We start from the raw sequence: 72,089 nt of genomic DNA, 5'->3' as shown, positions 1-72,089 counted from the left end.
AAGGAAGAGAAACCCCAGAATAATGAGAGTCTTCATGTTGACTGAGAAGTCAAATGTCCAGACTGACCAGGGTGAGCTGGACTTGCTATTTAACATCTTTTCACTTCCCTCTTATCTCACTGATTTGGTGGCTCCACCCTCTAAGACATGTGAAAAACAGGAGCAGTTTATTGGTCCATATACTTAAACAGTTTTCTTTCTTATGTTTGAAGAGCGATATTCTGATATCCTAAGAATTAACTTGCAGAAAATAATGAAATGACATTGCATAAAGACATTGCTCAGGTAGATTCAGGATTAGACCTATTGCCCGAAGAGGAACTTTCTCTTATTTTTATGAAGTTGAGCAAGTTTAAAGGAAAAAAAAACCTGAATGAACATTTTACTCAACTGAAAATGAGTTGAGTTTTCTCCCATCTTTGATGAACATGTATTTACATTAAGTCTTCACATTTCCATGTTAGAACTTAAAGCGTCATTGTAAAGCAAGGAAACTGTATAGTAAATCTACAGAAGAATAACAGAATATGCCATTCCAAAATCTTCCCCTTTGGCATAAGGATTATTTTGAGCTGAAAAAACAAATCCTAGACAAGTTCTCTGTCTTCCCCCTATCTTCCTGAAATCTGAACATAAATTTGTGCATAAATTAATCACCAACAACCCTGGACACTTATCAGCCCCAAGACAGCACCAAAGGATTCTACAAAACAACGATTTGACTAGATATTATCTTTTTTCCCTTTCTAATGTATTTATCGTTCCAAAATTTGGAACCCTCAGAAGCTTAGTATTCTTTTCCTCTTTCTAGTTGCCTGTCTAAATATATGCTGTTCTTTGGTTAAAATGATCTGTAAATCTAAATTCTAGCCTCCTCTTTGAGTTACTTATCCCTTCATTTCTCACAAGTATGCATGGGAAAGTGAAAGTGTTACTCACTCAGTCATTTCCAATTCTTTGTGCCCACATGGACTGTCCATGGAATTTTTCAGGCAAGAATACTGCAGTGGGTTGCCATTTCCTTCTCCGGGGGATCTTTCTGACCCATGGATGGAACTCAAGTCTCCAGCATTGCAGGCAGATTCTTTACCATCTATGCTACCAGGGAAGCCCAAGTATACATGAGATGTACATGTTAATAAACTTGTTTCCTTTTCTCTTATTAATCTGTGTTCTGTTACAGAGCCCCAGCTAAAAATGGTAAAGAGTAAAGGGAAACACATGTTTCCTCCTGTAGTTTCTAGTGATGAGGATGGGACAGCGAAAGGCTGGAACACTCCATTCTCCCCGGAGACTGCTGTTGAGATATGGGATAACCGACAACAGACCAGCAGAAAGTAAGAATTTTTACCATGTCAGGCTTCCAGTTCTCTGTCTAAAGTGCACAGTCAAGACAGGAGGATAAAGCTTTTCCTTGTCCCTTCCTTTCCAAATTCACAGCAGCAGGAGAAAGACATTTGTGAAAATAGATCTTAAATTATGACTCGTGAATTTGGTTTTGGTAATCAACACCTGTGGTTATTGATTCTTAGCCTCCCAGTAGGAGTCATGTTTTACTTTGTCTCTGTCATTTGTTATAAGGATGAAAAATCATCAAATGAGAATCTCCATTTGTCTTGTTTTATATCCTGAGAATTTGGCTTTGTAACCAGTGAGAATATTCCCTCTGGCTTCTGCCCCTTGTGGAGTGCAGGTTATCAGGCTTGCATGCAACAGTTAGCCAGCTAGGAGCCTAAGACATGAAGTGACAGGCAGTATTCTCTGTCCAACCATGCCGACTCTCAGGGCAGTCTGTTTTAACAGAGTGTCCACATGCATAAGGGGTCTTTATGGCCTCTACCTTCCCTGCTTGGTTTGAGGGGGAAACTCTCAACCCAGTATCACCTTTCTAGTGATATGGGTGAGGAGATCAGTTGTTTTAGAGGTCTTACTTTGTGTGAGACAGAGGTTTCTTTGCCACCTGAGACATGGAAGATCTTTGTTTCTTCAGCTTTCTCTGGAGAGGCTCCTCATCTCAAGAGAGCTATATTTCTTAAGGTACTCCTCTCATGTCCACGGGTAAGCCCTAATATTGGTTTTAAGTCATAAAAAGACTCAGTGGTTTGGAGTCACAATTGAAATAGGTATATTGAAGATTTGAACTGTTATACCTAAAAGAATTTTTAAGAGAGCTCATATTTTAAACAAATGTCCTATTTTTACCAATGGGAAGATCAGATTGAAAAGAAAAAAGAAAGAAAGGAAAAATATAGCTATAGAAGAATACTTTGGTGTGAGGAAAAAAAACAAAACACATTCTTAACAAGATTAGGAAAAGATCAGAGAATAAACATCTGGACTGCAGAAGTCACTCAAGCAGGTGTAAAATTTACATTAATATAAATAGCCAGGAACGAGCTTTGACAAAGGTCCAGGAAATGCACAAGAGGGCTTAATGTATTGCCTGTTACTCTATAGCAGACCTGACCATTTCCAGACTTTCCTGTATTTGGGGGCTGTGCTACAAAAATTTTTTTAAAAAACTAAGATATTGAACTAGCCTATCCTACTGTTAAAGAAAACAAAAATGTCATAGGAATTATCCTAGATTTCTGATAATAGGCAAACATGCCCCTGTGTTCATTCTTAGATAAACCCTACAATTCTTTCTCAGTACTTTGGAAATATCGACCTTACCACATCTTTGAACATTAAGATCTAAAGAGATAACTGTAGCCTAAAGCAAACATGTGACTGGAAAAAAAATAGTGAGAGAGATTTTTAAAACAAACTGTTATTTGATATTTCCATAAGCTCCCTTACTCCAGACTTTGTCCACAGCCTCTGTAAGATTATCTTTTAAAGGCAAATAAAAATCTTAGAAGTCTTATCCACAAATCTTGGTAAAAGGGGTCAGCCATCTCAGTGGAGAAATTTAACTTGTTCTATCTGCAAGAAACACCATTTTGATCCAATTATTCTTTTATAGGGCTTCCCAGAAGCTTCCCTACAGGGCTTTAGGGGTAATAAATCCCCCTGCAATGCAGGGGGCACAGGGTTTCATCCCTGGGTCAGGAAGATCCCCAAGAGTAGGAAATGGCAACACACTCCAGTATTCCTGCTGGGAAAATCCCATGGACAGAGGAGCCTGGTGAGATATGGTTCATGGGGTCTCAAAGACCCCATGAACTAAAGCAACTGAGCACATTCTTTTATAAGCTATTGAGTTTTGTACTACTGTACCTGAAATGTGGCTAAAATGTTTAAATGAAAGCTATAAGATCCCTGTTTGTGTCTATCTATATGTCTATCTATATCTATATATGTATGTTATGTATATGGGATATTTTTCTCCCTCTTGATATATTCCTAAAAACTTGTGAAAGAGCTCTATTTAACTGGCTTAAACAAAATAGAAGCACTTGTATAAATTAAGACTAGTCATGGGATTTCCCTAGTGGTCCAGTTGCTAAGATTCTGACCTCCCAATGCAAGGTGTCCAGGTTCAGTCCCTGGCCTGGGAACTAGATCCCCCATGCCATAACTAAGACCTGGTGTAGCCAAATAACTGAATAAATATTTTTTAAAAAATAAATTAAGCTTCTTCAAATAAGCTTGATAACAAATATGTTGTCTCTACTAGATGCTTGGTGTGATAAAATTATAAATTCAAGTTTAGAACTGAATTTTTAAAAAATGATTTCTTTAATGTATGTCATCAATATGGTAAGAAAAAAGGACATGTAAATTTTAATGTTCTTTGCCTCTGTGAGTTTTGCTACTTGCTGGATTTGTCAACAAGAAAAATAACTTTCAGTTCAGTCTCTCAGTCGTGTCCAACTCTTTGCGACCCCGTGAATCGCAGCACGCCAGTCCTCCCTGTCCTTCACCAACTCCCGGAGTTCACTCAAACTCATGCCCATTGAGTCGGTGATGCCATCCAGCCATCTCATCCTCTGCCATTTCCTTCTCCTCCTGCCCCCAATCCCTCCCAGCATCAAAATCTTTTCCAATGAGTCAACTCTTCGCATGAGGTGGCCAAAGTACTGGAGTTTCAGCTTTAGCATCATTCCTTCCAAAGAACAACCAGGACCGATCTCCTTCAGAATGGACTGGTTGGATTTCCTTGCAGTCCAAGGGACTCTCAAGAGTCTTCTCCAACACCACAGTTCAAAAGCATCAATTCTTCAGCACTCAGCTTTCTTCACAGTCCAACTCTTACATCCATACATGACTACTGGAAAAACCATAGCCTTGACTAGATGGACCTTTGTTGGCAAAGTAATGTCTCTGCTTTTTAATATACTATTTAGGAAAAGGCAATGGCACCCCACTCCAGTACTCTTGCCTAGAAAATCCCATGGATGGAGGAGCCTGGTAGGCGGCAGTCCATGGGGTCGCTAAGAGTTGGATATGACTGAGCAACTTCACTTTCACTTTTCACTTTCATGCACTGGAGAAGGGAATGGCAAGCCACTCCAGTGTTCTTGCCTGGAGAATCCCAGGGACGGGGGAGCCTGGTGGGCTGCCATCTATGGGGTCACACAGATTCGGACACGACTGAAGTGACTTAGCAGCAGCAGCAGCAGGTTGGTCATAACTTTCCTTCCAAGGAGTAAGCGTCTTTTAATTTCATGGCTGCAATCACCATCTGCAGTGATTTTAAACAATGGTTAATTTTTAGTGTCTCATGAAATTTTCATGGCAACTCAAGCACTGAATATGTACATCATTTCCAAAAAAAGAGAAAATACTGAAACATTAATTGCCAAACATATGTTTATCTGCTTTTGACTTTTTATTAGAGAAATGAAGAATATTTGGGTCTGTTAATAACATGCAAAAAAAAGAGCACCACTCTAAACAAATATCCTATAAAAAGACATATGTCTCTAGAAATTACAAAATTATATATTCCTGGGGATTCCCTGGCAGGCTAGTGGTTAAGAATTGGTGCTTACACTGCCAGGTTCAATCATTGGTTGGTGAACTAACATCCTGCAAGCCACCCAGCTCAGCCAAAATAAATAAATAAATAAAAATTTTAAAGAGCAAATAAGATCGAATATGAGGGGTCTAGGAAATGGGGTTCTAATACAAGAGAAAAGAGAAGGTAAATTTTTGAGATGAAGGGAAAATTGTCCCTGTGGACTTCCTGGGGAAAAACTTGAAGATGGCCTGGAATGTGTGAACTTATTGAAAGGAGTTCCACTAATCTGGCCAAGACTTTGGGTAATGACTTAATACACCAATTATTGATTGATTCAAAATTGGGAAAGGAGTACGACAGGCTGTGTATTATTAGCTTGTTTATTTACCTTATATGCAGAATACATCATGGGAAATGCCAGTCTGGATGAATCACAAGCTAGAATCAAGCTTGCCAGAAGAAATATCAACAACCTCAGATATAGAGGTGATCCCACTCTAATGGCAGAAAGCGAAGAGGAACTGAAGAGCCTCTTGATGAGGATGAAAGAGGAGAGTGAAAAAGCTGGTTAAAACTCAACATTCAAGAACCTAAGATCATGGTTCCAGTTCCATCACTCCATGACAAATAGGGGAAAAAAGTGGAAGGAATGACAGATTTTACTTTCTTGGACTCCAAAATCACTGCAGATGGTGTGTGCAGCCATGAAATCAAAAGATCCTTGCCCTTTGGAAGAAAAGCGACTACAAACTAGACAGTGTATTCAAAAGCAAAGACATCACTTTGCAAACAAAGGTCTGTATACTCAGAGCTACGGGTTTTCCTGTTGTCATGTTTGTTGTGAGTGTTGGACCATAAGGAAGGCTAAGCATTGAAGAATTGATTCTTTCGAATTGTGATGCTGGAGAAGACTCATGAGAGTCCCGTGGACTGGAATGAGATCAAACCAATCAATCCTAAAGGAAATTAACCCTGAATATTCATTGGAAGAACTGATGCTGAAGCTGAAGCTCCAATACTTTGGCCATGTGATGTAGAGTTGACTCATTGGAGAAGACCATAATACTGGGAAAGACTGAAGGCAAAAGGAGAAGGGAGTGGCGGATGATGAGATGTTTAGAAAACATTATCACTGAATGGCACTAATCTGAGAAAACTCTCAGAGACTGTGAAGGACAGAGGAGTCTGGCTTGCTGTAGTATATAGTGTCGCCAGGAGTGAAACACGGCTTAGCAACTGAACAACAGCAACAACATAATTGTACAGGGGTCTTAAGGTAGGAATTATGTCCATTTTACAGATGAAAAAAATGTGTCCTAGAGAAGATACATCATCTGTCCAGAGACATATAGCTAGTGAGCGGGAGAGCTAGGATTTAAGATTCAGGTTGATTCCATGGCCTTTTCAGTTTACCACATTATCTTGAAGTTAAGTGAAAGGGAAGGAATTCTATTGCAATGTAATCCTCATCCCTCAACAGGCTATAACTTCTTTGTCTATCACGTGTCTGATTTTGGATCCCAATATAGTCATGCAAACCCATTTTATGTATTTATTTTTAAGGTGTGAGTTTTCTCTAAGAGAATATCAATATTCTTTTTTTTTTTTTGATCAACAACAGCATTTATTCCATTACATATATATACCACATCTTTATTCATTCATCCATCAATGAATAGTTAGATTTCCATATCTTGGTTATTATAAAAAATGCTGCAATAAACATAAGGGTGAATGTATCTTTTTGAACTAGTATTTTCATTTTCTTTAGATAAATACCTAGTAGTGGGATTTCTGGATTATATAGTAGTTCTGTTTTTAATAATTTGAGAAGCCTCCAAACTGTTTTCCATAGTGGCTATACCAATTTACATTCCCACCAATGGTGCACAAGGGTTCCCTTTTATCCGTATCCTCACCAGCACCTGTTATTTCTTGTCTTTTGGATGATAGCCATTCTGACAGTAGGTGATACTGATTGTGATTTTAATATGCATTTCCCTATTGATTAATGATGTTGAGCACCTTTTCATGTGCCTGTTGCCATCTGTATGTCTTCTCTGGAGACCCCTTAGACAGCAGCCCACCAGGCTCCCCAGAGGATCTGAATAAATATCAATATTCTTAATGTGCACAACTGATAATTGTGGAAAGCTTTGGATTTCTTTGTGAATGCTTTCTTTGTACTATTATTTCTGTTATCTTTAAACATCCACAGTCAATACAATTAGAACTTAGGCTGGATCTCACTTCTTTTCACTTTATAAACAAATATTTCCCTTTCCACATAGATCAAGTTACAAAAACTCTTTCTCAATTTACATAACAATTGGGCTATCATCACTGAGAAATTATTTTTCAAACAGGTCATAAAGCATAATCTTGTTTGCAAAGTGATGGAAATGTTCCCATTTTAGTTTTCTCTTTCCAGAAGAGTATTCTGATTTCATTTCTCTATTAAGTATGAAAATAGTTTGGCAGTTCCTGTCAAAATTGAAAATTATACAACCCAGCAATCCACTCTTGGGTATTTACCCCAGAGAAATGTCTTCTTTCCTCCTAAGAACTTTTATATGAGTATTCATAGAAACTTTATTCTTAATAGCCAACACCTGTAAACTATCCACATTTTCTTGAACAAGTGAAAAAATACCTAAAAGTAGTGAAAAATCATTTAAGAAATTGAAATACTACATTAGAAAATTTTGTTTAATGAAAAAACACAGTAAGGGAGGAAAAGTGGAACAAATAAGACATGAGATATGTACAAATAAAATACAAAATAACAGATGTAAATCCAACTATATCAATAATAACATTAAATGTAAATGGATAAGAGAAGAATGAATACCAATTCTTCATAAACTCTACCAAAAACCAGAAAAGGTACCCAACCCATTTTATGAGGCAAATATCACCCTGATACCAAAATTAAAGAAAGACATCACAAGAACAGAAAGCTAACAGATCAATATTTCTTATGAATATGGAAGTAAAAATCCTTGACAAAATACTATGAAACTGAATGTAGCAACACATAAAAAGAATTATATCCTATAACCGAATGGATTTTTCCCAGGAATACTAGTTGGTTCAACACCTGAAAATCAGTGTAACACATCACATCAATAGGATAAAAAAAAAAGAAACAAAATGATCATCTCAGCAGACATAGAAAACAGCATTGAAAAAATCCAACACAGTTTCATGATGAAACTACTTAACAAACTAGGACTAGAAGGGAACATTTCCAGTCTGATAAAAGACGTCTATTAAAAAGCTACAGATAAGATTATACGTAATGAAGAAAGACAGGATACTTTTCTTCTATGATCAGGAACAAAACAAAGAAGCCCACTCTCACCATCTCAGTTCAACACTGAAAAGAATAAAAGGCACTCATTTTGGAAAGGAGAAGGAACACTATCTCTATTCACAGATGACATGATCTTTCATGTATTGGGTAGGCCAAAAATGTTCTTCAGGTTTTTCCATAAAATGTTATGGAACTTTTTGGCCAACTTGATAGAATATCCTAAAGTGAAAGAAAGTGAAAGTGAAGCTGCTCAGTTGTGTCCGACTGTTTGTGACCCCATGGACTGTAGCCTACCAGGCTCCTCCCTCCATGGGATTCTCCAGGCAAGTGTACTGGAGTGGGTTGCTATTTCCCTCTCTAGGGGATCTTCCCGACCCAGGGATTGAACCCGGGTCTCCTGCATTCCAGACAGATGCTTTAACCTCTGAGTCATGGGGAACTTAGAATATCCTAAGGAACCCATTAAAAAAACCTGTTAGAACTAATAACTAAGTTCAACAAGTTTGTTGGATATAAGAATATATTAAAATTGTTCACAGATAGGTATATCCATTAACTAAGTTGATTTCCACCCCACTCCAGTACTCTTGCCTGGAAAATCCATGGACAGAGGAGGCTGGTGGGCTGCAGTCCATGGGGTCGCTAAGAGTCGGACACAACTGAGCGACTTCACTTTCACTTTTCTCTATCATGCATTGGAGAAGGAAATGGCAACCCACTCCAGTATTCTTGCCTGGAGAATCCCAGGGATAGTGGAGCCTGGTGGGCTGCGGTCTATGGGGTCACACAGAGTCGGACACGACTGAAGCGACTTGGCATTAGCATTAGCAAGTTGATTTCAGATCATTTTCATCACACCAAAAAGAAACCACGTTAAAAAAAGAAACAAAACAAAAAAAAAGAAACCAGGTATCCTTCAGCTTTCACCCACTGACACCTAATTCCAGCACTAGACAATCACTAATATACTTTCTATCTCTATGTACTTCCCTGGGCTGGGTATTTTATATGAATGGAATCATATTACAGTTGGTCCTTTGTGACTGACTTCTTTCACTTAGCATAATTTTTCAAAGTTCATCCTGTATCAGTTCTTGTACTAATCAGCACATGTATCAGAATTTAGTAATTTGTGCCTTCTCTTTTACTTAGTTAGCCTACTAGAGGTTTATCAAGACAGGTCCCCTTGAAGAGTTATGACAAAATGTGGTCCCCTGGAGGAGGAAATTGCAAACCACACCAGTATCCTTGTTGTCAGGATCTCAGGAACAGTATGAAAAGGCAAAAGATATGACACCAGAAGATGAGTCCCCCCAGGTCACAGGGGTCCAAATATGATACTGGGGAAGAGTGGAGGGCAATTACTAATGGCTCAAGAAAGAATGAAGGAGCTGGGCCAAAGTGGAAATGATGCTCTGTTGTAGATTTGTCTGGTGGAGAAAGTAAAGTCCAATGCTGTAAGAATAATATTACATAGGAACCCGGAATGTTAGATCCATGAATCATGGTAAATTGGATATGATCAGCAGGAGATGGCAAGAGTGAACATTGACATTTTAGAAATCAGTGAACTAAAAGGGACCAGAATGGCAAATTTAATTCAGATGACCATTGTATCTACTACTGTGGGCAAGAATGCCTTAGAAGAAATGGAGTACCCCTCATAGTCAACAAAAATGTCCAAAATGCAGTACTTCAGTGCAGTCTCAAAAACAACAGAATGATCGTGGTTTGTTTCCAAGGCAAATCATTCAACATCACAGTAATTCAGGTATGCCCCCAAAAACTAATGCTGAAGAAGCTGAAGTTTACTGATTCTATGAAGACCTAGAAGATCTAGAACTAACACCAACAAAAGATGTCATCCTTTTCATCATAGAGGGTTGGAATGCAAAAGTAGGAAGTCAAGAGATACCTGGAGTAACAAGCAAATTTGGCCTTGGAGTACAAAATGAAGCAGGGCAAAGGCTAACAGTGTGTTCAGGAGAACACACTGATCATAGCACACACCCTCTCCCAACAACACAAGAGGTGACTTTACACATGGACATCACCAAATGGTCAATACTGAAGTCAGACTGATCATATTCTTTGCAGCAAAAGATGGTGAAGCTCAATATAGTCAGGAAAAAACAAGACCTGGAGATGAATGTTGCTTAGATCATGAGCTCCTTATTGCAAAATTCAGGTTCAAATTGTAGAATTAGGGAGAACCATTAGGCCATTCAGATATGACCTATATAAAATCCCTTATGGTTATACAGTGGAGGTGACAAATAAATTCAAGGGGTTAGATCTTGTAGACAGAGTGTCTAAAGAACTATGGGTGGAGATTCCTAACATTGTGCAGGAGACAGAGTCCAACACGACTTAGTGACTGAACAGCAACAACAAAAAATTGTAAATGATTTAAAGTATACTTTGCATAATAGACATGTATATAAAAGCATCATATCTAATTAGTCACACATGATTAGTCATTTTTAGTAATTCCCTTTTAGCAACTTCTAAGAAAATGTTCTTTAAATAAGTCTGCTAAATATAAGTGCAAGAGATGTGCTCAAGGCTCAGTTACAACTGGTGCTACAGGAAGAGCCCAGTAATCATCTGGAATATCACTCTGCATTTCAAATCATATCCTGAGGTGAAACTGAGCAACATTGGAATTGAGTGTCTTTTAAAAATGATGAAACTTTCATATTGATTTTTATTTCTATCTCAGAACAAGGATAAAATTTGGTTTGGGAACTTGAAGGTATTAAAATAACAGGTATAAGTAAGATATGACATTTATCAAAAACACTAAGCAAAATCTTCAACAAGAATCACTATCCCTCTTAGGCCAACTTTTGCTAATCTCTCCTGTTTCTTCAGTCAGCCATTCTCATGGGTCAGTTCTGGGGCTTCTTAGCTATATCCTGTCTCTGCATCTGAGTTGTCACTCGTCAAGTCTCTCTCCCCTACCTTGACTCATTTTCCATACACCTCTGGATATCCTGATATGAATAAACCCATATTCTTTGCCATTTATTCATATTAAAATGGTACCAGAATCTTGGACCCCCAGCTGTCCTCTCATGTCTGGTCACATAGACTTGACACCTAACCCTTGGAGTCCCAAAAGCTGCTGTACTGGAGTCATGTGGGATCAGAGAGTAAGAAAACTCTCAGAATGCCCAGTGTGGGGGAATGTGCCAAAGTATCAAAATATTCATTAAATTAACCAATATTTATTGATCATGTACAATGCTACTGACACTATTCTCTATATTTGCAACATGTGTGTAAAGAAGAGTAAAGGATTTCTGCCCTCTTTCCTGCAAGGACACAGGCCCTGCATACAGTATCAGAGATGTAACACAATAAAGAAGGTGTCCAGAGTGAAAGAAGGGTAATCGGATGACAGGTATCAAAGCCTGAGTGGAGACCATCTATTCCATGATGTGGCAGTGTTGGGAGATCACAAAATTGGTTACAAACAGGCAAATTGATCAAATATATGCATGTGCTTAGGATACATCTTAAGGATATTAAAGACAGTATGTGCCCGGTTTCCCACTGTCATACAAGGGAGTTGCCAACATGAAAAAGAAAAAAGCTAGAAGTAACCTTGTGATGTGAGATTGGAGTTGGAGATATATAAATTCAATTTAAATAGAGAAAAATTACTTAAATACTACATCCTTTAGCTCTGACCATTGATGGGGCCTGGGAACAGTGACTTTACTTCCCAGAGCTGGTTTTTTAAAATAAGGGCTCTTTGGAGAAATGGCTAATTCCAGGCTGAAGCAAGAAAAGAACAAAGTGAGCATTACAACATTTTATGCCAGAAAACAAAAAAGTGCCCAGAGAATGACAGGGATGTGTCAAAATGACACAGAAGCTAGCTTGCAGAGGCTCTTGTGGCCAAATCAGGGACAGTGTGAACATCAAAGTAAATGATAATGAAGCTTCCCCTGTGGCTCAGATGGTAAAGCATCTGCCTGCAATGCGGGAGACCCAGGTTCGATCCCTGGGTCGGGAAGATCCCCTGGAGAAGAAAATGGCAACCCACCTCCAGTACTCTTGCCTGAAAAACCCCATGGACTGTCGCCTGAGGATCCTGGTAGGCAATAGTCCACAGAGTCACAAAGAGTCGGACACGATGAAACGACTTCACTTTCAGACTCATTATAATTGGAATAAAGTAGAAAGCCAGGGTTTTATACTGATACAAGAAATAATTGCATAAATTGACATTTTGATGAGGAAGAAGATTTCTCAAAGCACCTCATCCTTTAATATACCTCACAATGTAAGTGACTTTCAGACATCCTCTTAATCAAATGATCAGTGAGAACATCATCAATAATAGAACATTTCAAAACTGCATGTCACCTGAAAGGAAGCAAGAGGAAGAGCACAATATCACGTCTGTGGCATCCCTGCCAGAGATGCATAACCTAATCTACTCCAGAGAATATCAGAAAAACCTTAGGCCATTTATAGCACAACTAGTTGAGGTTTTTAAAGGGGTTAAAGTCATAAAAGTTAAGGAAAAAGTGAAGAAATGATCTAGATGGAAGGAAACTGAAAAAACATAACAACCAATTTTGACACGTGATTCTGAATTAGACCTTTAGTTAAGAAAAAGTTATGTCACAATTGATAAAATTGCATAGATCTGATGATGAGGTGGTCCTAATTTGTTAATGTTCACCTCCTGATTTGGATGAAGTTTTGAGGTTCTGTAGGATTTACATACTTAAGGATTCAGAACCTTTGGGCACCATGTTGGCAGTATATTCTCATATTGTTCAGAAAACATAAAAGTCTATCCTGTACTTGCAAATTTGGGAAAGATTGAAATATTTTAATTGCCTTAAAGAGCTGGAAAGATTCTATTCTTTTGAAAGCTATCCTTCAGCAAGAAGAGACAAATAAATGAATAAGTAAAACAAGTTTATCAAATGGTTACAGACTTGAGTCCTGGGGCATTCTCACAGTTGAAAATCAAACAGCAGAGAAACAGCCAGCCAAGAGGGCTAAAAGGAACCATCAATGAGGCAGGATATAAAGAAGGAAAGGCTGAGGAAAAAATATTTTTCTAGAAGTAGGAAGTGGTTCACTCTGTCAAATGCTGCTGAGAGATCACGGAGGATGAACAGAAATCAGGTGATCACTAGAATCAGCCCCAAGGCATCCTGAGAGGAGTCAGGCTGGAGCCCTTTAGAGCTGAGTGAGGACAGCAGTCAGATTAAGAAGAGATGAAAAGAGAAAGGGAGGTGAGGACGTGGAGTGGGTGAATATAGATATCTCACCCCAAAAGTGCTGCTGTAAAAGGGAGTCGAAAATGTTGTAGTTGGAGAGTTATATAGAGTCCATGGAGAGTTCTTTCTAAGATGGAAGGTTACCAGGGCCGTTCATACAGTGATGCAGATCCAGCAAAGAGGGAGAAACTCAGGATGCAGGAAACAGCCCAAACTGGAGTAGTAAGAGGGCTGTGATGAAGACGGCATGCGGAGACACTGCCATTGGCAGGAGCAAAGCCCCTTCATCCCAGTGATAAAGGGGAAGGAAGGGAAGGGAGGTTCAGGGAAAGACGTGAACTCTGTTATGGTGGCCAGGAGGGGAGCATTTTGTATGAGTTGCTTCTGTTCTGGCAGTGTAAGGTGAGGCCAGGTCATCTACTGAGAGCAGAGTATGGAGGCTAGTAGCTGGCATGTGTGCTGGACTTTGAAAAGAGAGAAGTAAATAGGGACAATCAGTTTGGAGAGTAGGAAGCAACACAGAAGGATTGCCAAGAAGACATTAAGATGAGCAAGCAGATTTCAGGGCCCATATGAGGTTTATGTTTACAGATTTAAACTGAAGGGAATTCCCTAGCAGTCTGGTGGTTAGGACTCCACATTTTCACTTTTGAGGGTCGGGGTTCAGTCCCCGGTTGGGGAACTAATATCCCACAAGCTGTGCAGCTCAGCTCAAAAAAAATTAAGTGAGATCTGTCAGCATGCCTATGGAGTTTTATTCAGCAATATCTATCTGATGGTGTACAGGTGAGGATGTTTGAATTACTGTGTCAGCTCATTTTTCCCCAAATATATACTTATGTATTTCTTCAGAAATACTAAATGGCTCTAAACAAAGACAGACAAGGTATGAATTGCAAAGCTTTTAATGAAAATGCATTGTTTTTACAGCAAGCATAAATTTACATTTGTTTAATAGCAATTATTTCAATACTCGCAAACTCATCAGCCTCTGAATCTGTCATAATGCATGAATCTAAGATAATAATATTAAGGAAATGCAACAGCTCACCAAATTCCCCTTTATATTCCTTCATGATCAGCAAGATGCATAAATGATCTTTTTTGATTAAGAACTGAATATGCTGGAGATATATTTGATAATTAAGGTTTTAGGCAAATATTCACCAGCATTAGTTCTAATAGCAAACTCAGAAATGTTGTAGGCCTAGTATCAAACAAGTAGCATATTAATACATTTTAAGTCTCTTAAAAGAAAGACCGCAGCTCCTGCTTCTGTAAAACCATTATTTGCTTGACAGAATGATGGTATAAGCTTTCACTCAACTATTACTTTCTTAATGTGAAAAAGAGACAAAATGAGCTGAAGAATGTTAACTCCACAGTTACAGGGTGCAACCCTCAACACAACTGCTGACGTCATGGTCTCGACAGTGACTTTTTCATGCCACCCTGTGGAGAAAGATGAAACAAATGGTACTTAGGCTAAAACATAGCTTCATTGTAATGTACATACTTCAAATCCTTTGGGAGAACAAAATAGTTTATCAGTACATGAAATAGAGTCTACAGACAGATCCGAGTATTGCTATTTATTAACTGGAGACATGTATAGCAAGGACTTCGCATCTACCTCTTCACTGGGGCACAGAATGCCGAACACAAATGGTGAGTCCCGCATAGTCCACAACACAACTGCAGAGTGCATTCCACATTTACTTAATTCCAAAAATAATTTCAAGATATGACAAGGGATTAGTAGAGCCTGTAAAACCTTAAAAACTCTAGAATCCCCTAAAATAAATTGAGGAATAAAAGAATAAGATTCTGAATCACTGAAAATAGATTGTTTCTACGTAATAAATTGTCTAGCATAAACCTAAAGCTGTAATTTTCAGTTCTCAGTAACATACTTGGGAATATTCCCTCGCATCTCTCATAAGTTGGATAAAAGAGCTCTCGTCTGGGACTTTCCTGGTGGTCCAGTTGTTAAGACTCCGCCATTCCAATGCTGGGGTTGGGGGTTGATTCTTGGTAGTGGGGTTGGGGTCTAAAATCCCACCTGGCCCAAGGCATTGCCAAAAGCCCCCAGCCCCCCCATCACCTTTTTTTTTTTTTGGCTCCATCACATGCCAAGTGGTTCCCTGTCCAGTATCCCCTTTGGGGGGATACTTTGGCCCTTGTTGGGAGCAAAAAGGCTCAACCACTGGACAGCAGGGAAGTCCCCAGCTCTCCTCTTTAATGCTTAATACATACCATGCTCTGTAACATGAACTTACATACTGTTGTAGGTCCATTATACTTCAAACACAAACATACAAACAAACTCATAGAAAAAGAGGTCAGATATGTGGTTACCAGAAGTAAGAGGCTGAGGGGTGAGGGGTGAGGAATTAGACAAAGGCAGTCAAAGGTACTACAAACTTCTAGGAATAAGAAAAATAAATACTAAGGATGTAATTTGGAATGTGATCAATACAATTAACACTGCTATATGTTATAATGAAAACTGTTGAGAGTAAAGCCTGAGAATTTTGATCACACCTATTCTTATATTTCTTTAATTCTGTATCCGTATGACATGATGGATGTTCACTAAACATTGTGACAATAATTTCATGATATATGTAAGTCAAATCATTAGGCTATACTCCCTAACCTTCTACAATGCTGTATGTCGATTACATCTCAATAGAACTGGAAGGAGAAAAACAAACAAACAAACAAAAACAACATACCATGCTGTAATGCCTTGCTTGCTGACAATCTTCTTTGCACATGCTACAGCTTTAGCTATGTCATTTTCCATTAATTATGAAAATAAGGTGGTGAGAAATGAAAACAACACAGAAATTTCATGTAAGTTTATTCTCTTAGGTTAATGAAAGAACAACTAAATTCTCTTAGGTTGAGGAAAAAACAACTAAAATTATTTTTTAAGAGTGAGTGTATCTGTGAATGTTGAAAGAAAACTCTTTCCTTATTCTGTCCAATTTGGCATGAAATAAAGCATTCTGTTTCTCATTTTCCAAAGTCATTGGAATCTTTGGAACTGTTGAATATGTGATAGAAGCTTCTTTTTCTTACTATGCACCACAAAAACAGAACAAAACAAACAAGCAGAAACTGGTCTAGCAGTTTTTGCTTAGCAATTCTATTACTGGAAGTTTAACCTAAAGAAATAATAAGAGATGCATCCAAAGATGTGTGTCTTTAAGATGTTTCAAAGCAATTAATAAAAGGAGAAATTATAGCCTAAGTCCTTAACAGTGTGAGTTGGGTAGATAAATTATAGAATATTTATTTAGTGGAATTTATTCATCTTGAAATATAATAAAGATTGGTATTTGTTTTTTTGTTTTTTTGTTTTTTTTTTCCAAAGCAAGTCTTTATTGTCCAACCTATCAACAAGTATTTGATGAGGCCCAGCACGGTACCGGGCACACGCACTAAGCATAAATACAAAAGTGTAAGACACACTCCCTGCCAATTTGAGGCGCACAATCTAAATATTTCTCAGGACTTAATTGCATGGTTTAAAAAATCAAATCTGGACTTTGCCAGTACTGCAAGGAACATTCTTTAATGTCTTAAGGAAAAACATTACACTAACATTGATCACATCATGAAATTTCTTCCGAGTCATAGCAACTTCGTGGTTATCAACAAGGTTTACTTTTGTTAAAATTCATTTTACACTCTCCTCCTCTGTAATTTAAAACAAAGAGGTTTTTTTTTTTGGAAAAAGCAATTTTAAAAGGTAATAGTGGAAGAGCTTAGGTACAAATTTGGACAACAGCTGTCTGGACAAAACAGCTCTAGACTACTGAGCAAACCCAGCTCATTTCCAGGCCGTTGTTACCTCTATTTTGAGGATAACATAGAGCACATTTCCACATTTGCCATGATTCCATGGCATGGAAAATTCCATGATTGCCAACCAGAAGAGGGAGTCCCAGTGCCACGGAGAGTGGCCTGGATGAGACATCCTTCATGGCAAAATTTAGCACCAACCAACTTGGCTGCCGGGCATCTCGTTGCCCAAATTTAACCCCTTGATTCTCTCACAAACTCTCAGAACTCCCGGGTGTGTGGTTCTACGAAGAGCAGCTAACCCAAACTGCACGTTGGACTGACATACTGTACGTGGTTCTGCTTCCATCTGGGGAGCCAAGCTCCTGCTTCAGGCGGAGAACATTCGGTGCAGAGCAGAGGAGTCTGGGCAGCAGCCTCAGAGAGGTGACGAGGAACACGAAGGCATTGCCCTTCCTTAACCCAGCCTGGGGCCTGGCGGGGCATCCCTGGCAAAGAGCCTTGCCATGCGCTGGGTGCCCACCCCAGAGGGTCTCCATTTGGCAAATAAGAGTCAAAGGAAGGAAGGATTCAATGATTTTCTAGTGTTACAGAGTCTAGTGTTATGGGTTTTTTTTTTTTTCTTCTCATAGAATAAGATCACTGATTTCTCTCAGTAACGTACATTAAACCAGGACCTCTGGGCTAGAAAACAAGTTCAGAATTGAACTTTATATCTGTGGCAAGCAAGGGCCTTTTTAATTTGAGCCTTCTTTTTTTTTTTTAACAAAAGGATGCCAGAGTCTAACAGGATCCCCAGGTGTGCAGAGACCCCAGGCCTGAGCCAAGATCACACAAGTGAAGGCAGTCCACAGCCCACCCTCCCCCAACTTTCCCATCACAAAGACCAGTCCAGCTCTCGGGCATGGGGGAGCCCTTGGGACTCCCTCATGGACTGCAAAACTGGTCATCAAAGCTACTGAAATGGAAGGTAGTGTAGAAAATGTAACACTGGTTGTTCTTAACATGTAAGACTGGTTTCTTTAGAGCGTGTATAAGGCACTATGTGAGAAAGCTGCTCCCACGCCCGGCCACACACCCACACTCGGCTCCTCACACGCACACATGCACACACAAGAGGCCAGCTGACTTCGCCACGACGCACGGGGAGCGCGGCACCTCCCGTCACTTCTGGTTTTTGAGCTGGTTGGAGAGCCAGTCCAGGCCTTCATAAAGCCCATCTCCACTGGTGGCGCAAGTGGCCTGAATGTACCAGTTTCTCTGGCGGAGGGAATGTAAGCCAAGCTTGTCTGTTATCTCTGCTGTGTTCATAGCATTGGGAAGATCCTGTTTATTTACAAACACCAATAAGACTGCATCTCTGAGCTCGTCTTCAGCTAACATTCTGGTTAGTTCTTCTCGGGCTTCATTGACCCGCTCTCTGTCATTACTGTCGACCACGAAAATCAGACCTTGTGTGTTCTGGAAATAATGTCGCCACAGAGGTCTGATTTTGTCCTGGCCGCCGACATCCCAGACTGTGAAGCTGATGTTTTTATATTCTACTGTCTCCACGTTGAAACCTATCGTGGGGATGGTGGTCACAATCTCTCCCAGCTTCAGTTTGTACAAGATGGTGGTTTTTCCAGCGGCATCCAAACCCACCATAAGAATCCGCATCTCCTTTTTCCCAAAGAGACTTTTAAACAATTTTTCAAAAACGTTCCCCATTGTTACTGAATTCTGTGACCCGTTTCTGCAGGCAACCCGCTGCTCTCCAGCCTCCCTTTCGCTGAAGCTGCGAGAACCCAGCCAGCCCTTGAGTGCCGCAGTCCTCTCGCCCCAGCCCACGACTCACCAATCGCCCCTGGTATTTGTTGATAAAAACAATTTTGTATAATAAAGAACATATTGTAAAGCAGTAAATTTACTACAGTTTCTTTTTATGTGAAATACATTGCTTACATGTTCATATGTGGGACAGATGTGTATATATTGGTGGCTCAGCTGGTAAAGAATCCACCTACAAAAAAAAAAAAAAATCCACCTGCAGTGCAGGAGACCTGGGATTGATCCTTGGGTTGGGAAAATCCCCTGGAGAAGGAACATATATCCACTCCAGTATTCTGGCCTGGAGAATTCCATGGACGGTATAGTCCATGGGTTCCCAAAGAGTTGGACACAACTGAGCGACTTTCACTTCACAGATTATAATACAAAATATTTTTTAAAGTAAATTACCTGGTTACAAAAGATATTCTTAGACTAATCTTCTTTATTAGGAATTTTAATGTATAAAAATTTAACAATATAAATTTTAGATTGTTCTCCAATATTTTGTGCACCTAAGATTACACGTTATCTCTATTTCAAAAGAAACTCAGTAGAATATTTATTTCACTCCAAGTAAACAGATGTGTAAATTAACCTGTATGTTAGCAAACAGTAACCTTTTAAGATACCAGCTCTTTAATTTCTTAGTTAAGAAATTAGGAGAAGGATAATAGAGTGTTTACAGAAGTTATGGTGGAATTTTTCTAGGTCCCTAATGAACTCTTCAGGACATTTTCATTTCTACTGAATCTCTGTTCTTATAGGTATAACCAGATGGGGCCTGAGCCATCACTCAACTTCATCTTGTCTTACCGCTGTGGGACACATGACAGCCGTCAACTGCTTTGGGGGTTTTACACCACCATTTGCTGTTGATCTGAAATATCCCATAATCAGTGCTTTCATTGCTAGGATTGTAGTTTGTAGCTTTTGTGTTATAACTGCTTTCCCATTTGGTCAAACACAACCCTGAATAAAAATATTTTTAGATTATAAACAGCAACACAACTAGACTTAGAGTTCATAGCCCAATTAGTTCAATTTAACTAATTCTACTTTAGTAATGACTTATTTATAAGTATAAAGATGTATTTACTTGTGAAATATTTTAACACTTTTGTGTTAAAGGGCTTTTAAGAAAATTCTTTCATTGGCAAATCATTTGGTAATACCAATGAAACGATATATTTTTTTAAATATTAAAAGATGCTCTTCTGCTCCCATCTCTCAGGTAAGATTGAGCCTAGAATAGAAAATCAACAGAATTGTTGAGTGGGTTTGGTTGTTTGATGCAGATGTATACACTAGTGGAAAATACTTTTATTAGGAAAAATGAATATTTTCTGGATGAAAGAAAATTTCTTATGATACCTAGAGGTGAATTTGGGTATCAAATTTAATCCAGACAATAAGAATCATTGAATAGGAAAGACGATGTCATCCATCCACCCATCTAGCCATTGGCTCATTCATTCAAAAATAGTTATGGAGGCGAAATGTCTGAATTCTACCTGACAAATACAGTGATGACATTGACAAATATGGACTAAAATATAAAGTACCTTTTCCTTAGGGAACATCTTGAATTCTATGTAAGAAAATGAAAAATAATTAATGAACTAGAGTCAGAATAATAAAACATCATTACATACTGCATTTCTGGGATCCTCAGATAGATACTGATTGAAAGGAAATAGTTCTTAACTATCCCTGTTGTAAGAGTTCAATGTAAGTTTTAAAAAAAACCTTGCTGTTAAAAGCCCAACATCATGGGCTGCTGCTGCTAAGTCGCTTCAGATCAGATCAGATCAGATCAGTCGCTCAGTCATGTCTGACTTTTTACGACCCCATGAATCGCAGTACGCCAGGCCTCCCTGTCCATCACCAACTCCTGGAGTTCACTGAGACTCACGTCCATCGAGTCAGTGATGCCATCCAGCCATCTCATCCTCTGTCATCCCCTTCTCCTCTTGCCCCCAATCCCTCCCAGCATCAGAGTCTTTTCCAATGAGTCAACTCTTCGCATGAGGTGGCCAAAGTACTGGAGTTTCAACTTTAGCATCATTCCTTCCAAAGAAATCCCAGGGCTGATCTCCTTCAGAATGGACTGGTTGGATCTCCTTGCAGTCCAAGGACAGAAATCGCTTCAGTCGCATCCAACTCTGTGCGACCCCATAGACGGCAGCCCACCAGGCTCCCTCATCCCTGGGATTCTCCAGGCAAGAACACTGGAGTGGGTTGCCATTTTCTCCTCCAATGCATGAAAGTGAAAAGTGAAAATGAAGTCTCTCAGTCGTGTCCGACTCTTAGCGATTCCATGGACTGCAGCCCACCAGGCTCCTCCATCCATGGGATTTTCCAGGCAAGAGTACTGGAGTGGGTGCCATTGCCTTCTCGCAACATCATGGGAGGGGGATTGAAAATCTTACAGTCTTACTCAGGCTTGAAGAACCCAACTTCTAAACTGGAAATGGATAGAGTCAGACATCAAGTGCTTGAAAGAGATATCCCAAGTGCTGAGATATATCTTATAGTCAGCCTTCATGTGCCAGCTGGCAAACTTAGTGGTGCTAGAGGAGTACATGGGAACCTGGCATGCTTAGAACGGTATAGAATTTGAACTTCCCATGCCTCAATCCTTCGGCTTGTACATCTGATTCTAAAGGAACAAGCTGATGTAAGTGTACAAACCCTCCAAGAAAGAAAAAAGCCATTCACCCAAAGTCCCTTTCTTATTATTCATTCTCTATTAGTATCTGTTCCACACCTGGCTACCTATTTGGAGGGATGAAGAAGAGTTAACTTACAGAGTCAGAGTTAACTGACTCCCTTATAGCCATCCAATCCAAGTTTCTTCAAAGTTCTGGCAAGCTCACATCTCTCAAAGACCTTGCCCTGGACAGTGACAGAAAGGAGAAGCCCCAGAATAAGGACAGCCTTCACATTGACTGAGAAGCCAGACCTCCAGACTGACCAGGGTGAGCTGGACTTGCTATTTAACATCTTTTCACTTCCCTCTTATATCACTGGTTTGGTCACTCCACCCTCTGAGATATGTGGAAAACAGAAAGAGCTTATTGGTCCACTGACTTAAAAGTTTTCCTTCTTACATTTGAAGAGAGATATTCTGATACTCTAAGAATTAACCTGCAAGAAAAGAATGAAATGAGATTGCTTAAAGACATTGCTCAGGAAAAACTGGGATTAGCACTATTGCCAAAAAAAAATTTCCTCCTATTTTATTATGAAGTTGAGCAAGTTTAAAGAAAAAAAACCTGAATGAACATTTTACTCAACTGAAAATGAGCTCCCATCTTTGATTAACATGCATTTACATCAAGTCATTTTATATGTCTACAGTATATTGTCTTTATCTTTTTCACTTAAAATTATTTTATATATACTTTTCACAAAGTATTTCTCCACATCCTCACCAATGCTTATTTTATTTGTTGTTTGGGGTTTTGTTTTATTTTGGCTTTATAATGGCCATCCTAGTGGGTAGGAGATGATATCTCATTTTTAGTTTAATATGAATTTCTCTAGTGATTACTGATGGTGATGATCTTTTCATATGTTTGTTGGCCATTCCAGGGATCAAGCCCATGCCCCCCACAGTGGAAGGCGGAGTCATAACCACTGGACTGCCAGGGAAGTCCCTCTCTTACCCATTCTTTAATCGGGTTCATCGTTTTGGTGTTGAGCTGTTAAGAGTTCTTTATATATGTTAAATATTGCCCTTTATCAGATATATGATTTACAATTTTTCTCCCATTCCACAGTTACTTTTCACTCTGTTGATTATTTACTTTAGTGTGCACAAGTTTTTAAGATATGAACCCACTAATCTATGTTTGCTTTTGTTGCCTGTGTTTTTGGTGTCTTATCCAAGAAATCTTTGCCAGATCCAAGGTCATTAAGTTTTTCTCCTATGTTTGCATCCAGGAGTTTTACAGTTTTAGGAGGAGATGAGGATTGAGTACAGTTTTCAGAAAGAGTATGGCTGCATTCAAGTTTCCTACTTCTAGGTCTCAGAACCGTGAATCAATACATTTGTTGTTTTTGTGGTGCATTGTTACAGCAGTGCTAGGAAGCAAATACAGAGGGTGTCTCCCTTGCCACCTTGTTGCACTGGCTGGTTTCTAAGTAGAAGGTAAAAGGAACTTTGGATCTAGGATGTCACCAATTTCACAGCCTAGTAGTATTCTCCATTTTTACAAAAGAATTCTCTTACATGATTTTTCCCAAAAGGAATGGGCTCTAATTTCATATGCTAACTCACAAATTATCCTGAATAAATAAATATATTTAAGGAGTATATTTGTATATGGAGGCAAATGAACTTCTCCATAGTGTAAGTGGGACCACAATTTAGAAGGCTAGAGTTATAGTGACTTTGTGTCCTTGCTAGAAACAAAGGTTCTTTTGAAGTCAATATATACCATGTTCTGGTAAAAGTTCATTATGCCTTTCAAGTATCCTATGAGGACACACAGGTTTACTATGTGAGAAAAATATGAAATTCCATTGTTAGGACTGTGGAGGCCTTAATGAGATTACTATTCTGGATCTTTACATACTCTCACAACTCAAAACCGGCTCACTGGAAGGTGGATATTTTGTAAAAATCTATGCTCCTTGTGGGCCTTCAACTTTGTGTAAGTCAACAAGTGGAAGATGATCTTTCAAATATGGCTTGGCCATTCCTGAATACATCATCATGACCCTTGGTTTGTGTAAGATTCCAGACATCTACCAATTAATAACAACATCCCTTTCCAGTTACTTTCCCATTTCTTTACTCTTTTAAAAACTCTTTTCTCTCCTTCCATTCCCTCCTGAATTCACTCTAATCATCCTTTTATCCTCACCACTCCATTAAAATCATTCAACTCAAAGTCACCAATGAATTCCAGATGTCAAGCCAAAAGCTCAGATTAGTCTTCATCTCATCAAAACCCTCAGTGGCATGTGACACACTTCACTCCCTGTTTTGTGAAACTTGGCTTCTGAGACACCCAACTTTTCTTTCCCTCTTTCCCTCCCTCCCTCCTTTCTTCCTTCCTCTACTTTCCCTCTTCTTTTTCTCCCTTCTCCTTCCCTGTCTTCCCTCCTTTCTCCCTCCCTCTCTCTCTTCTTTCCCTTCTCACCCTTTTCCTTTCTTCCTTGGTTCTCTTACCTCATAAGCTTCTGCCTCTGTCTTTTTAATTGCATCATTCTATTTCCCCTTTTTCTAGGCATAGGAGCTCCCTATGGTTCAGGCTGATGACATTTTTTCTTTATCCATCAACAATCTCCTGGTGATCTCACCTGGTCCCACTGCTTTAAACACTATCTGGGCACTAATAACCTTGCACAATTATATTTCCAACCATTAAATTGTCCCAGAATTCCAGACTCAGTTCAGTTCAGTCACTCAGTCATGTTCGACTCTTTGTGATCCCATGCAGCATGCCAGGCTTGCCTGTCCATCACCAACTCCCAGAGCTTGCTCAAACTCACATCCATCAAGTAGGTGAATTCCAGATATATACATCCAAATGAGTACTTGATGTTTCCATTTGGTAGTCTAATCATTTTCTCAAACCCAACATACTCAATAAGAAAATTTTGGACTTCCCTGGTGGCCCAGTGGTTAAGAATCCATCTGCCAATGCAGGGAACATGGGTTCTATCCCTGGTCCAGGAAGATCCCACATGCTGTGAGGCAACTAAGCCCATGCAGCACAACTAGAGAGTATCCCCCACTCATTGCAACCAGGGGAAGGTTGAGCACAGCAGTGAAGACCCAGCACAGCCAAAATAAAATAAACAGATAAATAAATCTTTCTTAGGTCAAAAACTATAGAGACATCCTTGATTTCTTTCTCTCACATTCACCTTTTGTCCATCAACAGACGAAGTTGGCTCTACCTTTAAAATATACTCAGTCTTACTTCCTCTCTACTGCTATTATCTCAGTCAAGCCACTTTAATTTCTCTCCCATTGATTCATAGTTCTGGGACCTAAAAGTAGGAAACTTGAATGTAGCCATATTCTTTCTGAAAACTGTACTCAATACTCATCTCCTCCTAAAACTGTAAAACTCCTGGATGCAAACATAGGAGAAAAACTTAATGACCTTGGATCTGGCAAAGATTTCTTGGATAAGACACCAAAAACACAGGCAACAAAAGCAAACATAGATTAGTGGGTTCATATCTTAAAAACTTGTGCACACTAAAGTAAATAATCAACAGAGTGAAAAGTAACTGTGGAATGGGAGAAAAATTGTAAATCATATATCTGATAAAGGGCAATATTTAACATATATAAAGAACTCTTAACAGCTCAACACCAAAACGATGAACCCGATTAAAGAATGGGTAAGAGAGGGACTTCCCTGGCAGTCCAGTGGTTATGACTCCGCCTTCCACTGTGGGGGGCATGGGCTTGATCCCTGGAATGGCCAACAAGCATATGAAAAGATCATCACCATCAGTAATCACTAGAGAAATTCATATTAAACTAAAAATGAGATATCATCTCCTACCCACTAGGATGGCCATTATAAAACCAAAATATAACAAAACCCCATACAACAAATAAAATAAGCATTGGTGAGGATGTGGAGAAATTGGAATCCTTGGATCCTGCCAGTAGTATAAACAGAATAATACTGTGTGAATTCTTCTGTGACTTGCTTCTTCCAGTCAACATAATTTTATGATTCATTTAAGTCATAGTGTGCTGTTAGAGTTCTTGTCTTTTCAGCCTGTATAGTATTTCATTATATAGATGTCCTACTATTTATCTCCTCTAATAATGGTGAACATCTGAGCTGTTCCCAGTTTTTTGCTGTTAGAAATAATGTTGCTGTATGCATTATTGCAAATGCCCCCAAGTGCAAAGATGCAAGCTTCCCTGAAGGGTATATGGACATTTACTTTACTTAGAACTGATTAAACTTTTTTGGGAGGTCAACCTAGCAGGTATGAAATGGCACCTGTGATTTCAATGTGCATTTCTTAGATTACTGATGAAGTTGGATATCATTTTATATATTTATGGACTATTTGTGTGTGTGTGAAATATCAGTTTATGTCTGTTGCTCATTTTCCTACTGGATTTCTGTCATTCTCTTATAGATCTGTAGTTTATTATATATACTTGATATTAATCCTTTGTCACTTTTGTATGTTTCAAGTATGTTTCCCCACTTTAGGGCTTGTCTTTTCTCTGCCTTTGTGGTATCTTTTAATGAATAGAAGTTCTTACTTTATTCACATTTATCAATCTTTCCTGTTATGATTTGTACTTGTATATTAAAAAATTCTTCCTTAATCTGAGGTCATAAAATTGTTTTCTATATTTTCTTCTTAATAGTCTAGCTTTGCCTCTCCCATTAAGTCCACATTAATCCACCTAGAACTGATATTTATGTGTAGTATTAGGTAAAGATCTCATTTTTGTATTTCAGTGTAATCCATAGCAATTTCCTTCTTAGCATAAACTCTAGTTTTCATATACATATGGTTTCTGGTACCTCTGTATTTTTCCATGGCCTATTTATTTATTCTTGTAGAAAGTCTGCACTATCTTATTATAGGCCTTCATATGTGATGGAGCAACTCTTCCCCAGTCTCTTTCTTCATTTACTTTCAATTCCACATAAAGTTTAGAACTAGATTGTCATATCCAGTAAGATTTGAAAACCCTCTTGGAATTTTAATAGGCTTTGCATTAATGCTAAGTCACTTTGGAGGGAATTGTCACACTTACTACACTAAACTTTCCTGTTCATGAACTTGGTATGTCTGTTGACTTTGGGTCTATATTAGTGCCTTCTGTTAAAGGTTTAAAACTTTCTCCAAAAGGGCTTAAACTCTTTATTAGATTTAATACTAGCTACTTTATATCTGGTTTCTATACCGTTGTGTTCACAAAGTTTTCTAACCTGTTGATCCTGATGCTTTATCTATGGAGTCTTTCACGCCGTCTCCCGTCTTCTGTAAGTAATCGCCACTAAGTCCCCCATCACATGCTCTAGATTGGCTCTTCTGAACCTAAGTGGATTACTGCTTTGCTACTGAATCTTCCTAAATTTCTTTCCGCACCTGTAAATTGAGGAACTCCAATGGAATTGATTTGATGCTTACATTAAAAATACCACATGGGAAAGTGGCCAGGATGTCCCTTCAACTGCTCTCTTCCAAGACAACACACGGTTTTCTTTCTTTGTGTGCTCATGGAATTTTGCACATTGTAGTAATTTTGAGTATTTGTTGGGTATAAATTATTTCTTGACTCTCAAAGGACAGAAAGAATATTCCTTGACTCATATCCCCTTTCCAAATGTCATGTATAGCATCAGAGTGGGCACTCAAATGCCAAAAAAAAATAGGCTCTTTCACCTAGGGATAAAAACAAAACAGGTACTATGTAACTAAGTAAAATTAAGTCCACACTCTTACACCTACCATGAGAAATCTATTCAGAATGACATTAGAATTCTATACTCTTCAAAGAGATGTTAAATATATTTCCCAAATAATCTATATATAAATGCAAAATATGTAGGTACAAAACTCCTTTCCTTCAAATGACTCTTTTTATGAGCATTGAGCAAATTTAGAAATATTTTCAGTATAAACATAAAAAGGTTTTATTAACTGCTTTCATCAGAAGAATGAGAATATTATTTTCCTCACCATCTGAACTTTGGGTTTGACTGTACTGCTGTGACTTAGGAGGAACAATGGATTAGAAAAGAATCTTTCAGATCTTTCTTGGATGAGAGCTTGGCTTGGATTTTTCTGTTCTTGAGTTCGCACTTAATTGGTTATATTACTTGGGGTGTGAATGCATATACTTAACTGTTTCCTCTATTACAAGATGAAACTACTGAAGTATTATGACTTACCCTTTTCTTTCTTACAAAGTTATCACTAGATGGCAGTACACTAATATTTTTAAATACCTAAAATATTTTAAAATGTTAAAGAGTTTAAGCTACTCTAAAAGAAAATCACAAAATATTTTAAAAGATACCAGCTTTTACCACTAAAATAAATATATTTTAAAGCTCCCATTATTGAAAAAGCTGTGGGAAAATATGCATCTTCACGTATAGATGTGGTGAAAGTCAGAGAGCAACTTCGTGTATCAAAAAATTTCAATTGTTCATACTTATTAAATCAAGCACCACAAGAAACTACTTTTTGGAAAAGATATGCATTTAGATTTACTTGTAAGGATATCATTAGAGTATCCTTTATACAAGTCAGAAATCTAGTGGAATAACCTGAGTACCCAATTATAAGAACTTTACACAGCCTAGCTATACAGTCTTTCTATAAAACTGACTTATTCACACATTTAAGTCCAGAAACTTCTGCTTACTAATTGCATTCCATCAGACTCAGGCATGTGTTCCTAAACTATATCAATAGTACTTTTTCCAGTGATTTCATGGCTTGGTATTATGGAAACCAACAAAATACAACTATGAACACAATTGGTTCAAAGAAAACTTTGTTAAATACTTTAGAAAGACTGGCTAAAGATGAGTTACTTTTTTTTTTTCTTTTTCTATTTTTTAAATTTTATTTTATTTTTAAACTTTACAATATTGTATTGGTTTTGCCATATATCAACATGAATCCACCCCAGGTATACACATGTTCCCCATCCTGAACCCTCCTCCCTCCTCCCTCCCTGTACCATCCCTCTGGGGAGAATGGCATTGAAAGATGAGTTACTTTAAAATTCACGGTTGTGCTTGCCTCTGCAGCAAATATACAAAAATTGGAAGGATACAGAGAAGATTAGCATAGATATCTCATCCCAGAAGTGTTCCTATAAAAGAGAGCAGAGAATGATGTTGTCCTTGGAGGGTTATGTAGAGTTCTTGGAGAGTTCTTTGAAGACAGACGTTTATCAGGGCACTTTGCATGGTGATAAAAATCATCCAGCAAAGAGGGAGAAACTCAGATGCAGAAAATACTCAGCTTGAACTGGAGTAGTAAGAGGGCTGTGATGAAGATTGCCTGTGGAAAAAATAAATGCTGGAAAGGATGTGGAGACAGGGGAACCCTCCTACACTGTTGGTGGGAATATAAATTAGTAAAGTCACTATGGAGAACAGTATGGAAGTTCTTAATAAAACAAAAATAGAGCAACTGTTTTTGTTTTTCAGTTGCGAAGTCATGTCCGACCCTTTGCAGCCCCGTGGACTGCAGCAGGCCAGGGTTCCCTGACCTTCACTGTTTTCTGGAGTTTGCTCAAACTCATGTCCATTGAGTCAATGATGCCATCCAACCATCTCATCCTCTGTTGCCCCTTTCTTCTCCTGCCCTCGATCTTTTCCAGCATTTCAGGGTCTTTTCCAATAAGCTGGCTCTTCACATCAGGTGGCCAAAGTATTGGAGCTTCAGCTTCAGCATCAGTCCTTCCAATGAATATTCGGGATTGATTTCTTTTAGAATTGACTGCTTTGATCTCCTTGCAGTCCAAGGGAGTCTCAAGGGTCTTCTCCAACACCACAGTTTGAAAGCATCAGTTCTTCAGTACTCATCCTTCTTTGTGGCCCAACTCTCACGTCCATACATGGTTACTGGAAAAACCATAGCTTGGACTATGTGAACCTTGGTTGTGATGGTTCAAGCAAAGTGATGTCTCTGCTTTTTAATATGCTGTCTAGGTTTGTCATAGCTTTTCTTCCAAGGAACAAGCATCTTTTAATTTCATGGATGCAGTCACCATCCAAGGTGATTTTGGAGCCCAATAAAATGAACTCTGTCACTATTTCTGTTTTTTCCCCATCTATTTGCCATGAAGTGATGAGACCAGATGCCATTATCTTAGTTTTTTAAATGCTGAGTTTTAAGTCTGCTTTTTCACTCTCCTCTTTCACCTTCATCAAAAGGATCTTTAGCTCCTCTAGCTTTCTGCTATTAGAGTGGTGTCATCTGCATACCTGAGGTTATTAATATTTCTCCCAGCAATCTTGATTCCAGCTTATGATTCATCCAGCCCAGCATTTCACATGATGTACTCTGCATAAAAGTTAAGTAAGTAGACTGAATGATATACAGCCTTGATGTACTCCTTTCTCAATTTTTAACTAGTCCATTTTTCCATATCTGGTTTTAACTGTTGCTTCTTGATCTGCATACAGATTTCTCAGGAGGCAGGTAAGGTGGTCTGGTATTCCCATCTCTTGAATTTTCCACAGTTTGTTGTGACTCACACAGTCAAAGGCTTTCACATAGTCAATGAAGCTGAAGTAAATGTTTTTCCGGAATTTTCTTGCTTTTCCTATGACCCAATGAATGTTGGCAATTTGATCTATGGTTCCTCTGCCTTTTCTAAATTCAGCTTGTACATCTGGAAGTTCTTGGTTCACATACTGTAGAAACCTAGCTGGAAGGATTTCGAGCATAACCTTACTAGCATGTGAAATGAGTACAACTTTACAATAGTTTGAACATTCTTTGGCATTGCCCTTCTCTGAGATTAGATTGAATACTGACCTTTATCAGTCTTGTGGCCACTGCTGTGTTTTCCAAATTCACTGGCATATTGAGTGCAGCACTTAACAGCATCATCTTTTAGGATTTGATATAGCTCAGCAGAAATTCCATCACCTCCACTACCTTTGTTCCTAAGGCCCACTTGACTTCACACTCCAGGATGTATGTCTCTAGGTGAATGACCACACCATTGTGGTTATCCAGGTCATTAAGACCTTTTTGTATAGTTTTTCTGTGTATTCTTGCCACTTCTTCTTAATATCTTCTGCTTCTGTTACTACTTACCTTTTCTGTCCTTTATTGTACCCATCTTTGCATGGAATGTTCCCTTAGTATCTCTATTTTCTTGAAGAGATCTCTAATATTTCCCATTCTATTGTTTTCCTCTATTTCTTTGCATTGTTCACTTAAGGCTTTCTTATCTCTCCTTGCTCTTCTTTGGAACTCTGCATTCAGATGGGTATATCTTTCTCTTTCTCCTTTGCCTTTCACTTTTCTTTTCTCAACTATTTGTAAGGCCTCCTCAGACAACCATTTTGCCTTCTTTCATTTTATTTTCTTGGGGATAGTTTTGGTAACTGCCTCTTGTACCTGCATCCATATTGCTCCAGGCACTCTGTCTATCAGACCTAATCCCCTGAATCTATTTGTCATTTCCACTGTAAGATCATAAGGGATTTAATTTAGGTCCTACCTGAATGGCCTAGTGGTTTTCCCTACTTTCTTCAATTTAAGTCTGAGTTTTGCAATAGGGAGCTCATGATCTGAGTCATAGTCAGCTTCAGGTCTTGTTTTTGCTGACTGTACAGAGCTTCTCCATTTCGGCTGCAAAGAATATAATCAATCTGATTTCAGTATTGACCATCTGGTGATGTCCATGTGTAGAGTCATCTCTTTTGTTGTTGGAAGAGAGTGTTTGCTAAGACCAGCTCGTTCTATTGGCAAAACTCTGTTAGCCTTTGCCTTGCTTCATTTTTTACTCCAAGGCCAAATTTCCTGTATGACCACATCCAATTTACCTTGATTCATGGATGTAACATTCCAGGCTCTTATTCAATATTGCTCTTTACAGCATTGGACTTTACTTTCACCACCAGACACATCCAGAACTGGGTGTCATTTCTGCTTTGGCTCAGCCTCTTCATTCTTTCTGGAGCTATTCCTCCAGTCTTTCCAGTAGCATATTGGACACCTATTGACCTCAGGGGCTCGTCTCTCAGTGTCTTATCTTTTTGCCATTTCATCCTGTTCATGGGGTTCCAAAGCAAGAATACTGAAGTGATTTGCCATTCTCTTTTCCAATGGACCACGTTTTGTCAGAACTCCACACCATGACCCATCCATAAGACCCTGCAATCCCACTCTGGGCATATATCCAGAGAAAAACATTATCTGAAAATAATCACACACCCCAATATTCATTGCAGGATTGTTTACAATAGCCAAGACATGGAAACAACCTAAATGTCCATCAACAGAGGAACAGATAAAGAAGATGTGGTGCATATATACAATGAAGTATTAGCCATAAGCAAGAATGAAATAATGCTATTTGTAGCAACATAGATGGACCTAGAGAGTGTCATACTGAGTGAAAGTAAGCCAGACAGAGAAGGAGCAATATCATATAGCACCTTATATGTGGAATCTAAAAATAAATGATACAAATGAACTTACCAAACAGAAAGAGACTCGCTGACTTAGAGAATGAGCTTATAATTGCCCTGGGGAAGGATGAGGGTAGGGATAGTTAGAGAGTTTGGGATGGATATGTACACACCGCTTTATTTAAAATGGATAACCAACAAGAACCTACTGTAGAGTCCATGGAACTCTGCTCAGTGCTAAGTGGCAGCTTGGATGGGAGGAGGGTTTGGGGGACATGTACATGTATGGCTGTATCCCTTCGCTGTTCATCTGAAACTATCACAACATTGTTTGTTAATCAGCTGTATCCCAACACAAAATAAAAAGTTTAAAAAAAAAAAAAAAGACTGCATGTGGATACACTGCCATTGGCAGGAACAAAAGCCCTTCATCCCAGTGAAAAAAGGCTAAGGAAGGGAGGGTGAGCCCAGGGAAAATGTGAGCTTTATATGGTAGCCAGGAGCAGAGAATTTTGTATCAGTTGCTTCTGTTCTGGCAGTGTAAAGTGAGGCCAGGTTATCTACTGAGAGCAGAGTGTGGAAGGCCAGTGGTTGGCATGTGCGCTGGGACTTTGAAATGAGAGAAGTAAATGGTAAATGAGACTTTGAAATGAGAGAAGTAAATGGTAAATGGGACTTTGAAATGAGAGAAGTAAAATGGCAGCCATTTTGAAGAGTCAGGACACCAACACTGAAGGATTGCAGAGAAGTGACTAAGACAACCAGGCAGACTTGAAAGGCCATTTGAGATTTGTGGTTATGAATTTAATGTGAGGGAAACTCCCTCGGGGTCTGGTGGTTAGGGCCCCAGCTTTCACTGGTGATGGTGGGGGTTCAATCTCTGGTCAGAGAACTAAGATCCCCCAAGCCAGTGGCATGGCCAAAAGTACAAAAATAAATAAATAAAGTGAGATCTGTGAACATGCTTATGAATTTTTCTGCAGCCATATCCATCTTCTTTGGTACAGGTAAGGAGGTAGGAAATACCAAGTGTCACATCATTTTTTCCTAAGATATACATAGGCATTTTTTCAGAGACACTAAATCGCTCTGAACAGAAAAAGACAAGATATGAATTGCAAAGATTTATTGAAAATGTTTAGCATGCATGATTTCATACCTGTGATTAATTAGCAATGATTTCAATATTTGCAAAATTATCTGCCTCTGAATTCAGTCATAAGGCATTAATCTAAGCAAATAAAATTAAGAGAAAGCAACAATTTATCTAATCCTTCTTTATATTCTTTCATGATAAGCAAGGTGCATAAATGAGTTTTTTAAAAGGCTTAAAATACGTTGATAAATAAATTCTGAGTTTATTCCTAAAGTTGTGTAAATGCAGCATTTCTAAGAAAACATCTAATTCAAAGGTCACACTTTATGAAAACAAAATCCTTAGGGCAGGCTGTTTTCATTTTTAGCTATTTGGCATTCTGCTTCCTTTTAAATTTTATATTGCCCAACAAGAGTAGTTATCTTTTACTGTTTTTAGAGACAACTCCACAGATGAAGGTGTCACAGGCTTACACAGGTGGGATTTTTGCCTAAGATCAATTTGTTTAATATAACAAAAAGGTATTCTTTTGTTATATTTATATTGAGTATTGAGGAGTACTTGCATCATTCAAGATTACGTCTGGGTTATTTAATTAAGAAATGAATGTACTGGAGATATATTTGATAATCAACATTTTAGACAAATATTCACTAGCTTAAGTCAATTAACAAACTTAAATATACTCTAGGCTAATATCAAACAATAAACACATGAGGCAAACATTAAGCCTCTTAGAAGGAAGACCGCATGCTTCTGCTTCTGTAAAAACATTATTTGTTTGAAAGAATGGTAGCATAAACTCCCACTCAACTATTATTTCCTTAATATGAAAAAGAGATGAAATAAGCTGAAGAAAGAAAACGCCACTGCTAGACTCTGCAATCCTGAACATAACTCCTGAGATCTCGGTTTCGACACTTGTCTTTCCATGCCACCCTGTATAGAAAGATGAAACAAATGGTAATATGGTTAAAGCGAGTACATCAAGGTTGTATATTGTCACTCTGCTAATTTAACTTATATGCAGAGTATATCATGTGAAATTCCAGGTTGGATGAAGCACAAGCTGGAATCAAGATTGCCAGGAGAAATATCAATAACCTCAGATATGCAGATGATACCACCCTTATGGCAGAAAGTGATGAAGAACTAAAGAGCCTCTTGATGAAAGTGGAAGAGGAGAGTGAAAAAAGTTGGCTTAAAACTCAACACTCAGAAAAGTAAGATCATGGCATCCAGTCCCATCACTCCATAGTATATAGATCAGAAAACAATGGAAACAGTGAGAGACTTTATTTTGAGGGGCTCCAAAATCACTGCAGATGGTGACTGCAGCCATGAAATTAATAGACACTTGCTCCTTTAAAGAAAAGCTATGACCAACCTCAACAGCATATTAAAAAGCAGAGACATTACTTTGCCAACAAAGGTCCATCTAGTCAAAACTGTGGTTTTTCCAGTAGTCATGTATGGATGTGAGAGTTGGACTATAAAGAAAGCTGAGTGCTGAAGAATTGATGCTTTTGAACTATGGTGTTGGAGAAGATGCTTGAGAGTCCCTTGGACTGCAAGGAGATCCAACCAGTCCATCCTAAAGGAAATCAGTCCTGAATATTCATTGGAAGGACTGATGCTGAAGCTGAGACTCCAATACTTTGTCCACCTGATGCAAAGACCCTGATGCTGGGAAAGATTGAAGGTGGGAGGAGAAGGGGACGACAAAGGATGAGATGGTTGGATGTCATCACTGATGCGATGGACGTGAGTTTGAATAGGCTCTGGGGAGTTGGTGATGGACAGGGAAGCCTGGCATGCTGCAGTCCATGGGATCTCAAAGAGTCGGACAGGACTGAGTGACTAAACTGAACTGAAAGCTGAATTTGGGTATCAAACTAGAAACCAGACAACAAGAATCAAAGATTAGGAAAAACTATTTCAACTATCCATTCATCTAGCCATTGGCTCATTCATTAAAAAATAGCTATGGAAAGGATATGTCTGAATTCAACCTGAAAAATACAGTGATGACATTGACAAATATGGACTAAAGTATAAAAAAACTTTTCCTTAGAGCACACCTTGAATTCTGTGGCAGAAAATGAAAAATAATTAATGAACTAGAGTCAGAATTTAAAAATGATGTTTTATGCTGCATTTCAGGGATCCTTGTGCCAATATTGATTGAGGAGAAATCAATCAATTTTTGAGAGTTCAATATAATTTTGAAAAAAACTTTGCTGTTAAAAGCCAACATCATGGTAGGAAGATTAAAAATGAGAAAAGTAGTACCTTACTCAGGCTTACAGAACCCAAGTTCCAAACTGGAAATGGCTGAAGTCAAACACTAAGGGCTGACAGACACATTCCAGGTGCTCAAATGTATCTTATGTAATAGTCAGCCTACATGTGCCAGCTGGCAAATTTAGTGGCAATAGATGGGGAAACAGTGGAAACAGTGTCAGATTTTATTTTTTGGAGCTCCAAAATCACTGCAGATGGTGATTGCAGCCGTGAAATTAAAAGATGCTTACTCCTTGGAAAGAAAGTTATGACCAACCTAGATAGCATATTCAAAAGCAGATATGTTACTTTGCCAACAAAGGTCCATCTAGTCAAGGCTATGATTTTTCCAGTGGTCATGTATGGATGTGAGAGTTGGACTGTGAAGAAAGCTGAGTGCCAAAGAATTGATGCTTTTAAACTGTGGTGTTGGAGAAGACTCTTGAGAGTCCCTTGGACTGCAAGGAGATCCAACCAGTCCATTCTAAAGGAGATCAGTCCTGGGTGTTCTTTGGAAGGAATGAGGCTAAAGCTGAAATTCCAGTACTTTGGCCACCTCATGCAAAGAGTTGACTCGTTGGAAAAGACTCTGATGCTGGGACAGATTGGGGGCAGGAGGAAAAGGGGACAACAGAGGATGAGATGGCTGGATGGCATCACTGAATCGACGGACGTGAGTTTGAGTGAACTCTGGGAGTTGGTGATGGACAGGGAGGCCTGGCATGCTGCAATTCATGGGTTGCAAAGAGTCGGACATGACTGAGTGACTGAACTGAACTGAGAGGAGTACATGGGGACCTGGTATGCTTAGAATGTTGTAGAATTTGACCCTTTCATGCCTCAATCCTTCACTTGATACATTTGATTCTAAAGGAACAAGTCAATGTTTTGAATAATTGTAAGTGTACAAACCCACCAAGAAAGAAAAAAACCATTTGTTCAAAGTCCCTTTCTTATTATTCATCTTCTATTAGTATCTGTTCCACACATGATTACCTGTTTGAAAGGAGAAAGAGGAGTTAACTTACAATTTGCCAGACTGACTCCCCTAAAGCCATCCATTCCAAGTCTTTTCAGAGTTTTGGCAAGCTCACATCTCTCAAAGACCTTGCCTTGGACAGGGACAGAAAGGAGGAGAAGCCCCAGAATAAGGAGAGCCTTCATGTTGACTGAGAAGCCAAAAGTCCAGGCTGACCAGGGTGAGCTGGTCTTGGTATTCAACATCTTTTCACTTCCCTTTTATCTGACAGGTTTGGAAGCTCCACCCTTTGAGACATGTGGTAAATAGGAAATGCTTATTGGTCCACTGACTTTAAATTTTTTCTTTCTTATGTCTGAAGAGGGACATTCTGATGTCCTAAGAACTAATCTGCAAGAAAATTATGAAATGACATTGCTTATAGACATTGCTCAGGAAGAATTTGGCACTATTGCTAAAGAGGAACTTCCACCTATTTTATTATGAATTCCAGTTCAGTTCAGTTCAGTCGCTCAGTCATGTCCGATTCTTTGCGACTCCGTGAATCGCAGCATACCAGGCCTCCCTGTCCATCACCAACTCCCGGAGTTCACTCAAACTCACATCCATCGAGTCGGTGATGCCATCCATCCATCTCATCCTCTGTCATCCCCTTCTCCTCCTGCCCCCAATCCCTCCCAGCATCAGAGTCTTTTCCAATGAGTCAACTCTTCACATCAGGTGGCCAAAGTACTGGAGTTTCAGCTTTAACATCATTCCTTCCAAAGAACACCCAGGACCGATCTCCTTTAGAATGGACTGGTTGGATCTCCTTGCAGTCCAAGGGACTCTCAAGAGTCTTCTCCAACACCACAGTTCAAAAACATCAATTCTTCAGCGCTCAGCTTTCTTCACAGTCCAACTCTCATATCCATACATGACCACTGAAAAAACCGTAGCCTTGACTAGACGAACCTTTGTTGGCAAAGTAATGTCTCTGCTTTTCAATATGCTATCTAAGTTGGTCATAACTTTTCTTCCAAGGAGTAAGAGTCTTTTAATTTCATGGCTGTGGTCACCATCTGCAGTGACTTTGGAGCCCCCAAAAATAAAGTCTGACACTGTTTCCCCATCTATTTCCCATGAAGTGATGGGACCGGATGCCATGACCTTCGTTTTCTGAATGTTGAGCTTTAAGCCAACTTTTTCACTCTCCTTTCACTTTCATCAAGAGGCTTTTTAGTTCCTCTTCACTTTCTGCCATAAGGGTGGTGTCATCTGCATATCTGAGGTTATTGATATTTCTCCCGGTAATCTTGATTCCAGCTTGTGCTTCTTCCAACCCAGCGTTTCTCAAGATGTACTCTGCATAGAAGTTAAATAAGCAGGATGACAATATACAGCCTTGAGGTACTCCTTTTCCTGTTTGGAACCAGTCTGTTGTTCCATGTCCAGTTCTAACTTGTGCTTCCTGACCTGCATATAATTTAAGCAAGTATAAAGAAAAGAAACCTGAATGAACATTTTACTCAACTAAAAATGAGCTCCAATCTTTCATTAAATTATTTTCATCAAATTGTTTTATGTGCTTTCACTAACTTGGCTTCATCTTTTTCATTTAACACTTTCCACAAAAGAACATGACACACTGCCTGTTGTTCTGATAGATAAGTATCACAACACAGTGTTGCTCAGCCAGATTCCTATACTCACTTTTCCAGTGTCTATTCTAAATTTTTAATTTATAAATTAATGTTTACCATCATAAGTTCAGATGAATAACATTCCAACTCCTTTCTGACAATGCCTTACTTCAGTTTCTATTTTAGAACATAAAGGGTCATTGTGCAAAGGAAATTTACAGTAAAACCTACAGAAGAATAGGGCTTCCCAGGTGGCTCTGATAGCTTATGGTGAATGGTGTCGCATTTGTGATCTTTGAAGATTTAGAAGAAGACTTAGCTTCTGGACCAGAGACCAGGCTTGATCACTCAAGAGCTTTTGTTTACCAGAGTTTTTTTAAAGTATCATCAGTTCAGTACTCAGTCGTGTCCAGCTCTTTGCGACCCCATGGACTGAAGCATGCCAGGCCTCCCTTTCCATCACCAACTCCTGAGGTTTACTCAAACTTTTTTCCATTGAATTGGTGATGCCATCCAACCATCTCATCCTCTGTTATCCCCTTCTCCTGCCTTCAATCTTTCCCATCATCAGAGTCTTTTCAAATGAGTATGTTCTTTGTATCAGGTGGCATGGGTCCTTCCAGTGAATATTTAGGACTGATTTCCTTTAGGATTAACTGGTTGAATCTCCTTGCAGTCTAAGGGACTCTCAAGAATCTTCTCCAACATCACAGTTTAAAAGCATCAATTCTTCAGTGTTCAGCCTTCTTTATAGTCCAACTCTCACATCCATACATGACTACTAGAAAAATCATAGCTTTGACTAGACAGACCTTTGTTGGCAAAGTAATGTCTCTGCTTTTTAATATACTCTTGGGTCGGTCATAACTTTTCTTCCAAGGTCTTTTAATTTCATGGCTGCAGTCACCATCTGCAGTGATTTTGGTGCCCCCAAAAATAAAGTCTGTCACAGTTTCCGCTGTTACCCCATCTATTTGCCATGAAGTGATGGGACAAGATGCCATGATCTTCGTTTTCTGAATGTTCAGCTTTAAGCCAACTTTTTCACTCTCCTCTTTCACTTTCATCAAGAGGCTCTTTAGTTCTTCACTTTCTGCCAGAAGGGTGGTGTCATCTGCATATCTGAGGTTATTGATATTTCTCCCGGCAATCTCGATTCCAGCTTGTGCTTCATGCAGCCCAGCGTTTCTCATGTATTCTGCACATAAGTTAAATTAGCAGAGTGACAATATACAGCCTTGATGTACTCCTTTCCTGATTTTTAACCAGTCTGTTGTTACATGTCCATTTCTAACTGTTGCTTCTTGACCTGCATACAGATTTCTCAAGAGGCAGGTCAGATGGTCTGGTATTCCCATTTCTTGAAGAATTTTCCACAGTTTGTTATGATCCACACAATCAAAGGCTTTGGCATAGTCAATAAAGCAGAAGTAGATGTTTTTCTGGAACTCTCTTTCTTTTCCATGATCCAACAGACGTTGGCAATTTGAGAAAGCTTCTGACATAGACATCAGAAGGGGGACAGAGAGTGCCCCACTCGCTAGTGTTAGCAAGGGAGCTATATACGTTTTTAAGTTGATTTTTAGAATAAATCAAAAGAATGTCTCAAGGTTGTAAAGATCTTACCAGACCCACACCCACAATTTACATTTTAAGATGACAGGATTAGAACTAACAATAGAAAGATCTTACCAGACCCACTCCCATAATTTACATTTTAAGATAACAGGATTCAGTTCAGTTCAGTTGCTCAGTCATTTCTGACTCTTTGCGACCCCATGGACTGCAGCACGCCAGGGTTCCCTGTCCATCACCAACTCCCAGGGTTTACTCAAACTTATTTCCATTGAGTTGGTGATGCCATCCAACCATCTCATCCTCTGTCATCCCCTTCTCCTCCTGCCTTCAATCTTTCCCAGCATCAGTGTCTTTTCTAATGAGTCAGTTCTTTGCATCGGGTGGCTAAAGTATTGGAGTTTCAGCTTCAGCATCAATCCTTCCAGGACTGATTTCTTTTAGGATAGACTGGTTGGATCTCCATGCAGTCCAAGCGACTCTCAAGAGTCTTCTCCAACACCACAGTTCAAAAGCAAAAGCATCAATTCTTCTGCGCTTAGCTCTCTTTATAGTCCAACTCTCACATCCACACATGACTGCTGGAAAAACTATAGCTTTGACTAGATGGGACCTTTGTTGGCAAAGTAATGTCTCTGCTTTTATAACATGCTGTCTAGGTTGGTCATGGCTTTACTTCCAAAGTGCAAGCGTCTTTTAATTTCATGGCTGCAATCACCACCCGCAGTGATTTTGGAGCCCCCCAAAATAAAGTCTGTCACTGTTTCCACTGTTTCCTCAACTATTTGGCATAAAGTGATGGGACCAGATACCATGATCTTAGTTTTCTGAATGTTGAATTTTAAGACAACTTTTTCACTCTCCTCTTTCACTTTGAAGCACAAGCTGGAATCCAGATTGCCAGGAGAAATATCAATAACCTCAGATATGCAGATGACACCACCCTTATGGCAGAAATAGAAGGAGAACTAAAGAGCCTCTTAATGAAAGTGAAAGCTTTATGTGACTAAGACTAAGTTCAGTTCAGTTCAGTCACTCAGTCATGTCCATCTCTTTTCGACCCCATGGACTGCAGCATGCCAGACTTCCCTGTACATCACCAACTCCTGGAGCTTACTCAAACTCACGTCCATTGAGTTGGTGATGCCACGCAACCATCTCATCCTCTGTCATTCCCTTCTCCTCATTAAGACTAAAGAATGTAGAGAAAAAAGACATTTGTTCTTTTTTCCTTCTTGAGAATTCTAAAACTCTATCTCCTCTTTGAAAGCCCCAGACTCCTTTCTCCTCCTTGGAGACCTGGAACTTCTTATCAACCTACCTAGAAATCGACTCTCTCATCTCTAGTGGCAAAGAATCTGCCTGACAATGCAGGAGACATGAGATGTGGGTTCCATCCCTGGGTCAGGAGGATCCCCCCGAGAAGGGCATGGCAACTCACTCCAGGATTCTTGCCTGGAAAATTCCATGGACAGAGGAGACTGGCGGGCGACAGTCCATAAGGTCATAAAGAGTCAGACACAACTGAAACAGCAGCACACATGCATGCACAGAAGAATAACAGAATATGCCACCCCAAAATCTTCCCTTTGGGCACAAGAATTATTTTGAGCTGAAGGCAACTGAGAAGGAGCAGATCCAGGAAAAGTTCTCTGTCCTCTCCCTATTTTCCTGAAAGCAGAACATAAATTTGTGCAGAAATTATCCTCAACAGCCCCAGACACTTATTAGCCCCCAAGAAAGGATCATAGGACTCTAGAAAGCAACCTTTACTGACTAGCTATTATCTTCTCTTAGTTTCTGATGTATTTACTACCCCACAACTTGGCACCTTAGAAGCCTAGTACTCTTTCACTCTGTCTTGTAGCCCCACAAAAACATATTGTTCTTTGGTTAAGATGATCTGGTAAGTCCAAATTCTAGCCACCTCATTGAGCTACTCATCCCTGCATTTCTCCAGAGCATATGTAGCATGTACATTTTAATACACTTGTTTGCTTTTATCTGTTAATCTGTCTTTTGTTACAGAGCCCCAGCCAAAAATTAAAAGAAAGGTAAAAGGAAACAAAATTTTCCTCCTGTACAGTTTCTAGTGATGAAGATGGGACAGTGAAAGGCTGGAATGCTCCCCTCTCCCTGGAGACTGCAGTTGAGATATGGGATAACCAACAACAGACCAGCAGAAAGTAAGAATTCTTACCATTTCAGTCTCCCAGCTTTCTATCTAGAGTGCACAGTCAAGAAAGGAGGATAACAATTTTTCCTTGTCTATTCCTATTCAAATTCACACTGGCAGGAGAAAAGCATTTGTGAAAATAGATCTTGAATTTTTACTTTTGTGAATTTGGTTTTGGTAATCAACACCTATGGTTATTGATCCTTAGCTTTCCAGAAGGAATCATGTTTCCCTTTGTCTCTGTCATTTGTCATAAGGATGAACAACCATAAGGTGAGAATCTCCATTTGTCTTGTTTTGTATCTTGAGAACTTGGCTTTGTAACCACTGAGAATATTCCCTCTGGCTTCTGCCAGTGGGGAGGTGGTGGGGAGCGGGGAGTTCAGGTTGTCTGTCAGACTTGCATCAGCAGCTAGCCAGCCAGCTAGGAGCTGAAGACATGAAGTGACAGGCAACATTCTTTTTGTCCAAACATGCTGGCTCTCAGGGGAGTTTGTCTTAATTCATAAGGGCCCTTTATGGCCTCTACCTTTGTTGCCTCATTTGTGAAGGAAAAACTCTCACAGCAGTATCACCTTCTGGTAACCCAGCTTAGGAGGATAGTGATTCAACGTGTCTCACTTTGTTGGAGATAGAGGTTTCTTTGCCACTTATGACAAGAAAAGTTTTGGCATTCCTAGGCTTTTCTGGAGTGGGCTCTGCATTTTAAGAGGGCTACATTTCTTAGGAAATGACTCTTGTGTCCATGGCTAAGCCCTAATACTGGTTTCAAGCCATAAAAACACTTATTGGTTTGGAGTCACAATTGAAATAGGTATATTGAAGATGGACTTTTACATCTAAAAGGATTTTTAAGAGAGCTCTCATTTTAAATAAATGTCCTATTGATACCAGTGGAAAGATCAGATGAAAAAAAGACGACAGAGAAATAGCTACAGAATAACACCTTTGTTAGTATGAGAAACACACACACACACTTTCTTAACAAGATTATGAGGGGAAGATAAGAGGATAAATTTCAAGAACTGCCGACATCTCTCAAGCAGGTGTAAAACTTACCTAAATGTTGATAGCCAAGGAATAGATTTTACAAAGATCCAGAAAATGCACAAGAAGACTTGATTTAATGTCCCTTATTCTATATAGCAGATCCCACCAGGTCCAGACCTCCTATATTTTGGGCCTGCACTACAAAAAAAAAAAAAATCATTGAACTATAAATTCCTAGTGTTAAAGAAAGGAAAAATGCTATAGAATTAACCTAGATTTCTGAAAATAGACAAATAAGCCCTTGAGTTCCATCTCATATAAAACCTACAGTCCTTTCTCAGTCCCTTGTAACTATTGATCTTACCATATCTTTGAAATGTAAGCATCCAAAGAGATCATTGTTGGCTAAAGCAATCATGGCACTAGAAACAAACAAAAAAGAGAGAGACTTTTTAAAAAGAACAAACTGCATTTGATATTTTCATAAGCTCCTTTGCCCCAAATTTTGCCCATTGGCTCTACAAGATTATTCATTAAAGACAAAATTCTTAATAGACTTTTCCAAAAATATTAGCAAAAGGCTTCAGTCATCTGAGGGGGTAAACTTAACTTGGTCCATTTGCAAGAAACACCATTAAATCCTTTATAAGTTAGTGAGTTTTATACTATTGTACTTGATACATGGCTAAAATTTTTAAATGAAAGTTATAAGATCTCTGTTTCCATCTGTTAATATCTATATGTCTATGTACCTCTATGTATGTATGGTCTGTACATAGAACATTTTTCTCCCTCTGGCTAGTAGTAATAAAAACTTGTGAAAGAGCTCTATTTAATTGGCTTAAAGAAAATATAAGTACTTATGTAAATTAAGATGTCAAATAAGTTTATGTTATCTCTACTAGATGCTTGAGATTATAAAATTGTAAATTCAACCTAAGAACTAAATTTACAATAAAAATCATTTTTTTAATGTATGTAAACATCTTAGGAGGAAGAAAAGCCACGTTTAAATTTTTAAGTTCTTTGCTTCTGTGATTTTTGCTACTTGCCTGGTTTTTCAATAAGAAAAATAACTTAAAATGATTATTAATTTTTAATGTCTCATTAAATTTTCATGGCAACTCAAGCATAAGTGTTAAGAACACATGAATTAAATGGATATAAGTGGGAAGAATATTTGTAAATACATTTTGCAACTCTCATCATGTTTTATAAAATATGTCTGCTTAAAAAACATTTTCAAACTCTTTGTAACCTTAGTTTAAATGATGTATATTCATTGAATATCTAGCTCATTTCCAGATAAGAGGAAATGCTGAAACATTGTCAAATATAGGTTTATCTTCTTTTCACTTCGTTTTAGAGAAACTAAAGGTACTTGGGTCTGTTAATAACATTTTATTTTTGCCACTTTAAAACAATTGTACTATAAAAAGGCATAAGGGCCCAAAAGCCATGCAATTTGGACAAAAAATAAGTAGATAAAATTTCAAAAGAGCAAATAAGATAAAAGATGTGGGTTCTAGTAACAGAGTGCTAAAACAGGAGAGAGGAGAAGGAAAATTATCAAAATGAAGGGAACCATATCCTTGTGGACTCCCTGGGGAAAAATCAACTTTAAAAAGTCCTGGAGGATTTCCCTGGTGCCACAGTGGATAAGAATCTGCCTGGCAATGCAGGGGACACGGGTTCGATCTCTGGTTGAGAAAGATTCTACATGCCACAGAGCAACTCAGCTTGTGTGCCACGACTACTGAGCCTGCCCTCTAGACCCTGCAGCCTACAACTACTGTGTCCACGTGCTGCAGCTACTGGAGCTGGAGCACCTGGAGCCTGTGTTCTTCAACAAGAGAAGCACCACAATGTGTGGCCTGCACACGGCAACGAAGAGCAGCCCCTCCTCACCACAACTGGAGAAAGTGCCCTTGCAGAGACAAAGACCCAACCAAAAATAAAAATCAATTAATCAATTAAAAAAACAATCTTAGAATACGTGTGTTATAGCCCAGCTTAAAAAAAAAAAAAATGACCAGGAATGTCTGAACCTATTGAAAGGAATTTGACAACGCTGGCTGAGACTTTGGATAATAAATTAATACATGCATAAGTACATGGGAAACTAAGCAAACAGAGAGTAAGCCAATTGTTAATTCCAAGGAAACCAGGAAACTTAAGAATAGAAATACAACCAAACTATAAGATCATATTATACTCATCTGTGAGTATTTGTACATGCTTGTAAAGAGGAACAACAAGGCAAGGGGAGTTGAGAGAGCTAAATCCTCATCTTCCTTGTTGGAGATAAATAAAGAGTATCTATGATTGAAAATCAAAAATGAGTAAAATAATCATACTCTTATGACATATGGTTGTAATTGTGTGTGTCCTCAGTTGCTCAGTTGTGTCCAACTCCTTGCAACCCCAAGGACTGTATCCCACTAGGTTCCTCTGTCCATGGGATTATCCCAGCAAGAATACTGGAGTGGGTTGCCATTTCCTCCTCCAGAAGATCTTCTTGACCCAGGGATCAAACTCGAGTCTCCTGTGGCTCCTGCACTGACAGGCAGATTCTTTATCACTAAGCCACCTGGGAAGCCATATGGCTGTAATACTAGAATATAACTAAAGAAGCCGTTTGGTTGGTGCAAAAGTAATTGCAGTTTTGCACTGCTGAACTTTGCCATTTGATGTTAGAATACATTGTTAAATAAATGTGGTTATGTTACACATCATTTTGATGTGCCTTTCTTGCTTTATCTCTTTTTTTTTTTTTTTTTGCTAATGACTTTACTTGCTATTTATTTTTTATTTATTTTAGACTATGGGAACAATATTAGACAAAAAGCAAATTCAAGTGATTTTTTTGATTCACATTCAATATGGGTCATAAAGCTGCAGAGACAACTCACAACATCAACAACACATTTGGCTCAGGAACTGACAACAAACATACAGCGCAGTGGTAGTCCAAGAAATTTTGCAAAGGAGAAAAGAGCCCTGACGTTGAGGAGTGCAGTGGCTGGCCGTCGGAAGTTGACAGCCACTAATTGAGAGCAATCATCGAAGCTGATCCTCTTACAACTACACAAGAAGCTGCTGAGGAACTCAATGTCGACCCTTCTATGTTCACTCTGCATTTGAAGCAAACTGGAAAGGTGAAAAAACTTAAAAAGTGAGTGCCTTAAGAGCTGACCAAAAATTTAAAAAATTGTTTTGAAGTGTTGTCTTCTCTTATTCTATGCAGCAACAATGAACCATTTCTCAATCAGATTGTAACGTGCGATGAAAAGTGGATTTTATACTACAACATGCAATGACCAACTCAGTGGCTGGATGGAGAAGTTCTAAACCACTATCCAAAGCCAAACTTGCACCAAAAAAGATCATGGTCACTGTTTGGTGGTCTTCTGTCGGTCTGATCCACTGCAGCTTTCTGAATCCTGGTGAAACCATTACATCTGAGAAGTATGCTCTGCAAATCAATGAGATATACTGAAAACTGCAATACCTGCAACCTGCGTTCAGGTTGATTCAGGCCAATCAACAGAATGGGCCCAATTCTTTTCCACAACAATGCTCAACTTTATGTTCCACAACCAATACTTCAAAAGTTGAACAAATTGAGCTACAAAGTTTTGCCTCATCCTCCATATTCACTTGACCTCCCAACTGACTACCACTTGTTCAAGCAACTCAACAACTTTTTGCAGGGGAAACCCTTCCACAACCAGCAGGAGGCAGAGCCTTTCAGTTCAGTTCCCTTCAGTCGCTCAGTCGTGTCCGACTCTTTGCAACCTCATGAACTGCAGCACACCGGGCCTCCCTGTCCATCACCAACTCCCGGAGTCTACCCAAACCCATGTCCATTGAGTCAGTGATGCCATCCAACCATCTTATCCTCTGTTGTCCCCTTCTCCTCCTGCCCTCAATCTTTCCCAACATCAAGGTCTTTTCAAATGAGTCAGCTCTTCACATCAGGTGCCTAAAGTATTGGAGTTTCAGCTTCAACATCAGTCCTTCCAGTGAACACCCAGGACTGATCTCCTTTAGGATGGACTAGTTGGATATCCTTGCAGTCCAAGGGACTCTCAAGAGTCTTCTCCAACACCACAGTTCAAACGCATCAATTCTTCAGTGCTCAGCTTTCTTTATAGTCCAACTCTCGCATCCATACATGACCACTGTATGTATAAATACCTACATACCTTGACTAGACAGACCATAGCCTTGACTAGATGGACCTTTGTTGACAAAGTAATATCTCTGCTTTTTAATATGCTGTCTAGGTTGGTCATAACTTTCCTTTCAAGGAGTAAGCATCTTTTACTTTCATGGCTGCAATCACCATCTGCAGTGATTTTGGAGCCCAGAAAAATAAAGTCAGCCATCCAAAGCATAAATTTTTATGCTACAGAAATAAACAAATGTCTTTCATTGGCAAAAATGTGTTAACAGTAATGGTTCCTATTTTGATTAATAAAGATGTGTTTGAACCTAGTTATAATGACTTAAAATTCACAGTTCAAAAACACAATTACTTTTGTACCAACCTATTAAAAATAGCTAAAGAAGTTGAAAGAGATTGCCTCTGCTGTTGGGAATTGGATGAGAAAGATCAGGGCTATTTTTATCATTAAATTTATAACACCTCATCTGACTTTTAAAAATATACACATGCATTTTACGATTAAAAAATTAGTTTAAGATGGTAGAGTAGAAGGATGTGTGCTCATCTCCCCCTGCAAGAGCATCAAAATTGCAACTAGCTATTGAACAACCATTAAAGGAGGACACTGGAACCTGCCAAAAAAATATACCCCACATGCAAAGACAAAGAAGAAGCCACAACAAGCCAGTAGGAGGGGCGCAGTCATGATAAAACCAAATGCCATATCCTCCACGTGGGTGATCCACAAACTGAAGAACAATAATACCAATGAAGTTCTCCACTTTTGTGAAGGTTCTGAGCCCCACATCAGGCTTCTCAGTCTGGGGATCTGGCAAAGGGACAGGGAAATCCAGGAAATCTGACACTGAAGTCTAGCAGGATTTGATTACAGGACTTCTACAAGGCTGTAGGAAGCAGAGACTCTACTCTTAGAGAGCACAAACAAAAATCTTGAGAAGCAGACATAGAGAACAGACCTATGGACACCAGGGGAGAGGAGGAAGGAAAGAGTGAGATGTATGGAGAGAGTAACGTGGAAACTTACAATACCATATGTAAAATAGATAGCCAATGGGAATTTGCTGCAAGACTCAGGGAACTCAAACAGGGGCTATGTGACAATCTAGAAGTGTGGGATGGGGAGGGAGATGGGAAGGAGGTTCAAGAGGGAGGGGACATGGGTGTACCTATGGCTGATTCTTGTTGAGGTACGACAGAAAACCACAAAATTCTGTAAAGCAATTATTCTTCATTTAAAACAATAAATAAAGTGGGGGTAAAATATCTCGCATGTACCAAGACCCAGGGGAAAGGAACAGTGACCCTATAGGAGACTGAACCAGACCTATGTGCTGTCTGTGACATGTTGCAGGTTGTTGTATAAAATCCACTTTTTGTCACATGTCAAAATCCAATGTGTTGGAGGGTCTCCCATGGAGATGTGGGTCAGCAGTGGCTCACCACAGGGACTGGGACACCAGCAGCAGCAGTCCTGGAAGGTGCCCTTTAATGTAAGTCTTCTTGGAGGTGTCCATTAACCCTACCATAGAGCCACATCGACCCCAGGCCTGGGTCACCTCAGACCAAACAACCAACAGGGAGGGAGTGCAATTCCACCCATCAGCAAATAACTGGATTAAAGCTTTACTGAACATGGTCCTGCCCACCAGATCAGGACCCAGTTTTTCCCATGGCCAGTCCCTTTCATCAGGAAGCTTACACAAGCCTCTTAGCCTCATTAAACAGAGGGCAGACAGAAGAATCAAAAGAACCACAATTCCACAGCAGCTAGAATGAAAGCCATATTACAGAAAGTCAATCAGGATGAGAAAGCAGAGGGTTTTGTCCCAAATGAAGGGACAAGAAAAAACTCCAGAAAAATGAGTAAATGAAGAGAACATAGGCAATCTTTCAGAAAAAGAATTCAGAATAATGATAATGAAGATGATCCAGGATCTTGGAAACAGAATGGAGAAGATACAAGAAATACTTACCAAAGACCTAGAAGAACTAAAGAACAAGTAGAGATGAATGATACACTAGAAGGAATCAACAGTAGAATAACTCAAGCAGAAGAAAGGATAAGTAACTTGGAAGACAGAATGGTAGAAATCACTGCCACAGAAGAGAATACAGAAAAAAGAAGGGAGGAAAAATGAAAATAGTCTAAGAGACCTCTGGGACAACATTAAACACACCAACATTTGCATTATAAAGGTCCCAGAAGGAAAAGAGAGAGAGAAAGGATATGAGAAAATATTTGAAGAGATAATAGCTGGAAACTTCCCTCACATGGGAAAGCAAATAGTCAACCACATCCAAGAAACACAGAGAGTTCCAGGCAGGATAAATCCGAGGAGGAACACATGGAGACACACAGTAATCAAACTGAAAAACTTAAAGAGAAAGATAAAATATTAAAAGAAACAAGGAAAATGATAACATACAAGGGAACTCCTATAACGTTATCAGCTAATTTTGCAACTGAAACTCTACAAGCAAGAAGGGAATGGCATGATATATTCAAAGTGATGAAAGGGAAGACCCTACAACCAAGAATACTCTACCCAACAAGACTCCTGTTCAGATTTGATGGAGAAATCAAAAGCTTTCCCAGACAAGCAGAAGTTAAGAGAATTCAGCACCACCAAACCAGTTTTACAACAAATGCTAAAAGAACTTTTCTAGGCAGGAAACACAAGAGAAGGAAAAGATCTACACAAAATAAACCCAAAACAATAAAGAACGTGGTAATAGGATCATGCATATCAATAATTACCTTAAATGTAAATGGATTAAATGCACCAACCAAAAGACATTGGCTGACTGGGTGGATGAAAACATGTGCATGTATGCATTTCCATTTATAACATCACTCTACTTAACTCCCCAAATTGTATGTAATTATTTTATACTGTTAGGTTAATCATGTTTTCATTATGGCTTGCAATTGTAATTCTCTTTTATTTTTTGTCTGGCTATTGATTGTGAAAACTGATAGGCATTTTTACTATTGTGGTTATGTAATTATTCACTTAATACCATTGTATCATGATTGGTCTACAGAAAATAATAGAATTCTATATCACTAAAACTACCATTTAATAGAAAAACCTGTAATAACTTTTTAAAATCCAGGTGCATATCAGAATTATCTTGGAATTTTTGAAAAATACAAATGCCCAGGTAAAGTTTTTTTTCCTCCAAAACTCCAGATATGTTTCTAATGAGCAGCCATGTTTAAAAACAACTGGACTATATGATAATGTTTTACTTGTATCTAGTTTGTTTCACTTTTTAAATTTCATATTCAGTGCTCCCATTTCATTTAGCTTATGTTTTCCAATATCTCCCATCTCGTTTTTATCTTTATCAATGTTCTTTCTCAAGCCTTTATCAAGTGTAGTAGAAAAGCTTTTGTAAACATATTATATAAATAGTATTTATAATATATATATTTTAAAAGTTGTGAATGTTTACCTAGCTAAAAAACTTACAACATTTGATTCCACTTGTTTGACTTAGTATGAATAGAATGCTAAATTTCTAATTAAAAAAACAAATGCACAACAAACAACATAGTTTTACTGTATAGAACAGGGAATTATAGTCTATATCTTGTAATAACCTATAATGGAAAATAATCTGAAAAGTAATATATGTGTATATGTATGACTGAATCATCATACTGTACACTTGAAACATTGTAAGTCAACTATCCTTCAATAAAATATACATATTAAAAGGAAAAAAGTTTAAAATGTATTATGTAAGAAAAAGATATAAAAGATATACATCAGAATGTTTATAATGATTATCTATGAATATGCTTCAGAATTTTTATTTAATTAGTATATTTTGGCATTTTCCAAGTTTTCTTTCAACATATATTACTTTTGCAAATTAGCAAAATAATAAATAATTACACATACAGAGAGGAGTGTGCGGAATCACTAAAAATAGAGTGATTTTTTTTTGAAGTCCTCAACATTCCTCTGTGTATATAAACTCAGCTATATTGGTAGAATTATTCTGCCATTTAACTTTAAAATTAACCTTCTCTTATGTAGTTCATCTGTATCCAGATCAGTGGTCTCTTAAGCTTCAATGGAAAGGAGTTAAATATTATTTTTCACTGAGCTTCATGAGCTGGATTAAAATGGCATGTAAGTTATATAAAGAGAAACATGAGAGAATATCTCAGAACAATGCTGTTTGGTTAGAATCATTTTTATTGTATAGTTAATTTATTAAAAAGTCTAAAAAATACTCTTGTAAGGATAGAATTTATAATTCTTGGAGTGAAAGACAAGTTGCCAAGCTCCTGGAACACTCTGTCCCATCCAGGCTTTCATTTGGGAGATTATATCACTGAAGGAGGATAAGCTGGGGAGAAAGATTTCCTGAGGCCAGGGGTAATTGAAGAGGCAAGTCTGGCGAGACCTAAGATGACAAGTGGTATCATGCTTGAAAAATGGGAGGACCCTGCATCCCACTCCCATGTGGGGCCAAGAGCGATGGCAAGAGGTCTCTTGGGTGGCCTGTGACTGCTTGGGAAAGCGAACACGAATTGCCCACCTTGGGAATCAATGAAGATTTGAGAAGGAGTTTCTGTCTTTCAGTGAACCATGTCAACTTGGGTAATAACTATTGTATGAACATCTCTGTGATGGACTGAAACTCTAAGGTCTTCCTCAAGCTTTCTGGACTCTGTTGTTTCTTGAGATGGTGGAAGTATCTGGGCAGGGGATTACCTAAAGAAGTTTCAAAAAACTATCGTTGACTCATCTTTTGGGGAAGTAGGGCTTAGAGACAAATTTTGTTTGATTTAGAGAAATAAAGCAAAGTGGTGGTTCTTGCACCCATTTATGGTATAGCAAATTTATGCCCTTTGTACTACCTGACCCAGACTTACCTTCTCTGAATGTAATGGGAGGGAATGTGACTGGAGAATGTGACTGGAGAGTGGGAAGTGAAATGGTTTTTGGGAGCCGTAGAGATGAAACTATTTTCATCTGGCTCTACCATTCCATGATTCAGGCTACCATTGACTCTGGAGGTAAGCCTGGGTGTTTCTGTTTTCAGTGATTCAGACCTCTCTGTCTTGATAATCTAGTTTCACTATAATCTGTCCCATCACTTTTTTGTTGTTGTTCCTGTAGTCCTGTTTTTCTCTATGAGCACAAAATTAAAATCTATTTGTGTCAGTATATGAGGGACATGAAAAACTGTATGAAGATAGATAATCTCAGAAAATCACTGACACTAGTAAATTAAAATTGTTTTAATCCTTTGATTAAAACAAAGAAAAGAAAACCTTCCAAGAACACATCTGTTTCTAGAGGAGAGGCACTGTGGGGCTCCTAGGCTTGCCGGAAGAACCCTGTTCCCTTGCCTGCCTTGGAGAGAGAGGACCCAAGGGCTGCTCAGCAGGCTGCCTCCTTTCCTGCTGAGATCCTCCTGGGGATCTCTGGGGGAGTTCGTGCCCCACCAGCTTCCCAGCAGGCTCTGGGAAGATAAGTTCCAACCTCTGAGTAGATGGAACTGGTCAGCAAGTGATGTCTCCGCTTTTTCTTAAATTAAAATCTATTTGTGTCAACATATGAAGGACATGAAAAGCTATATGAAAATAGCATAACCTCAGAAAGTATTAATAACTGACACTGGTAAATTAATTGACTGTATTAATGAAAAGAGGCATTGGAATGAGTTTTGTCAAAGACTGTAAATAGTCATTTGCTATGAAGTAGTGCCATTTTCTTGAAGCCATTATGGACCTTTGGAGACCATGGTCAGAGCAGCTGCACTGCTCTCATTACCCAGCTGATACTGTCCTTGTGTAGTTTGGCTCAGGGGTACAGAGGACCTAATCTCATCTCTGCTGTGGCAGCATGGCTGCTAGGAGAATTTGGAAGAGGTACGGGAGCTGGGAGGGCTGGCATGTGGGGTGGGGGACACAACTGGACTTTCCCAGGGAGCCCAGATGCTGAAAGCTTAAGATGGAATAATTTCTTACTCAATTAATGGAGCTGTGTAATAGCCCTGTGAAACAGCACCAGCATCCAGCTGCTCCCAGCAAGTCCAGCATCCTAGCCACAGGTCAGAGTGGCTCTCTGTGGGGACATTCCCTGACTCAGAGCAGTGCTTCACCCCAATCCAAAGCTAGCATTTTGTTGACCAAGTACTGGGTCATTGAAAAATGGTAAATGATTTGGGTTTGCCTAATCCAGACCACTGTATCCTTTTTGAGGATTAGTGACCACTTTCTATTCTTTTAGCTCTCAATGTCTCTGCAATTTAAGTTTCCACTCTTTGCAAAATAGATCAAACAAGCAAGATGCTTTCCTACGTCTCCTGACACCATCCAAACTCCAGAAATCATCTAACTTTTGTATTTAATTTACTCTCTGATCTTGCTGTTTTTGTGTTTTGAGTCAGATACTCTTGGTTCATGGTCTTCCCAGGTGGCTCAGTGGTAAGGAATCTACCTGCCAAACAGGAGATGTGGGTTTGATCCCTGGGTCAGGAACATCCCCTGGGAAGGAAATGGACAGGGTATTTCCATTCTGAGTATTTATTTCCTCCAATATTCTTGCCTGGGAAATCCCATAGACAGAGGAGCTTGGCAGGCTACACTCTATAAGGTTGCATAAGAGTCAGACACGACTTAGCAACTAAGCAACAACACTGTTCATATTGAGAAAAAATATTACTACTTAATACACACAGGAGAAATTATTTCTACTGTGGAGTCAATATTGTGCTTTAAGAGTTACTGTAGTCTAGCACAGAGTTGCTGACCCATGAATGATCTTTAAGCCTAAAACAGTACCAGCTTAATAAATCTGCCAGGTACTTTACTGCTACTCACAGAGATTTTACCTTTCTTCATACTAGCCATGCTTCCTCAGTGGCTTAGCGGTAAAGAATCCACATGCAATGCAGGAGACACAGGAGATGTGGGTTTGATCCCTGGGTGGGGAAGATTACCTGGAGGAAGTCACGGCAGCCCACTTCAGTATTCTTGCCTGGAGAATCCCATGGACAGAGGAGCCTGGTGGGCTACAGTCCATAGGGTTGCAGAGTCGGACATGGTTGAAGCAACTGAGCACTCAAGCATACTTGCCATGCACTCACTCTCTTCTGTCTTCCTTGCTGCTGTCTCCTCAATGTGCTAGGCAGACAATGAAAAAAAATATCAGGTTGTCTGGTGGCAAAGAGAACATTGGAGGGTGAACAGAACCAGACTGGGAAGCTTAATCCCCAAAACAGTGGAGTTCAGCAATTAATCTTAAAGACAATGGAAACTATTCATGACTATTAAACTGGAGAGTAACTGGATCAAAATTTTAAAAAACAAAACAAAATAACACTCTCAGTTGGATTCAGGGACTACTGCTAGAAAACTGACAAGTAATCCAGATGGCAGATACAGCAGGGAATGGATAGTAGAACTGGGGGGATTCAAGAGATATTTAAGAGGTTTGAATAATCAAGATTGGAGGTTATTTTGGGACACAGCAGAAAAAGGAAAGGTAAATAATACTAGCTTTTTTTTTTCGTCAAATGCTTGCAAAGTGTTAGCAACTTAATAAACATTATTTATAATTCTTGCAGGGGTCTTAAAGATAGGTATTATGTCCATTTTACAAATGAAAAACTATATCTCCAGAGAAAAAAAGTCACCTGCCCAAAGACATGTAGATAGTTGAAAGATTGTTGTTGAATCATGCAAATACACCGAGATTCTTGGCCCCGGAGGAGAAGAATTCAATCCGGGGCCAGAGACGAGGCTTGATCGCTCAGAGCTTTTGTGTAATAAAGTTTTATTAAAGTATAAAGGAGATAGAGAAAGCTTCTGACATAGGCATCAGAAGGAGGTAGAAAGAGTACCCGCTTGCTAGTGTTAACAATGAAGTTATATAATCCAAAGGATGTCTGAGGTTGTAAAGACCTCATCAGACCCACTCCCATAATTTACATTTTAAGATAACACTGTCCTCAGGCAAGATACATCCTTGTAAAGACCAGGTCTACTCCCATAATTAACATTTTAAGATAACAGAAGGTTGAATCCAAAGACTGTCCTTAGGCAGGATACATTATTGTTATATAATCCTAAGGAATGTGGAGAAAGAAAAAAAGTTTGTCCTTTCTTCCTCCTTGAGAATTCCAGATCCCTCTCTCCTTGGGGACCCCTAGACTCCCTATCAACCTGCCTAGAAAATGACTTTCTCATAGTGAGTGGGAGATCTGGGAGTTAGATTCAGGTCAGGTCCATGGTCTTTTCAGTTTACCTCATTACCTTGAAGTTCAAATGAAAGGGAAGAAATTCCAATGCAACACTATTCTCAGCCCTTAACACACTATAACCTCTTTGTCTACCTCTTGCTGATTTTAGTTCCCAATATAGTTGTGCCAACTTATTTTATGTTTGTTTTTTTTTTTTTAAGTCTGATTTTCCTCTGAGAGTTTCATCTAACTCCAGGCAATGCCATTAAACAATCAGAGACTATTTAGAAATCAGTATTTTTCTTTTTTTTTTTTTCTTAATCAGAGATGTTTCTTATTTGTTTATTTCAGCCTGTGCTGGGTCTTAACTGCTGCATGTGGCCTTTCTCTACTTGCAGTGAGTGGGGGCTACTCCCTAGTTGTGATGCTTGGGCCTCTGATTGACATGGCTTCTCTTGTACCACATGGTTCTAGGAACTCTGGTTTCAGTAGCTGTGGCTCCTAGGCTCTAGTGTCTGGGCCCAGTAGTTGTGGCTCAGAGGTTTAGTTGCTCAGTGGCATCTGGGATCCTCCCAGACCAGGGATCCAACGCATGTCCCCTACATTGACAGGCAGATTTTTAACTCCTGGACCACTAAGTTCAGTTCAGTTCAGTCGCTCAGTCATGTCCGACTCTTTGTGACCCCATGAATCACAGCATACCAGGCCTCCCTGTCCATCATCAACTCCCGAAGTTTACCCAAACTCATGTCCATAGAGTTGGTGATGCCATCCAGCCATCTCATCCTCTGTCTTCCCCTTCTCCTCCTGCCCCCAATCCCTCCCAGCATCAGAGTCTTTTCCAATGAGTCAACTCTTCGCATGAGGTGGCCAAAGTATTGGAGTTTCAGCTTCAGCATCAGTCCTTCCAATGAACACCCAGGACTGATCTCCTTTAGGATGGACTGGTTGGATCTCCTTGCAGCCCAAGGGACTCTCAAGAGTCTTCTCCAACACCACAGTTCAAAAGCATCAATTCTCCAGCGCTCAGCTTTAGACCACTAAAGGAGCCTCTAAAAATCAATATTCTTAATGTATGTACAACTGATAATTATGGAAAGCTTTTGATTTCTTTGTGCATACTTCCTTTGTACTATTATTTCTGTTGTATTTAAATTTCCAGTGAAGGTTGCTCAGTCGTGTGTGACTCTTTGCGACCCCATGGACTATAGAGTCCATGGAATTCTCCAGGCCAGAATACTATGTAGCCTTTCCCTTTTCCAAGGGATCTTCCCCACCCAGGAATCGAACCCAGGCCTCCCACATTGCAGGCAGATTCCTTACTAGCTGAGCCACAAGGGAAGCTCAAGAATTCTGGAGTGGGTAGCCTATCCCTTTTCCAGCAGATCTTCCCAACCCAAGAATCGAATTGAGGTCTCCTGCATTGCAGGTGGATTCTTTACCAACTGAACTATGAGGGAAGCCCTTAAACTTCCAGGGTCAATGCAATCAGAACTTAGGGTGGATTTCACTTCTTTTCACATTGTGAACAAATATTTCCTTCCCACATAGGTCGGGTTACAAAAATCATTTCTCAATTTGCACAAAAAGTGGGCGTTCATCATTGAGAAACTATCATGAAATAGGTAGCCAATTTTTTAAACATGTGATAAAACATAATCCTATTTACAAAGAGATGGAAATGTTCCTGTTTTAGTTTCCTCTTTCTAGAAGAGTATTCTGATTTCACTTCTCTGTTAAGTATGACTTTGGGGTTTAAGGATTGGTTGGATCTTTTTATATATGTCAATGCAACTGCAAGATCATTAAATTTCTCTCACTGAACTAGAAAGCAGTAATTTCAATCTGTAAATTAGCTCTGGTAACATCACACAGTGTTGGGAGAGAGAATAAATTGTTGCAAATAGGGGAATAAGGTCATGTACCTGGGTTGTATTTTTGCCCCACTCCACAAACATTTTATTCTCCCCTTAGGAAGTAAATAAGATAATATGCTAATCTTATTAACAACAATTTATCTGTACACATTGAATTAAAGATGATTCTGTTCTCCCTTTGACATCACTCCAAGTTGTTTAAGATTCAGCCACACATTTTCTCAGCCCAACCCCTCACCTCAAGTCAACTTCATACCTCTCTGAGTTGGCTGCTTGCTGGCATGTGAGTGGTCTATTTCCAACTCAGTCAAATAGGAACTGAACTCACAAACATAGGACCATTTTCACATTGTCTCACATGACCTGACCCAAAGATGATAAGGGCTAGTATTGGTGCCTAACACTTTTATTTTGGGAAATAGTTTTCTTGATTGTCAATTCAAAAGGATTTTCAATTAAAGAATAACTTCAGATCAGATCAGTCGCTCAGTCGTGTCCGACTCTTTGCGACCCCATGAATCGCAACACGGCAGGCCTCCCTATCCATCACCAACTCCCAGAGTTCACTCAAACTCACATCCATCGAGTCGGTGATGCCATCCAGCCATCTCATCCTCTGTCATCCCCTTCTCCTCCTGCCCCCAATCCCTCCCAGCATCAGAGTCTTTTCCAATGAGTCAACTCTTCACATCAGGTGGCCAAAGTACTGGAGTTTCAGCTTTAACATCATTCCTTCCAAAGAACACCCAGGGCTGATCTCCTTCAGAATGGATTGGTTGGATCTCCTTGCAGTCCAAGGGACTCTCAAGAGTCTTCTCCAACACCACCGTTCAAAAGCATCAATTCTTCAGCCCTCAGCCTTCTTGACACTCCAATTCTCACATCCATACATGACCACAGGAAAAACCATAACCTTGACTAGACGAACCTTTGTTGGCAAAGTAATGTCTCTGCTTTTGAATATGCTGTCTAGGTTGGTCATAACTTTCCTTCCAAGGAGTAAGTGTCTTTTAATTTCATGGCTGCAGTCACCAACTGTAGTCATCTTGGAGCCCAGAAAAATAAAGTCTGACACTGTTTCCACTGTTTCCCCATCTATTTCCCATGAAGTGGTGGGACCGGATGCCATGATCTTTGTTTTCTGAATGTTGAGCTTTAAGCCAACTTTTTCACTCTCCACTTTCCCTTTCATCAAGAGGCTTTTCAGTTCCTCTTCACTTTCTTCCATAAGGATGGTGTCATCTGCATATCTGAGGTTATTGATATTTCTCCCGGCAATCTTGATTCCAGTTTGTGTTTCTTCCAGTCCAGCGTTTCCTCATAATGTACTCTGCATAGAAGTTAAATAAACAGGGTGACAATATACAGCCTTGACATACTCCTTTTCCAATTTGGAACCAGTCTGTTGTTCCATGTCCAGTTCTAACTGTTGCTTCCTGACCTGCATACAAATTTCTCAAGAGGCAGATCAGGTGGTCTGGTATTCCCATCTCTTTCAGAATTTTCCACAGTTTATTGTGATCCACACAGTCAAAGGCTTTGGCATAGTCAAGAAAGCAGAAATAGATGTTTTTCTGGAACTCTCTTGCTTTTTCCATGATCCAACGGATGTTGGCAATTTGATCTCTGGTTCCTCTGCCTTTTCTAAAACCAGCTTGAACATCAGGAAGTTCACGGTTCACATATTGCCGAAGCCTGGCTTGGAGAATTTTGAGCATTACTTTACTAGCGTATGAGATGAGTGCAATTGTGCAGTAGTTTGAGCATTCTTTGGCATTGCCTTTCTTTGGGATTGGAATGAAAACTGACCTTTTCCAGTCCCGTGGCCACTGCTGAGTTTTCCAAATTTGCTGGCATATTGAGTGCAGCACTTTCACAGCATCATCTTTCAGGATTTGGAATAGCTCCACTGGAATTCCATCACCTCCACTAGCTTTGTTCGGAGTGATGCTTTCTAAGGCCCACTTGACTTCACATTCCAGGATGTCTGGCTCTAGGTCAGTGATCACACCATCGTGATAATCTGGGTCATGAAGATCTTTTTTGTACAGTTCTTCTGTGTATTCTTGCCATCTCTTCTTAATATCTTCTGCTTCTGTTAGGTCCATACCATTTCTGTCCTTTATTGAGCCCATCTTTGCATGAAATGTTCCTTTGGTATCTCTGGTTTTCTTGAAGAGATCCCTAGTCTTTCCCATTCTGTTGTTTTCCTCTATTTCTTTGCATTGATCGCTGAAGAAGGCTTTCTTATCTCTTCTTGCGATTCTTTGGAACTCTGCATTCAGATGTTGATATCTTTCCTTTTCTCCTTTGCTTTTCGCTTCTCTTCTTTTCACAGCTATTTGTAAGGCCTCCCCAGACAGCCATTTTGCTTTTTTGCATTTCTTTTCCATGGGAATGATCTTGATCCCTGTCTCCTGTACAATGTCACGAACCTCATTCCATAGTTCCTCAGGCACTCTATCTCTCAGATCTAGGCCCTTAAATCTATTTCTCACTTCCACTGTATAATCATAAGGGATTTGATTTAGGTCATACCTGAATGGTCTAGTGGTTTTCCCTACTTTCTTCAATTTCAGTCTGCATTTGGCAATAAGGAGTTCATGGTCTGAGCCACAGTCAGCTCCTGGTCTTGTTTTTGCTGACTGTATAGAGCTTCTTCATCTTTGGCTGCAAAGAATATAATCAATCTGATTTCGGTGTTGACCATCTGGTGATGTCCATGTATAGAGTCTTCTCTTGTGTTGTTGGAAGAGGGTGTTTGCTATGACCAGTGCATTTTCTTGGCAAAACTCTATTAGTCTTTGCCCTGCTTCATTCCGTATTGCAAGGCCAAATTTGCCTGTTACTCCAGGTGTTTCTTGACTTCCTACTTTTGCATTCCAGTCCCCTAGAATGAAAAGGACATCTCTTTTGGGTGTTAGTTCTAAAAGGTCTTGTAGGTCTTCACAGAACCGTTCAATTTCAGCTTCTTCAGCGTTACTGGTTGGGGCGTAGACTTGGATTACTGCGATATTGAATGGTTTACCTTGGAAACGAACAGAGATCATTCTGTCGTTTTTGAGATTGCATCCAAGTACTGCATTTCAGACTCTTTTGTTGACCATGATGGCCACTCCATTTCTTCTGAGGGATTCCTGCCCGCAGTAGTAGGTATAATGGTCATCTGAGTTAAATTCACCCATTCCAGTTGATTTCAGTTTGCTGATTCCTAGAATGTAGACATTAACTCTTGCCATTTCTTGTTTAACCACTTCCAATTTGCCTTGATTCATGGACCTGAAATTCCAGGTTCCTATGCAATATGGCTCTTTAGAGCATCGGACCTTGCTTCTGTCACCAGTCACATCCACAGCTGGGTATTGTTTTTGCTTTGGCTCCATCCCTTCATTCTTTCTGGAGCTATTTCTCCACTGATCTCCAGTAGCATATTGGGCACCTACTGACCTGGGGAGTTTCTCTTTCAGTATCCTATCATTTTGCCTTTTCATACTGTTCATGGGGTTCTCAAGGCAAGAATACTGAAGTGGTTTGCCATTCCCTTCTCCAGTGGAAATGCTATATGAACATATAGAATGGTAAACTCTAACCTGCTTTAAAAAAAAAATGAACGGATGCTTTAACTTCTAGGAAGTTAAGACACATCTACTTTTCCTCATAAGTATGCATCTTCTAATGAGAAAATTTACACATGCTCACATATGTACACACATGACTAATTTTTGTAAAAAATAATGGGAATAAAATAAACCTAAATATAGAAAAACTACACTTAAAATTACCTTCCTCATGTAAAAAATTTAATCCACCACAAGTCAAATATCCTCGATGTTATTTGGTTTAGATCTGAATTTCATGCCAGGACTACTGACTTGGCCTGACTTAGCTTTCTAAGTAGTCTCTTTCCCTCCAGTTTCTCTTCCCTCCAACCCGCTCTTGATTGAATAAGCCAACCTTGAACTCAGAGAATGCAGAGCTTATGGCAGACATATGTCAATCACAAATAATCTACGACTTTACTGTCTATTCTGAGATTTGCTGTCATGTTGTCCTCAGATTCATCACGGTGAGGTACTTGAGGTCTTATGCCCCTTTGAGGTTTCTCCTCTGCCCTCTCAGAAAGGACATTCATGTGTATAGTGTATATATTCAACAAAATTTGTAAATTCCTGTATATAAGTATACTCCACCTACAATTAAGGTGTTATTCTTCTCTCTTGATCACCTGCGTTACAATAATGTTTTGATATAACAAATGATTCAGGGAAGTAATCCAAGCTTACAAATAAATACTAGCAACATACTACAGAAGGATGTGCTTCTCCAACTGGAGGCAACAATTACAAAAGGTAACCTAGAATTTCAAAGACAGAATCGCCTTTTAAATAAAGAGTCAACTTAAGTCTCCAGAATAATGAGAAATAAGGCCATATGTTTGAGACAAAAGATTACTTATGCCAATATACTCAATCCAATTCAGAAGGTATGATTCAACACTAACATTAGTAAAAGAAAAAATTTTCTACTTCAATTGTCAAGAAATTATGGATGAAGAAAAAGAGATCAAAACACAAACACAGGAGTAGACACAGAACAAAGAGGGAGAACCAACAAAACCCGAACCCACAGAATCCTAAAACACTTACACTGTGTTATTTACAAGAACAGAACGTGAAGACAAGTGGGAGAAGAAAACGAATGCTGCTGATGAGACCAAGCTTTCAGAATTTGGGAAATGAAGAACAGACACATCAACTACTCTCATTTCTAGAGAACCCCTGACAGTTACAGACAGATAACACTTCCTCTTTTCAAGACCACCCTGCTATTTTTCCTTAGTATCATATAATGTTTCTGATTCAACGTCCTCAATTCTTAGCAGGAACTGGAGTTAGCGATACCTACTTCTGCTTCTCAAACTGGAGTATCATTCTTTATGTACGTTATATGTGTGTTTTAGGGCTTCTTGGGTGGCGCTAGTGGTAAAGAACCTGCATGCCAATGCAGGAGATGTGAGAGACAAGGGTTTGATTCCTGGATTGAGAAGATCCCCTGGAGGAGGGCATGGCAACCCACTCCAGTATTCTTGCCTGGAGAATCCCATGGACACAGGAGCCTGACGTTATAACTGTATACAGTCCATGGGGTCACAAAGAGTCAGACACGACTGAAGCGACTTAGCATGCATGTAAGTTTTAAATAATCCTGACTCAGTATCTATTGTATATATATATTTCTTAATGTTTAAGGAAATGTACAGCGTAGTGCATTCCTTTTGTATCACACATATACGATGGGGCATGCAGCCACGGTGAAGTCTCCAGAAGACTTCCATCTCAGTTACAGCCTTTGAAAACAGAGATTCCTGGAAATAACATTACTGATCATAAGCTAAACTTCTTTTGAAATTCACTAAAGATTAGGTCTGTGCTTGGTATCACTCCAAAATTGGTCACTTTCCTATTATGTACCATATGCTAAAAATAAAAAGCATTTGGAGGGGGGGAATATACAGAATGTTCCAATGTTCATGGGAAATTTTTCTTTCTAGCCCCCAGTGGAGGTTGGAAGGAAGGTTTTTTCAGTAGCAGTAACCTCTCTTGTACTTCTGCTTTATTGACTACACCAAAGCCTTTGACTGTGTGGATCACAACAAACTGGAAAATTCGTTAAGAGATGGGAATATCAGACCGCCTTGCCTGCCTCCTAAGAAATCTGCATTCGGGTCAAGAAGCAACTGTTAGAAATGGACATGGAACAACAGAATGGTTCCAAAATGGGAAAGGAGTACGTCAAGGCTGTACATTGTCACCCTGCTTATTTAACTTATATGCAGAATATATCATGCGAAATGCTGGGTTGGATGAAGCACAAGCTGGAATCAAGATTGCCAGGAGAAATATCAATAATCTCAGATATATAGATGACACCACCTTTATGGCAGAAAGTGAAGAACTAAAGAGTCTCTTGATGAAAGTGAAAAAGGAGAGTGAAACTCAGCATTCAAAAAGCTAAGATCATGGCATCCGGTCCCATCACTTCATGGAAAATAGATGGGGAAACAATGGAAACAGTGACAGACTTTATTTTGGGGGGCTCCAAAATCACTGCAGATGGTGTCTGCAGTCACAAACTTAAAAGACACTTGCCTTTTGGAAAAAACTGTGACCAACCTAGACAGCATATTAAAAAGCAGAGACATCACTTTACCAACAAAGGTCCATCTAGTAAAAGCTATGGTTATTTCAGTACTCATGTATGGAAGTGAGAGTTGGACTATAAAGAAAGCTGAGGGCTGAAGAATTGATGCTGTTGAGTTGTGGTGTTGGAGAAGACTCTTGAGAGTCCCTTGGACTGCAAGGAAATCCAACTAGTCCATCCTAAAGGAAATCAGTCCTGAATATTCATTGGAAGGACTCATACTGAAGCTGAAACTCCAATACTTTGGCCACCTGATGCAAAGAATAGACTCATTGAAAAAGACCCTGTTGCTGGGAAAGACTGAAGGCAGGAGAAGGGGACAACAGAGGATGAGACAGTTGGATGACATCACTGACTCGATGGACATGAGTTTGAGCAAGTTCTGGGAGTTGGTGATGGACAGGGAAGCCTGGTGTGCTGCAGTCCATGGGGTCACAAGAGTCGGACTCGACTGAGCGACTGAACTGAGCCTCTCTTGTTGCAGAGCATGGGCTCTAGGGCACGTGGGTTTCAGTAGTGGCAGTGCTCATACTCGATTAGTTTTTTATGTGAATTTCTCCTTCGTTCATTTTTAAGAAAACAAACAAACAACAACAACAAAAGAACTTCTCTTGTTGTCCAGTGGTTAAGAATCCACCTTGCCAAAAAAGAAGCAGACTCACTGAGAACAAATTAGTGGTTACCACTTGCCTGGAGAATCCCAGGGACGGGGGAGCCTGGTGGGCTGCCGTCTATGGGGTCGCACAGGGTCGGACACAACTGAAGCCACTTAGCAGCAGCAGCAGTGAGGATAGGGAATGGGGAAGGGCAACACTGGAGTAGGGAATTTTTAAAAGGTTATTATGGGATTATATGAAATGTGTGTGAAACTTCTGAAAATTTTAAAGCACTGTAGAATTTTTTAAATAAAATAAAATACAAATTTTAATTAAAAAAAAAAAGAACCCACCTTGCAATGTGGGGGATGCAGGTTCGATCTCTGGTCAGGGAACTAAGATCCCACCTGCTGCAGATCAATTAAGCTTGCATGCCACAGCTAGGACCAAATCCAGCCAATTAAATAAGCAAACAAAACAAAAAACCCAAGACTTTCCTTGTGGTTCAATGGATAAGAATCTGCCTGCCAATGCAGGGGACATGGGTTCGATTCCTGGTGTGGGAAGATTTCACATCTGCTGGGCAACTAAGCCCGGGGAAACAGTGGAAACAGTGTCAGACTTTATTTTTGGGGGCTCCAAAATCACTGCAGATAGTGACTGCAGCCATGAAATTAAAAGACGCTTACTCCTTGGAAGAAAAGTTATGACCAACGTAGACAGCATATTCAAAAGCAGAGACCTTACTTTGCCAACAAAAGTCCGTCTAGTCAAGGCTATGGTTTTTCCAGTGGTCACGTATGGATGTGAGAGTTGGACTATGAAGAAGGCTGAGCGCCGAAGAATTGATGCTTTTGAACTGTGGTGTTGGAGAAGACTCTTGGGAGTCCCTTGGACTGCAAGGAGATCCAACCAGTCCATTCTGAAGGAGATCAATCCTGGGATTTCTTTGGAAGGAATGATGCTAAAGCTGAAACTCCAGTACTTTGGCCACCTCATGCGAAGAGTTGACTCATTGGAAAACACTCTGATGCTGGGAGGGATTGGGGGCAGGAGGAGAAGGGGACGACAGAGGATGAGATGGCTGGATGGCTTCACTGACTCGATGGACGTGAGTCTCAGTGAACTCCGGGAGTTGGTGATGGATAGGGAGGCCTGGCGTGCTGTGATTCATGGGGTCACAAAGAGTCAGACACGACTGAGTGACTAAACTGAACTGAACTGAAGCCCAAGTACTACAACTACCGAGCCTACATGCCTTGGAGACCAAGCGCCCTTACAGCCCATGTGCCATAGAGCCCTTGCTCCACAAGAGAAGTGACTTCAGTGAGAAGCCTGAGCACTGCAACTCCAGAGTAACCCCCAGCTTGCTGCAACTATCGAAAGCCCAAGTATAGCAACTAGGATCAAGCACAGCCAAAAGTAAAAAATAACTTTTTAAAAAAAGAAATGTTTTAACAGTTTTATTGAGGTGTAAATAGCATACAATAAACTACACATTTTTTAAAGCATAAAATTTGATACACTTTTATGTATTCATACACTCATGAGACCATCACCACAGTCAAAAGAATGAATATTCTTCACTTCCAAAAGATTCCTCTTGTTCCTTCACCAAGCATGTGCTTTGAAAAGATTTTCTCCCAATCTTTTCATTACCTTAGCAGTGTTTTTTTTTAAAGCATAAGTTTTATCAGTTCAGTTCAGTTCAGTCACTCAGTCGTGACTGACTCTTTGTGACCCCATGAATCGCAGCACGCCAGGCCTCCCTGTCCATTACCAACTCCTGGAGTTCACTCAGACTCAAGTCCATCGAGTCAGTGATGACATCCAGCCATCTCATCCTCTGTCGTCCCCTTCTCCTCCTGCCCCCAAGCCCTCCCAGCATCAGAGTCTTTTCCAATGAGTCAACTCTTCACATGAGGCGGCCAAAGTACTGGAGTTTCAGCTTTAGCATCATTCCTTCCAAAGAAATCCCAGGATTGATCTCCTTCAGAATGGACTGGTTGGATCTCCTTGCAGTCCAAGGGACTCTCAAGAGTCTTCTCCAACACCACAGTTCAAAAGCATCAATTCTTCGGCACTCAGCTTTCTTCACAGTCCAACTCTCACATCCATACATGACCACTGGAAAAACCATAGCCTTGACTAGACAGACCTTTGTTGGCAAAGTAATGTCTCTGCTTTTCAATATGCTATCTAGGTTGGTCATAACTTTCCTTCCAAGGAGCAAGCGTCTTTTAATTTCATGGCTGCAGTCACCATCTGCAGTGATTTTGGAGCCCCAAAAAATAAAGTCTGACATTGTTTCCACTGTTTCCCCATCTATTTTCCATGATTGTGTTAAATTTCAAGTTATTTATTTGTTGTTTTTTTTGATTGTGCTTTTGCTTTTGTATCTAAGAAATCTTTGCCTTACAGGTCACAAGATTTTCTCTTATTTTTCTTCTTGAAGTTCTATAGTTTTAGGTTTTTCATTTAGATCTAAAATCTGTCTTGAGTTATTTTCCGTATGTAGTGTGCAGTATTGATTCAAGTTCATTTTTTTTGCATACAGATGTCTAGTTGTTCCAGCACCACTTGTTAAAAGGCTATCCTTTCTCCACTACCTTTAAATTGCCTTTGTGCCTTTAAAACATTTTTCTATATTTACAGAAAAGTTGCAAAAATAGTACAAACAGTTAAATCACTAAGTTTCCCCAGTGTCAATTTCTTAGTTTTGATAAATAGAGTTACATAAGATGTAGACATTAGTAGATTACTACTAACTAAATTCTAGGCTTTCTTTAGATCCCATTAGTTTTCCCACTAATGTTCTTTTTCTGTTCCAGGATCCAATAGGGGCTATTACATTATATTCATTTTCTTGTCTTCTTATGTTTTCTTTGTTTACACATAAATCAAATAAAAATTCCCTTAGACCAAAGTCTTATTAAACACAGATTAAAAAAAGAACATTAAGTATTATTCTAAAGTGCTAATAGTTGTGGCTATTAAAATTTTAAAGCAAAAAGCACTTTCTTGGCAGTCCAGTGATTAAGACTCCATGTTCCCAATGCAGGGGGCCCGAGTTTGGTCCCTTGTCAAGGAACAAGCCTGCATGCCACAACCGAAGATACTGCATGAAGAAACAGACTCATTGCAGCCAAATAAACTAAAAAAAAAGGAAGGCCAATTGTATTTTAAAAAAATATTTTAAAGCAAAACTATTTTCTTTTAGAGTTCATAATGAACAGTGGCATTCTTAAATAACAAATATTTCATAGGAATTATCAAAATAGCTGCTGCTTTCAATCCAGGAGCATTTGAGAAAATACTAAAATGAGAAAAGCTAATTTAACATTTATCCAAATCATGTTAATAAAAATTAATTTTAGAATCAGAAAACATGTATAAAACTAGGTGGTAAATAAGAGAAATCAGACAGCAAGTAATAGTCCATTACTGGAGATTTTATTTAAGATGTGACAGCCCTGATCAATTGTTGATTGTTGTGTAATATGGTTAATATAGAAAACCTTATGAGTGATTTTTAACTTTCTTATCAACTGAGAACTAGCTATGGCTTTATTCAACAGAGTGAAGCACGTTCTGGGTGATTTGAACCTGTTGTTGAATGACATTTGTGGTCAGTTTTATGATAAGAAAGCTATAATAAAAGATGTGAAATAAGTATTCCTTTAAAACATGAACAAGTACACAACATGTGCTCTGTCTAGTTTCTTTAAATTCATTGAAGAAAATGTTACTTCTTCACTACTGGGATTTGTTGGGTTGGATTCAACATTTTGCAACTATTATTTGTGTTCTTTTCAGGTCCATCTGGCAGATGAAGTATTTTAAACATGCACGCCAACTTAGATGATCTACCCATGATAAAACTGTTCAAACATTGCAACAGGAGTTCAAAAACATACTAAGGTCTCTGAACTATATTTTCAAAGACTTGAAGAGAAAACTGACAATAAATAAAGTACATGTTTTTTTCTAAAAGTTCATAAAGCTCAAATAAATGATTACAATTCTTAGACAAGCATAAATTTATAGGAAAGTTTAAAGAGAATGTTATAAAGCACTATTTTCCCTGAATCATGTCAGAATGAATTGCTGAACTAATGCCCATTATATTCAGCTCAGTTCAGTTCAGTCGCTCAGTCGACTGGTTTCTGTACTGATGTTGATTCTGATGCTTTATTTGTGGAGTCTTTCACGCTGTCTCCTGTCTTCTGTAAGTAATAGCCACAAAGTCCCCCTGTCACATGCTCTTCTGATTGGCTCTTCTGACCCTAAGTGGATTACTGCTTTGCTACTGAATCTTTCTAAATTTCTTTCCTCACCTGTAAAATGAGGAACTCCAGTGGAATTGATTTGATGCTTACATTAAAAATACCATATGGGAAATTGGCCAGTATGTACTAGTCCCTTCAACTGCTTTCTTCCAAGACAACATATGGTCTTTTTTCTTTGTGTGTGTCTCATGGAATTTTGCACATTGTAGTCATTTTGAGTATTCACTGAGTATGAATTATCTTATTTCCTGACTCTCAAAGGGCAGAAAGAATTTTCCTTGGCTTATATCCCCTTTCTGAATGCAATGTATAGTATTCTATGCTATACGTGGCATTCAGAAAGGGGCATTTTGTTTTCTACGTAGGGTTAAAAACAAAACTGATATCACATAGCTAAGTAAAATTAAGCCTACAATCTTACACCTACCCTGAGAATTCTATTCATAATGATATTATAATACTATACTCTTCAAAGAGATGGTAAATATATTCCCTAATTAATCTATATATAAATAGAAAATATGTTGCTACAAAATTCCTTCCCTTCTGTTTTTATGTCCACTGAGCAAATTTAGAAAGATTTTCAGCATAAAGATAGAAAGGTTTTATTAACAGCTTTCATCAAAATAATCAGAGTATTATTCTCATCATCATCTGATCTTTTGGTTTGACTATACTGCTGTGACTTAACAGGGACAATGGAAAAGAAAAGAATCTTTCAGATCTTGGATGAGAGTCTGGCTTGGATTTGTCAGCTCTTGAGTTTGCCCTTAATTGGTTATATTACTTGGGGTCTGAATGCATACACTTAATTGTTTCCTCAATTACAAGATGAAATTACTAAATTATGACTTACTCGTTTATTTCTTACATAAAGTTGTCACTGGATGACAGCACGCTAATATTTAAAAAAATTTTTAATACAATATTTTAAAATGTTTGAGTTTAAAGCTAAGCTAACGTAAAAAAAAATCACAAAATATTTTAAAAGATACCAATTTTCACCACTAAAAATCAATATATTTTAAAGCACCTATTACTGAAAAAGATGTGAAGAAATATGCATTTTCACATACAGCTGTGGTGAAGGTTAGAGAGTAACTTCATGTGTCAAAAATTCAATTGTTCAGATAAACAAACAAAAAAACTCCACAAAAAATAAAATTAAGAAAAAAAGAAAAAAACAAACAAACAAAAATTCAATTGCTCATGCTTATTAAATCAAGCACCACAAGAAACTACTTTTTGGAAAATGCATTTAGATTTACTTATAAAGAGATTCATTATAGTATCCTTTATACAAATCAAAAATCTAGTGAAATAAGCTGAATATCCAATGATAAGAACTGATTAAAATACCCTCCACATAACCTGCCATTCATGGGAGTTGCAAAGAGTCAGACACAACTGAGCCACTGAACAACAACAATAACACATAACCTAGCTATACAGTTTGTCTATAAAACTGACTTATTCACACATTTATGCCCAGGAACTTCTATTACTAATTACTTTCCATGAGACTCAGTGCATGTGTTCCTAAACTGTATCAATAGTACTTTTTCCTGTGATTTCATAGCTTAATATTATGTAAACCAACAAAACATGAGTGCAAACACAATTGGTTCAAAGAAAATTTTGTTAAATGCTTCAGAAAGACTGGCTAAAGATGAGTTGCTTTAAAAATCACAGCTGGTGCTTGCTTTGGCAGCAAATACACAAAAATTGGAATGATACAGATAAGATGAGCATGGTCCCTGCACAAGAATGACACACAAATTCGTGAAGCCTTCCATATTTTTAGACATGAAAGCCCATTTTATGACATAAAAAAAAATCACAGTTGATAAAGAAGTACATTCATTACATAATGAGAAAGGGGTCAATTCTCCACAAAGACATAACAATTCTTAATGCATATGTGCCTAACAACAGTGTCAAACTACAGGAGGCAAAAACAGATAGAACTCAAGGAAAAAATAAATCAATAAAATCATAGTTCACAATGTCATACTATAAACCCAACAAGATGGCTAGTATAAGAAAAAGAGAAAATAACAAGTTTAATCAAAATGTCTAGAAATTTTTATGCATGGCTCATGGAAATATAAAAGGGTACAGCTGTTGTGGGCTTCCCTTATAGCTCAGTCAGTAAAGAATCTGCCTGCAGTGCAGAAGACCCGTGTTTGATTCCTGGGTTGGGAAGATCCCCTGGAGAAGGAAATGGCTACCCACTCCAGTATACTTGCCTGGAGAATCCCATAGATAGAGTAGCCTGGCAGGCTACAGTACATGGGGTCGCAAGAGCCGGACACGATTCAGTGACTAAACCACCACCACCACCACACAGTTGTTGTGGAGAAGCTTCAGGGTTCTTGAGCCACCAGGAAGATAGTTGCGGTAAAGTGAAGTGAAGTCACTCAGTCGTGTCCGACTCTTAGTGACCCCATGGACTGTAGCCTACCAGGCTCCTCAGTCCACGGAATTTTCAAGGCAAGAGTACTGGAGTGGGTTGTCATTTCCTTCTCCAGGGGATCTTCCCAACCCAGGGATCGAACCCAAGTCTCCTGCATTGCCTGCAGACGCTTTACCATCTGAGCCACCAGGGAAGCCCCAGTTGCGGTAAAAGGAAATCTAAAATGATGTTGTACCTGGAGGGTTATTTGCAAGATGAAAGGTTACCAGGGCAGTTCGTACAGTAAAGGGGATGATCCAGCAAAGAGGGAGAAACTCAGGATCAGAAAACCCTCAGCCTAAACTGGAGTAGTGAGAGGGCTGTGATGAAGACTGCATGTGGAGACACTGCCATTGGCAGGAGCAAGGCCCTCCATCCCAGTGATAAAGGGGAAGGAAGGGAGGGTGAGCCCACGGAAAGACCTGAGCTCTGTTATGGTGGCCAGGAGGTGGGGGGGTTTATATGAGTTGCTTCTGTTCTGTCAGTGTAAGGTGAGGCTGGGTCGTCTACCACGAACAGAGTGTGGAAGGCCAGTGGTTGGCGTGTGTGCCAGGACTTTGAAATGAGAGAAGTAAATGCTACTGCTGCTAAGTCGCTTCAGTCGTGTCCGACTCTGTGCGACCCCATGGACTGCAGCCTACCAGGCTTCCCCGTCCATGGGATTCTCCAGGCAAGAACACTGGAGTGGGTTGCCATTTCCTTCTCCAATGCATGAAAGTGGAAAGTGAAAGTGAAGTTGCTCAGTCGTGTCTGACTCTTAGCGACCCTATGGACTGCAGCCTACCAGGCTCCTCCATCCTTGGGATTTTCCGGGCAACAGTACTGGACTGGGGTGCCATTGCCTTCTCCGAGAAGTAAATAGTGACAGTCATTTTTGAGGAAATGGGATACCAACACAGGATTTCAGAGAAGTGACTAAGATGACCAGGCTGATTAGAGGGCCCATTTGAGATTTGTGTTTTTGAATTTAGTGTGAGGGAAATTCCCTGGAGGTCCGGTGGTTAGGACTCCAAGCTTTTGCTGTGGAGGATGCAGGTTCAATCCCTGGTCAGGGAACTAAGATCCCACAAACATAGTAGCACAGCTAAAAAAATAGAGATCTGTCAGCATGCTTATGTATTTTTCTTCAGCAATATCTAGCTATTTTTGGTTTTTGTAAGAGCTTTTTTAAGATGATATATACCCTATCTCTTTATGATTAAATCCATTGAGGAAAAAATGAGTTATTTAATGTGAATGTGAATTCTATGATTAAAGAGAATATACACACAGAAAAAAAATCTAGCTGTTTTGGTACAGATGAGGATGTAGGAAATACTAAGTGTCA

At 39.2% G+C, this 72,089-nt stretch overlaps 2 protein-coding genes, 1 long non-coding RNA gene and 1 other non-coding gene across 4 annotated transcripts in view; 1 reads left to right on the top strand and 3 right to left on the bottom strand.

Annotated features, from left to right (window-relative positions):
- LOC102415587 (lysozyme C-2) overlaps window positions 1–68 on the bottom strand; it is a 7,082-nt gene extending 7,014 nt beyond the window's left edge. The window contains exon 1 of the mRNA XM_006064267.3: window positions 1–68. This exon is cut by the window's left edge and continues 100 nt beyond it. Coding sequence (XP_006064329.2) covers window positions 1–36 — 36 coding nt within the window. The 5' untranslated portion in view covers window positions 37–68.
- Window positions 69–17,215: 17,147 nt separating this feature from the next.
- On the bottom strand, window positions 17,216–19,068 carry LOC123333278 (ADP-ribosylation factor 2-like). The gene has a single exon (XM_044941606.1). The coding sequence runs from the start codon at window positions 18,995–18,997 to the stop codon at window positions 18,452–18,454; it is 546 nt and encodes a 181-aa protein (XP_044797541.1). The 5' UTR covers window positions 18,998–19,068; the 3' UTR covers window positions 17,216–18,451.
- Window positions 19,069–33,331: 14,263 nt separating this feature from the next.
- LOC123333279 lies at window positions 33,332–54,939 on the bottom strand. Its single transcript, XR_006550538.2, has 4 exons — window positions 54,103–54,939; window positions 43,306–43,363; window positions 43,011–43,139; window positions 33,332–34,255 (listed from the first exon to the last, which is right to left on the bottom strand). It is a non-coding gene; the product is annotated as an uncharacterized LOC123333279 (long non-coding RNA).
- Window positions 54,940–70,006: 15,067 nt separating this feature from the next.
- Window positions 70,007–70,109, top strand: LOC112584755. Its single transcript, XR_003109162.1, has one exon. It is a non-coding gene; the product is annotated as a U6 spliceosomal RNA (small nuclear RNA).
- Window positions 70,110–72,089: the final 1,980 nt, after the last annotated feature.

This window comes from Bubalus bubalis, chromosome 4 (assembly GCF_019923935.1).
Source record: "Bubalus bubalis isolate 160015118507 breed Murrah chromosome 4, NDDB_SH_1, whole genome shotgun sequence".
In the NCBI taxonomy this organism is placed as follows: Eukaryota; Metazoa; Chordata; class Mammalia; order Artiodactyla; family Bovidae; genus Bubalus; species Bubalus bubalis.
Note: the sequence above shows the minus strand (reverse complement) of the source record. Positions and strands in the feature narration are given on the sequence as shown.

Excerpts from the sequence above, each read along its gene's own strand:
- LOC123333278 (XM_044941606.1), bottom strand. The coding sequence starts at position 18,997 with ATGGGGAACGTTTTTGAAAAATTGTTTAAAAGTCTCTTTGGGAAAAAG.